The following is a 53,457-nucleotide window of genomic DNA, read 5'->3' on the forward strand; positions in this document are numbered from 1 at the left end:
TCTTGGGTTCCACCGGGCGAGCCAGGAAAATGTCACCCAACCTGTCTCTCCCCACCCAACAGGTCAGCCAGAAACTGCTGTGCTGCTGGGCTATGTCCTGGAGCAGAACCTCCTTCCTGTTAGAGAGGTGTCTTCCCTCCACAGACAATGCTTCATTGCAGCAGAATTGGGTGATGTTGAACCTGACCTAGGACTCTTGTTTTTCAGCTTCTTCACTGGCCAGGGAAGTAATTAAATGCCTTGGCTCTAATGACACACATTTTCCATTCTAGTTGCTTTAAGCCCCTTCTCTGATAAATAGTTTAGTAATTATCTTTGTGGTTACCACCTGCCTTCCCTGGAAATGGCCTGCTGGGGGGACTAGTGCCCTGCCACAGCAGAGCCCAGTGAACTGGGAACTCCTGCCACATCTCCTGCAACCTCACGAAGTGCTTTCTCCACCTGTGCAAGTGGAACACAGCTACCCTCTCTCGCCTTACATTAGGACTGCTGCGGATAAGGCGCCACGACTTACCCACGCTTTTCAATGTGTCCAGCACTGTACCTGGTGGCCCAAGTAATGAAGGACACACGTGCATTATGAGGACCTCCCAGGGCTAGCTTCCAGCAGATCACCTCCTCCCTCAGCTTCATTCAAGGCCTCAATTTAGATACCAATACTATCTCCAACATGAGCGCAACTGTGGGTCCTCAGACGACAGCATTTAACATATGCCGCCAGTACTCTTGCTTTCACGGTTGTCTTTTGCTATTGTTTCTTTACTTTGTGAAGAACTAAATATGAAAAGAATAATCTCGCCCCATCCTCTGGAAGATCTGGGCTCCGGAGTAGAAGAGACCCGGGCAGTGGGGAGCTTGGCCTGAGGTAATTTCCGGGCGGGTTCTGAGGCGAGTCCCCGGCAGGAGCCCGGGCCGAGGAGCCAGAGCTCCCGGCTGGGCGGGGGCGTGGCCTGACAGCGGAGTATGTCAATCGTCCACTGCGCAGCCCCGCCCCCCGCCGCCTGGAGCTGAACGCGGTAGGACGCGGCTGGGACGGGTGGGCGGGACCTTCACAAAGGCCCGGCTGTAGGAAGAAAAGGCGCCGCCGGCTTTGGGAAGGAGGTGGTGTGGGGCCGCGCCGGAAGCCCAGAGGCGACCGCTGCCGGGAGCGCGCCGGAAGGGCGGGGCTTTCGTGCTCGGGGGTAGCCGCTGGCCTTGGGCTGAGTGCCAGTGCCGAGGGAACAGCTCAGGTCCATTGTAGCTTCTTTTTAAAAAATTTTCTCTGCTGCCTCCAAAAACGGAAGGTGCGAAGGCAGAGCGTTGACCAGACCCGTCTCTTATGCCCCCAAGACATACGTGGTCAGGAGGGCTTACTTTCTCTTTGGACCCTTCCCATTAAATTGGGATCAGAGTGTGTTATATGCACACTGTCTCTCCAATGAGAAAAGATGGCGTTTAGCCGGCTTGAGCCAATATTTGGGAGGGGGGTGGGGGGAGGAATATGGGAGAGGCATGAGGGAACTCAGGGTTCCTGCTACAAGGAACGCCTTCCCCAGGCGTGGAGTCTGAGTGGTCCAGGGTTCCCCGGGATTGACCCCATCCTCCACCCGGATGTTAAGGATGCCCTCCTATGAACAGCATCTAGCCAAGACAGTTTTTTTCACATGTTAGTCACCTTGCTTTTATGTTTGTGTCTCTCATCTAGACCTTGGCCCATGGATATAGATCCTGTCGAGGGTGGCAGGATGCCAACAGCCCCAGCCCCGGTGCAGTCTGAATCCAGCCCGGTTGAAGAGGAGACCCCTGCCCTCATGTGGGGATTGGATCCTGTGTTTCTGGCCTTTGCCAGACTCTACATCAGGGATATCCTGGACATGAAGGAATCCCAGCAGGTGCCAGGTATGTGGCTGAACAGAGTGCGGGATGGCTTGGCTGAGGTACAAGACCTCTCCCTGGCACAAAGCTGGGGACAGCTGTAGTTGAGATCCTTCTCCCAGAGCCTTTTCTGTCGCAGACTTTGGATATAATCTAGTTGGATCCCTATGCCATTTTGGAAAAAAATAGATACTTAGGGTTTTTGTGCAGAAGAACATTTTCAAATGTATGTGGGTCTTTGGAATTTACAACTGTTCCTTTTATCTTTGGACCTGCCCCTGGGGTTAGGAGGCATGGCACTGGTAGGCCTAACTGTGTCCCTTATTTGACCTGAGCAAGTGACTCACCTTCTGCAAAGCTTAGGTTTCTTTACAAACGTAGAGGTTAACCCAGCCTGATTGATGGAGGTGGGGGTGAGGGGCACTGTGGTTTTGTTGTGAGAATAATGACAACTCTCTGGGAGGGAAGGATATTATGTCTTGTTCACCTTTGTAATTGCAGCACCTTGTCATTGCAGTGTGGAGTGTGGAGTGAACCCTCAAGAAATAGCAGTTAGGATTGCCATTTAGACCAGCTGTTATTTACCAAGTCTTATGCCCCAGTACTTGGATTCTTTATAGAGCTCCGACTACAGTTTCTTCCCCCCCCCCTTTTTTTTAAAAAAAATCATATTTTATTAATTTGAAAGGCAGAGCTACAGGGAAAGGGTAGGATAGAAAGAGAGATCCTCCATCTGCTGGTTCACTACCCAAATGACGGTAGCAGCCAGGACTAGGCTAACTGGAAGGCAGGAGCTTCATCTGGGTCTCCCCTGTGGGTACAAGGGCCCAAGTACTTGGACCATCTTCTGCTTTCCCAGGTGCATTAGCAGAAAGCTGGATTGGAAGTGAAGCACTTGAGACTGCAACCCGTATGGAATGCTGGTACTGTAGGTGGCAGCCCCACCCGCCACACCACAGCACTAGCCCCTGATTCCAGCTTGTTACTCATCCTGACCTTGGGAGGCATCTGTAGTGATTCAAGTAATTGGAGTACCTGCCATTCATGCAGAACTCGGTTAACTTCCCAGCCTCTGGCTTCACCCGTCATGAGGGCGTATAAGCAAGGGAACCAAGGCCTAAAAGCCTCTTCCTGCCTAAATGCCCTCTTCCTGCCTCTTAGGGCTGGGTGGGAGGAAGAAGTAATTGAAACCACAAAGCATTCATGTAAAATTAAAAAACAAACAAAAAATCCAAAAAACCAAAAATGACTCATAATACCCCAGACTATAGCAAATATAGTTTGGGATAGATTTGAATTAATTGGCCTTGTCATGGTGAGTCTTTCCAGGTTTGTTGTGCTGTGTGAGACGTTCTTTAAACACGTCGTCTTGTTAAGTGAAGCCTTCTAGTCCAGGGCCTTCTGGAGAGCAGCATGGGAGAGAAGCCGCTGAGAATCTCCAGGGTGCAGAGTTTTCGTGAGATGAGCCTTGGTGTGTTTCCTGTTATGTGCACAGAAGTGTTTGGATGACCTTACACTGAAGCCTCTTGTACAGATTTTTCACCACACCTTTATTTCCTAATTATTGTTGAAAATGGTCTGATTTTTCTCCCGCTGGAAGGCAGCCAACTTTATCCTTTCTGTTTTCCAGAACAATCTGGAATTCTTCACAGCTCATCTCCTCAGGAAGACATTAATTCACACCAAATGCCAGCTTTGCTTAAAAATCTGTGGATGTGCAAGCAAGCATTTAGCGACATGGCAGAGGCTTTGGGCTTCCTGTGGGCGAAGGGTTTTACGGTGGATGAAAAACAAACCGATGAAAGCTGGTGCTGGTGATCTTTGTTTTGTCACTGATGAGAATGCTTCAGATGTGTCTTTTAAAATGAAGCTTCATGACTCAAGCAGACACCAACCATAATTTTATAGGGCAATCTTGGCTGTGAGGGTTGGGAGAGGTAGGAAATGCCTGCAGTCTAGCTTTATGGTTTGTTGTTGGGTTTGGTTTAGCATGAAGAAAAAACTATTTTTAAAAGTTTTTTTATATTTTCAGTGGAAAGGCAGATGTACAAAGAGGAGGGACAGAGAGAAAGATCTTCTACTCCTGGTTGACTGCAAATGGCCACAACGGCTGGAGCTGGGCCAATCCAAAGCCAGGAGCTTCTTCCAGGATCCCAAGGCTTTGGGTCATCCTCTACTGCTTTCCCACAGGCAGGAAAAGTGGATGGGAAGTGGTACAGCTGGGGCATGAATTGGCACCCATATGGGGTGCTAGCACTTGGAGGTAGATGTGCCAGTTGAGCCATCATGTCGGCCCCCAAACAGAAAACTTTTGATCATGTAAAATTTATAAATGTTTAAGTAACAAAAATTGTTCATTAGAATAAAAAAGGTTGGAAAAATAGCAAAACTTAATACTAAAAACCGACAAAACTGGAGTGAAAAATGTTATAAATACCAGGCACCCTTCATCTTGGGTCTCAGGAGATAACCTCCACATCATTGGGATGTCTAAGTGGCCTTTTGGGCTGCACCTGTGTTTGCATTAATCGGGTGTGTTATGCTGAGCCCTCAAGAGTTTCAGGATAGTTGTTTGTACTAAAGAGACCAAGTTTATGATTAGAGGGTTGGGGTTTTGAGCCAGGTCCTGTCCGCCCAGTCCCTTGGGAGGGCATCAGATGAAGCACAGTCATATGGCCAGTGATTTAATTAATCATGCCTTCATTATGAAACCCCAATAAAATTCTGGGTGCTGAGGCTGGGAGGAGCTCCTCTATTGGTCATCAGACACAGATATGTCCTGAGGATGCGGAAGCTGCCTGTTTGGACCCCTGTATGCCTTGCTGTATGCTGTCTATTCACTTAGCTGGTCCTGATTCATGCATTTTATTATCAAATAATAAATGTACCATCTTCCTAACTTCTGTCCATGGGTCTAGAAAATTATCAGGCCTGAGGGTGTTGTGGGAGCCCCTATATTTGGCCAGAAGTGCAAGTGGTCAGGAGGCTGGGGACTGTAGTGAGGGTAGTCTTATGGGATTCCATACCTGTAATGTTATATTTGATCTATCTAGGTAGGTACTGTCAGAATTCAACTGCTCTGACTTAATTTGTAGTTAAACTAATAAAAATATTGTGAAGATTTATTAGAGTAGTGGTGGGTTATTTTTGTTTGTTTTTATGATTTATCTATTTATGTGATTTTGCGGAAGAGTTACAGAGAGAGAAAGATAGGTCTTCCATCTGCAGGTCTTCCATCACTGCCCAGATGGCTGCCATGTCCAGGCCAGAGCCAAGAGTCAGGAACTTCTTCCAGGTCTTCCATCTGGATGGCAGAGGCATAAGCACTTGTGCCGTCTTCCGCTGCTTCTCCAGACCATTAACAGAGAGCTCAGTTGGAGGAACTGGGACTCCAGCCAGTGCCGTTATGGGATGCCATTGTCTCAGGCAGTGGCTTTACAAGCTACACCACATGGCTGGTTCCAAAGTAGTGGTTTAGATTTGATTTGTTGTTTGTTTTGTTTTTCATTAATAAAAATTGAGTTTGTAAGAATGACATCCTGTAACATATTGAAACAGTCTTTATTTTAAACATCTCTATCATATCAAACATTAAGGATGAGCAAATGATGCGGAGTCTGTGATTTAAAATGTATAGTACTTATACTTATTCTGATGGACACAGTGAGATAGGAACAATGACCAGTTGGCTGTCCTTATCTGTAAGTTCTTCATTTGCAGATTCACCCGAATTTGGATTGAGAATATTTTGGGGAAAAAATTCATGTTTGTCCTGATCTTTAGGGGTGACATTGATCCAGGTTTCCGGACTATGTGATGTTGGGATGTTCTGCTGGGAGCCATCATGATTGCTCTGGAGACAGTTTCCCATCCTCCAAGTCTTTGGATACGTTGCTGTCCCAAGGGAAAGAGTCCTACTTTTGATTAAAGTTGCCACCTTTAATTCCTTCTGGTTGCATGGCTCCTGATAACCTCACTGGCGGAGTAAGAGTGATTCATCCCCAGACCCCCTGTCTGTTGGAGGAAAGGAGAACATCAACAGAAGCCGTTCTGGGGTCCTGAGAGGTGTGAGGGTTCAGGCCACAGGCCTCTGGAGCGATAGAAAACGAGTTGAGACTAGGCTTGGGATAGGAGAGGAGAGTCCAGCAAAGGAGAGTGGCTAGGTACCTGACATAAACATTCTTTGTTTGTGAGTCATATGTTTATGTAGAAAAGGCATCATTTAACAGTTCACCTGTTTTGGAAAGTAAAATGTGAGATGGACTCCTGGTGAAACTGTTAAATGTATGTTGACAATAGGATGCTGGATGTTCTACCATTGTCTGTACCTATAATGTCATGATACACTTAAGTAGCAGCGTGATGGATTTGTGATTGTGTTTAAAGAATCTACACTATTGTAGTAATATAGGGGAAGTTAGGGAGGGAGAGGGGGAGTTTTGGAAGGGGGGAAGGGGAAGTCCCTGAGCCTGTGGAATTGTATCATGAAAAATAAAAACTGAAAAGAAAAAGTAAAATGTATAGCTTTTGTGGGGGAAAAGCCAGGTAGCCCTGAGACCACTGTGTGGGGTGAGGGACTGGCCACCCTCAGGAGTCCCTCTACCTCTGTCCTGTCCCCAGGTTAGGGAAAAGTGTGTAAGTGTCAGGTGATTTTCTCTCTCTGGTTTCTGTGCTGGCTAGAACTTGCCTGCCAGCAGTTATAGTCCAGGTTTTTAGTATATGAGAGGTCTTCAAAAAGTTGGAAAATGTGCATGATGAAAAACTGCATGGGTTTCAAATGTTTTTTTTTTTTTTGGCCTCACAATAAACATACATTCTATTTTTAATTATTTTTAATGATTTTTCTAAGTACCCCCCAACAGTTTTGAAAGAGAAGATTTCAAGTTGTGATCCCTTCACCTTGGAGAGTATTTTGTAACCTTAGTATGTCCTGCTTTAAAAAAAAAAAATGTGGACCTGGCACAGTAGCTTAGTGGCTAAGGTTCTTGCTACTTTGCGTGGTCATAGCAGTCAGAATTGGGTTAGACTGAACCAGGAGCTGGGAACTCCATTGGGGTCTGGATCATCTTCCGCTGTCTTTCCAGACATGTTAATAGCAGGGAACTGGAACAGAAGCAGAGGAGCTGGGGCTCAAACTGGTACTCTGTCTGATAAGGGATGCCAGTTGGCCCCTGGCAACTATGACTAAACTAAACGTTATTTTTTAAGGTTTTTTTTTAATTTGAAAGAGTTGTAAAGATGGGAAGGGAAAGAGGTCTTCTATCTGCTGGTTCATTCCCCAGATGGCTGCCACAACCTGGAGTTGCAAAAGCCAGGAGTTTCTTCCAAGTCTCCCTCTGGCCATCCTTCACTACTTTGCCCATGGCACTAGCAGGGATTTGAACTGGAAACAAGCAGCTGGGACACAAACCAGCATCCATGTGGGATGCCAGCATTGTAGGTGGCGGCTTTACTTGTTAGACCACAATGCTAGCCCCAGCTGAGCTTTCTAATTATGACCCTTGTGGGAAAGCCATGAAGGTTTCTTGGGGCAGGAATCTAAGCAAAAAACAGACCACTTATTTTTTACCTTTACCCTCCACCACATATAAACAATTAACATTTAATGAAGCAGAAAATATGACTATAGATAATATGAGTGACTTTGCTGTCTTGTTTTAAATTTTAGGTGTTTTTTTCTACAATGGACATCCAATAAAACAAGTAGATATCTTGGGAACTGTCATTGAAAAGAGAGAAAAAGATAGCTTCTACAGTTATGGAGGTAAGAACAGTTGTGTCTGAGTTTGAATGTATGCTGAAGGTCCCACTCAGCTGAAGGTTGATTTTTAAGCAGCCTCTGCCTTTCAGAGTAGTTGAGGGTCTGCACAGAGCCTGTGCACTTTGCCCCTGTGGGAGCCCCACACGGAGTTGCACATGGGCCTGGGTGCGGAGTTGGACATGGGGTTGGAACATGAAGCGACAGGTACTGGAGAGTTAGGAGGTGAAAGATAAGAGCTGGCATCTAGGCTGGCTGATTAGCGTGTCAGGCAGTTGATACCCAAGGGCACAGCTAAAAATAGCACAGGGTAGCACTATTTGTTTAGAGTGATATCTTTCAAAAGAGGCCAGATTAATGTTGAAGTGGACTGTAAGAAGACAGGAACCTGTGCAGGGTAAATATCAGAAGATGTTCCTCCTTCATTATGATGAAAACTAGTTGAAGGGTTTCTGTGTTTTGCTCACCAGAGAAAAATAGGATATTAATGTAACAGGTCTTGATTTTCTTGTGGAGTTTGATTTAAGCATGTTAATACATGGCCTTGTGTAACTTCAAGACTTTCTGAGGTTAAGAGGCCAACCTAGAAACTTTATGGGAAGCTCGACAGTGGATTTCAAACTTTGGCTATGCTTGACATTGTCACTTTTTGTGGTTTACCTTGGATTTATACTCTGTTGTACTTCGAGAAATAGAGAAGGCAGTTGAACTTTGCAACCAGGCACCTTTCATCATGGCTCAGGCATGATTTTTAACTTAGATATTCAAACCATGGTATTTCCTCAACATGTGTTCAATTTTCGAAAGACGATTGTCTTCTTAACAGAAGACATGCCTTCTGATTTTCCTAGCATATTTTTTAGAAGAGCTTTTTATTTTTTTAATGTCTTTTTGAATTTCTACCTACCTAAAAAGCAGAACAACAGAAATAGATTTTCACCTGTTGGTTGATTCCCCAGTGCCCACAATAGCCAGGACCATACCAGACCAAAGGGAGGAGCCTGGAACTCTGGGTGCCCCATGTGAGTAGCTGCCTGCCAGGATACAGTAACAGGGATCGTGGTCAGAAACATAGTACCCAGAATCAAATTGACACTCTAATATGGGAATGTAAGTCATTCCATTCAAGTGAAAAGTGACAAAACTCAGTTTCTGTGAGAGCTCCTTGTAAGCTGGATGGTATGTGAAGGTAGTTTCCCAGTGGCTTAATCACTGCACTCCAGTGCGTCAATGCGTACTCCTGAAAAGTGTGAAATAAATTACGTTGTCAGACCATGCAGAGTGAATCCCTTGTGTTGATTTGATCAAAGATACAGGTCCTGTTGTTTTCAAGACAATTCAGCAAACATTTGCCAAGTTTCTACAGTGAACCAAGCTGTGGCAAGTGTACTGTGTGTAGTTACTTCCTCTACAATTACCAGTGATGAAATTGTAGTTTCTTGGAACATTTAGAGTACTTTTACATTCTAATTTCATGTTATTCTCCCCTTAATATTTTGAAATGTCAAGAACAGATATTTTTTCCTCTTTGTACATCAGAGAACTGTCCAGTAACTTTGACAGGTTTCCACAGATGCAGGATTATAAGTCCCATTTCCTATTCACTGGCTGTAGAGTGCTCTGAAGTTTTGTGTAACTTGTGGTTTTTGTTTTGTTTAAGATTATTTATTTATTTCTTTGATAGGCAGAGAGAGAGCTTCCTTCTGTGGGTCACTCCCTAAGTTTCCACAACAGCCAGAGTTTGGCCAGGCTAAAGACTGAAGGTCTCACGGAAACTGAGTTTTGTCACTTTTCATTTGAATGGAATGACTTACATTCCCATGTTATAGTGTCAGTTTGATCCCAGGTCTTCCATGTGAAGGGTGGGACCCAAGCACTTGAGCCATTATCCACTTCTTTCCAGGAAGCATTAACGGGAATGCTGGATCCGAAAGAGAGCAGCCTGTCCCTCATGTAGCTGAATTTGATTTTGCTGTCTGCCTTCCTTTTCCCCATCCCCTTACTTAACCAGTCCTTTAGCCCACTTACCAAGTCAGCTGCATCTGATTTTTTGTTTCCTGTTTTTAGCTCAAATAACCTAGGCTGTTTGAGGGTTTTAGTCCTGACTTTGGGCCCAGACCAGATACTAGCCCTGTGACCCAAAGGGTCTTCAATTCACTGCACCTTCCGTTTTAAGAAGACTAAGGCCATGTGTTAGACTCTACCCCAAGAATTTCCTGCCGAGTGGGTGTCAGGAAGGCATGACACATCTGTGAGTTTGTGGGAAATGAACAGTGTGTGAATGTTGGAGTAATTGAGAGGAGAGGTGTTTTTATGACTTTATCCTGCATGATCTGTTCAAGCAGAGAACCACTGCCCTCCCTGTTGTTGACCTAGGCCCTCTTTCAGGTGGCCTCTCCCTTCTCTCCTGGGTCCTGCTCCCCTGATTCCTGCTCCCCGTGACTCTCTGCCGGACTGAATTGGGGAGTGCTTCCTGCCCACTCTGACTTGTCCCACAGCTGAGAGAAGGCTGCAGCCCAGATGGTACTACCCAGCCAAGAAGCATGTTTGTCTTCCAGGGCATTCCAGCAGCTGGACCTCAAAGTCTGACAGGAGAGGGAAGCCAGGGTTTGATTGCCTTGTTCAGGGTGTGCAGAGCACCTGGCTGCAACTTGAGCTCAGGCCTAGAATTGTGGGAAGCTAATGTTTGGAGACTGAGTGTGTTGAATGAAGCTTGTTAACTGGCCAAAGCAGTGGAATACCTAGCAATATCATTTTTTTAAAAAAAAGATTTATTGGAAAGTCAGATTTACAGAGAGAAGGAGAGACAAAGAGAAAGATGTCCCACCCACTGGTTCACTCCCCAGGTGGCTGCAACAGCTAGAACTGAGCTGATCTGAGGCCAAGAGCCAGGAACTACTTTTGGGTCTCCCACACAGGTGCAGGGTCCCAGGGGTTTGGGCTGTGTTTCACTGCTTTCCCAGGCCACAAGCATGGAGCTGGAAGGGAAGTGAAGCAGCTGGGATAGAAACTGGCTCTTACTTTTTATTAATTTGTATAAGCTCTTTATATATTAATGAGTTAAAAAATTGAGTTTGTATTATATCTACCAGTTTATAACATGCATTTAAAAAAAAAAAACTGTTTTATACATTTCCATAGGTTTTGGCATTTCCAGACCTGACAAAGAGGTTTCCCAAGCTCCTCTCTCAGGTCAAGGACACCATTTTTAGCAGACAACCATAGTCAGGAGTCATTGTTGAGGTCAGTTAAGTGAATGTTGAATACACACCACTGGGCTTATGTAATCATACTGACACGTGCTGGCAAGCAGTTCATATTGGGGTGTGGGGAGAGATTGTTTCTAAAGAAAGGGTTTTGATAAAGAAACTATATAGAAAAATTTATATAAACTGTAGAAAAATTCATCTTCCAATATGTGTGAGGCAGTGATGACAAGCAAATTTACCATCTATGTTCAAATCTGCCTTCTCCCCTTCTGTGCTTTTTTTTTTTTTACAGTGGATGATAGCACTGGAGTTATCAACTGCATTTGTTGGAAAAAGTCGCGTAGTACTGAGTCCTCTCCAGGTATCTGTGTGTGTTGTGTTCTTCGCTTCCTCCCTAACCAATGGGTTTTACTCAAGGATGCTTATCAGATTGGCCTCAGGGGCCCAGTTTTCACATTTATCTACATGTAAATTGCATTGATTGGAGTAAGGTGGTGTACTGAGAACTGAGAACTTGGCCATCTGAGAGCCATTTCAAGGGAGCCTGTTGCTTTGCTATTTGTTGCCTCTTGGTGAACTTTGTTTTTACCATGACACTGATTACCTAAGTTGCGATGGTTTAGTCTAATTACCAGTCATATTTGAATCTGTGACCCAAAGAAAGTTTTTGAAGGCTGCTCCTCTCACATGGTTACCACGGACTTCATTTTCTAAACTGTAATATTTTCAAGCAAATACCAGTGATTCTATAAATGAAAAGGAGGTAAGAGGATTCCTTTGGAAGTTAGTCATTAAGTAATGTAAACTGAAAAAGAACCTTCCAGTTGTACCTATCCCGCACATTGGCTGTAACTGAAGCAACATTTGGAGTTAGCTAAATGTATCTGAATAATTGTTGAGTATTTTTTCAAATGGAGTTTAGAATTTGACCATCAGTTTCATGTCACTAGTTACTCATTCCCATTCCCAATTTGGGAACATCTAGCTCATGGCACTGTTTTGCTTAGGAAGCTTTGTAGATAAATTCCAGAGAGACAACAGGTTTTTTATTTTTTAGCAGATATCTCACTGACAATAGAGAACTAAGCCTATAAAGAATCAGTGATCGTGGTTTTCAGAGATGTGTAGGGTGTTTGTGTTGTGCTATTATCAAGAGTACTTAAGACTGGATAACTGATACAGAATCGAAGTTGTTCATAGTTATGGATTCTAGGAAGTCCCAGATCCAGGTACCAGCAAGTATGGTTACTGGTGAGGGCTGTTCTCCACTTTCAGGTTGACACCTTGAATGCTACATATCCATATTCTTCCTTCCTGGGACAGTGAGGCTGCAGCACACTCTTTAAGCACTTTGCCTAGTGATGTTCATCCACATACCTCCCGTTGGGTCCCATCTCTCAACTCAATTGCCATGGGGATTCAGGTTTTATTGTGTGAGTGGTCTTTTAGTTAGTGTTTGTTTTGATTTTTCTGGTTTTGAAAGGTAGGGTTACAGAAAGGAAGAAAAAGAGATCTTCCGTTTGCTGGTTTACTCCCAGTACGAGAGCAGCATTTAGGACTAAGCAAGGCTCAAATCAGGAGCCAGAAACTTCAACTAGGTCACTCATGTGGGTGACAGGGCCACAGGCATTTGGAGCATCTTCTGCAGGAAGGAGTTGCATTGAATGTGGAACAACTGAGCCATTAAGTGAAATGCTCATGTTGCAGACAGTGGCTTTACTTACCATGCCACAGTGTAGGCCTCCACCAGGACACAAAAATACTTTAATAAATCAGTTGTGGGAGAGCTGAGAATTTAGGGAGGGGCAGGGAAATCCCAGATGCTATGGAATTATCCTAAAATTCAAATTTTTTAAAAAAATACTTTCATTAGGGCTGGCATTGTGGCACAGTGGGTTGTATATTACTAGCCTCCTATATGGACGTAGGTTCAAGTTCCTTCTGCTCCACTTCCAGTCCAACTTTCTGCTAATGTGCATGGGAAAGCAATGAAAGAAGGCCCAAGTGATAGGTCCCCTGTTACCCACATGGGAGACCAAATTAGAGTTCCAGACTTCTGGCTTTGGCCTGTCCAGCCTCCAGCCATTACAGCCATTTGGGAAGTGAACCAGCTGATGGAAAATTGCTCTCTCTCTCTCTTTCTGTGTGTGTTTTAAATAAATATCTCTTTGGGGAAAAAATTCATACCTTATCAGAATTAAAATCAGTTGTAGATTCCTGTGTTGGTTATGATCTTCCTCAGTAGATCTGGTTCAACTGTGCAGGTTTATTTTCGGTGTATTTGACCCATGGGCTGTGGTTCTCAGATCTCTGTGTCATTTTGCTTTTTTTTTATAAGGATTTATTATTTTTATATGAAAGTCAGATTTACAGAGAGAAGGAGAGACAGAAAGATCTGACATTCACTGGTTCTCTTCCCACGTGACTTCAATGGCCAGAGATGAGTTGATCAAGAGCTTTTTCTGGGTCTCCCACCTGGGTGTAGGGTCCAAGGACCTTGGGACATCCTCTGCTTTCCCAGGCCACAGCAGGGAGCTGGATGGGAAGTGGAGCAGCCAGGACAGGAACTGGCGCCCATATGGGATCCTGGTGCATGGAAGGACTTTAGTCACTAAGCTACCACACCGGGCCCAGGCATTATTTAATTTCTCAAAACTAGCTCTTTAAGAAATCACATCATCAGAATTATTACATAATTCCATAAATTTTTAAGTTCAATGAAAATGATTATTAATACTGACAGTGAGCTTAAAAACATCAGTAAGTAGATTAATAGAAGAGCAGTCCCAGTGGGCAGCCTGAATTTGAAAGTGCCTTTGCAAATACACAGAGAAGGTCTGTGTACAGAAGGAACCCTAAACATGCCTCCCATTCTGTGTTATATGTGAAAAGATGTTCTTAAATTGCTCCCAACTAGCCCATTTGCTCCCTTTAACTTAATTACCCTCGATTTAAAAGCTTTCCATTGGGAAGCGGCCAATGAAGACTAAATTTTTTTTAAACAAAATTTGGCCTGAGTCAAAATCATGTTCCATTCAAAGTCTAAGGATATGATGTTAACAGTGTCACACTGAATGTACCGTTTGGGCTTAATTTATGAGCAGAGTTTGAAAGCTTGGCTCTTAGTATTAGAATTTTAACAGTGATTAGTGGTCGTGATGGAATAGACTACTTAAAATGAAGTTCTTTCTGGCTCCAGCCATCTCGTTCTGTTCATTAAATCACACAGCTTGAACTTGAACAGTTTGGTTCACCTTTTACTTGAAAGCTGGGCCTCTTTTACTCTGACTAAGCTTCATCTGGTCACTTTTAAGGTGCTATAGGAAAATTTTCTTAACACCTGCAATGTCTGCATAATGGCAATGAAATTAACAAATAACTTTAAAACTCAGCCTAAGTTAAAGAATACATAGGGATGGAGACAAAGGTGAGACAACCTTATAGAAAGGTTGGGAATTTTCTGAAGAAGGCACCAATGATCTGAGCAGCATTTTTATCTGCTGTGTCTAGTTTCCTAGATACTTGTTACCTCACAGGCAAGCTTAGGCTCTCTGTATGCTCATCTCCCTACATACAGCAGATGTGCTGGTAGAAATTATAATGCCTCTGCACAGTGCAGAACCAATGGGCAGTTGTCTGGTGCATGATGAAGATGCTGTGTGAGATGCTCAGACACCATATCAGAATACCTGGGTCCCAGCTCTGCTTCTGATTCTACCTCCTGGCTGATGCACACCCTGGGAGGCAGCAAGCAATGGCTCAAGTGCTTGCATCCCAGCCACCTGCTTATGAGACCTGGACTGGCTTCTAGGCTGGTGGCTTTGGCCTGACCTAGCCCCAGCTGTTGTGAAAGATTCATTTGGAGGATAAATCACCAAATGGAAGATCTCTGTATCTCTCTCTTTTTACCTTTCACGTATACACAAATAAAAAGTAAAAATGTTTTTTTAAAAGAGCAGTGGTCCAAAAGAGATTCATTCCATTGTGGAAAATTATTTTAAACAACTATAGGGAAGAATACAGCACTTGGTGAATGCTGTTGTTTCAAACGCATGGTAGCATTTTGAAAAAAGAGTTGATTGTGGCTCCTGTCTTGCAGGTTACATAAAATAACCCACAGAAGTTAGGGTTGTGTGTTTATCTTACAAATACATTTCACTGTCGTCATTCCCTAGCTAGCTACTAGACCCTTAACAGCTATCACCAGTGACAAGGAGATACACTCAGAAAGCAACTTATTTTTTTAAAGATTTATTCTATTTTTATTACAAAGTCAAATATACGGAGAGGAGGAGAGAAAGAGAAGATCTTCTGTCCGATGATTCACTCCCTAAGTGACCACAACAGCCAGTGCTGTGCCCATCCGAAACCAGGAGCCAGAAACTTCCTCCAGGTCTCCCACGTGGGTGCAGGGTCCCAAGGTTTTGGGCTGTCCTCGACTGTTTTCTCAGGCCACAAGCAGGGAGCAGGATGGGAAGTAGAGCTGGTGAGATTAGAACTGGTGCCCATATGGAATCCCGGCATGTTCAAGGCAAGGACTTTAGCCACTAGGCCACCACGCTAGACCCAGGAAACAACTTTTTTCAAGCTTGTATGCAACACAAAGAAATCAGAGTTAAAAAAAAGAAAGCAGTAAAAGGAGGAGAGTATATGCAGTAGGCATGGAAAGCTACCCTGTCTGAAATTTTAAAGAAACACAGGGTGAAATGGATGGAGAATTTATCCATAAAGAAATGCAAAAATCAGATCACCTTATCAAAAATGTATTGTATTTCTTGCAGTTTAGAAGCAAAATTTGTGTAATCATCATGTAGGTGTTAAGAAATCCAAAAATCCCATTGACTGCAGCTTGTGTAAGAGGTGTGAGGCTATCCCAGCAGATCCCAATGGCCCTGTGCGTTAGGACTGCCATCTGCATTGCTGATGCCATCATGTGAAAACAGGGTGGTTTGATTTTTTTTTATGGGCAGACATTCTAGTAGTATGTAATGAACCATACTTAAACCCATTTTTACTTTTTTTTTAAAAAAAATATTTATTTATTTTATTGGAAAGTCAGATTTACGAAGAGAAGGAGAGACAGAGGAAGATCTTCCATTGATTGATTCACTCCCCAAGTGGCTGCAGTGGCTGGAACTGAGTTGATCTGAAGCCAGATCCTAGAGCTTCTTCTGGGTCTCTCCCATATGGGATCCCAGAACATGCAAGGAGATAACTTTAGCCACTAGGCTCCGTGCCAGGACCATAGCTTTTTGTCCAATCATACTTTTTTTTTGGTAACAGCATTTTGATGATGATGATGATGATGATGATGATTTTGTGGTACAGGTCCATAGGCCCTGGGATTTCCCTTACTCCCTTTCCAAGTCCCTTCTCCCTTCCACTGAGTTCCCCTATATTATTACTATAGTGCAATGCTTCATAGGCAGTCATATATCCATCATTATGGGCATGGACAATGGTAGAGAGTTCAGCATCCTATTGTCAATACATAGTTAACAGTTTCATTGGGAGTCTTTCTTTGATCTGGAAGTAGAGATGCATACTGCATTGTATCCTCACATCTGGATATGATAGTCTTCATTATAAAGTTACTGTACATGCCCTTAAATGAAAGTAACAATACAGAATCAACAACAGGAAGAAAATAGAAATTTATAATGCCATGAAATTAAATAACATGCTGCTGGATATGATAGTCTCCATTATACAATTACTGTACATCCCCTTAAATGAAAAGCCACAATACAAAATCAACAATAGGAAGAAAAGAAGAAATTAAAAGCACCATGAAGTTAAATAACATAATACTGAATGATTAATGTGTCGTTGAAGAAACTGAAAAAGAAAATCAAGAGTCTTCTTGAAGAAAATGATGCTGCTGTATGATCAATGGGTTAGTGAAGAATTTAATGAGAAAAAAAAGTGTTTTGAAGAACTGCAACTAAAAAAAAAATTAAAATCCATGAGATATAGTTTCCGCTGATCTTTGTTGGTGAGATATGTCTCCTGTAGGCAACAAATGGATGGGTTTTGTTTTTTAATCCAGTCTACTTATCTGTGATGTTTGATTAATGAGTTTATTCCATTTACATTCAGGGTTAATATGAATGGGTGGCAATTTGGTCCTGTGTCCAATGATACTTAATGAAAAACAAAGAAAGCACAATAAATTTGTCCAGAAAGCTTCATCGTTCTTCATCACCAAGACTATGTGCCCTGAGTGTTTTCTCTGTTTTGTGTTTGTGCTAAATTTATGTCAGGGTTGCATTGTGTCACATATAATTGCTGTTTATATCCATTTTGTAACTAAGGAAATGGAAGTTTAAGGGTAGAAAGGAGAGGCTGTGGCTGTGGCACTGAGTATTAGGCTGCTATCTGCTGTGCAGGCATCATTTGTGGATGCCACTGAAAGTCCTGGCTGTTCCGTTTCTAATCTAGCTCCCTACTATTGTACCTGGGAAAGCAGCAGAAGACAGCCTAAGTGCCGTGTGGGAGACCTGGATGAAACTCCTGGCTCCTGGGTTCCCCCTGGTCCATCCCTGACTGTTGCAGCCATTTGGGGAGTGATCCAGCAGGTGAAAGATCTCTTTCTCTCTGTATGTCTCTTTCTGTGTAACTCTCTCACATAAATAAGTCTTTTTTAAAAAGAGAGTGGAAATGAGGCATACATATTAGGGAAGTTCAGTAGTCTGTCCAAGATCACCCCACCAGTGGAAGATAAACTGAGATTCATGCCATGCTTGTGACTTCAGTACCCAAATTCTGACCTCCATAGTATAGTGTCTCATGTGGTACTGGTGATAAAAAACCAAAATGAAACAAAAAAGGGGAGGGTAGATTTAGTGAGACTTGCTAAGCAAGCAGTGGCATAGTTACAGGACAGAATGTCCTGTCCCTGGTGCTGAGCTATACAGATTCTGTGAGTATGTATGTATATTTGGAATAAGAATGTGTTACATGTTCCAGCTACAACTGAACAGTGAAAGACACAGGCCTCCTGTTGGAGCAGGCTACAGAGAACAGAAGGTAAGATAGGAAGGCTCTGTGGTCACATGACCTGGCCATCAGGCAGTAGCTTTATTGCTTGACCTCTCCGTGACTTGATTTCCTCATCTGTAACAGATAACTCAAAATAAATAGGCGTAACTGGACTGTAAGGATTTACCATGCCAGTGCCCTCTGCAGTCCTCAGTACCTGTTGCATCCAAACTTCCATGACTATTCTATTTTTTTTTTCCTTTTTTCTTTCTTTATTCTTTCTTTGTTTGAAAGGTGGGGAGACACAGATGAAAAGAGATCTTCCAGTTGCTGGTTCAGTCTCCAAATGTCCAGAATAGCCAGGGCTATGCTAGTCCAAAGCCAGGAGCTGGGCAGTCAGTCCTAATCTCCCCCGTGCATAGCAGGGATCCATGAGCTGTTTTCTGTTGCTCTCTGGGGTACACGTCGATGGGCTGCTGCATTGGAAGCAGAACCAGTGCACCCTCACATGTGATGGGTGCATCCCAAGCAGCACCTCAACTGCTGTGCCACACACCTGCCATCATGGCTATTTAACTTACACAACTTGGAATTGAAATTGAGTGATGAAAGTTATTTAGAATGGAATGTGCATGGGTTCTTTTCACCATGTAGTCATATTAGTTTACAGTTGTAGATAGTATGAGAGGGGTGTGTGTGTGTGTGAAAAAGAGAGATTAGCTTGGGTCCTTCCCAGCCATGAGAGTCTAGCCAAGATATGAGGTGGTTCTAGCTTCATTGCAAGGAAATTTCAAAGAGTTATTGTTTAGACCTTCTACCACCACATGTTCTGAAGGATTCTACTCAGGACTTGGGGGTCTCTGCATTGGTGCTGCAGGGGTAGGATAGAAGTACTTAGATCCACATTGGGACTTGCCCACTTGGCCTCAGTCTACACTCTGTTCTCTTAACTCTACTTCTAAATAATTACAGCTTCTACCTTTTACTTAGCAGAGGATTTCAGGAGGTTACATGGATTTCCTGTTGTTGAACAGAGAATCAAAAGGGAAATAAATGTATTGTGTGGGTCTTGATCCTGAGGCTCTCTCAGCAGTATGGAATAGTTTCTGTCTTTCCTCTTGGCCCTGACAGCTCAAGCTGCTCCAAGTGCTGCACGAGAGCTAAGCTTAACCTCGCAGTTTAAGAAGCTGCAAGAGACCATTGAGCAGAAAACCAAGATAGAAATTGGAGATGTTGTCCAAGTCAGAGGCAATGTTCGCATATACCGGGAAGAACGAGAAATTCATGCCACTACCTATTGTAAGCATGGATGTTTCTGCTACTTTGGTGTTCTGGGTGTGTGTCCGTGAACTCTTGTTTAGCTCAAAGTCAAACTTGTAAAAAGTTCAAATAAGATAATAGGAAAAATTATGTGGTGTAATGTATTTTCTTCAGAAAACCTTATTTCTTTGTTTTATTTCGATGAGACGTAGTTCTCAAAAAATTGAAGAAAGTTAATTATTTACTAAATAGAGCAAGTTGATTTGGACAGCATGCTAATTTCCAGTTACCATGAGACTTGACATTCCAAATCTCAGTCTCTTAGGCTGTGTCCATATTTTTTAGAGTGATGGAAACTTCAGGAGCACTATCGAGTCCATTAGCTTTAAATGAAGCCATCAAATCAAAAAAGAACCATACAGCCCCATCCTCCCTGTATACCTTGCTGGCTTGTTTTCAGATGGGAATCTTAAGGAGAGGTTACAACATTGTGAGCTCTCCAGGTCCCCATCTGCCCATCCCACACCGGTGATGCTATAGGTGCTACCCTCTGTCTTCATGCATGATGGAAACCCTGGGTACATCCACAAGGAGGCAGATCCACCAGCAAGTACCTCATTTACTCTTATCTCAGGGGCAATCTGGTTGTGGAAAAGAACTGGCCTCAGTGTTATTTTTCCCCGGTGTCTTGTCAGATAAGATAGACGACCCAATGTGGAGCATTCAGATCTGCAGGATGCAGGAACTGCCCAATATCTACAGGAGAGTCTATGACCAGCCTTTTCATATCCCAGCCCTGGAGAAAGAAGAGACCCTGAAGTAAGTTACCTCATCAGAAGGGAGACTGCAGCAGGACAGGCTACAGCCCAGGTGGTGGGGTTGGCCTGGTTGTTAATCCTGAATCATCTGTTTACAATGTGGGGGTGTTCTGGACAAGTCCTCTGCAGAACCTGTGAAGCTCTGTGAACCCGTTTCTTTGTAAAGTGAAGATAGTACAGGGTTGTGGAACTGGAGTCACTGAGGGAGTGAATGGGGAGTAGAAAAAGTACTAGAGGAAATAATGGCTGTAATTTTTTCCAAGTTTGATAAAAGCTATAAATTCAGATACAGGAAGCTCAACAGATCCCTAAGGCAGGAAACCTGAAATTCCTGTAGAATGCAGCACAATTATATACCACTATACCACACCATCACCAAAAGCCTGCTTTTAGAAAATTGAGCAGGTATTTCATGTCAACCAAAGATATTTTACTCCTTTTTTGTAGAGGGAGAAAACCACCCAAAAGGAATAAGAATGTATGCATATTTGCTGGTCCATACGTGACAAAACAGGAGTAGGGCCTGGAAAGATAGGATGGGGAAGACAAGTGAGAGGAGATGTTTTTGTATGTCTTTTCTTTTCTTATAGAGAGACAGAGGCAAAGCAAGAGTATTGGTTCACTACCCAAATGCCTGAGAAGGCCAGGGCTGGGCCAGGCCAGAGACTAGAGCCAGAAACTCAATTCAGGTCTTCCATGTGGGTAAAATATTCCAGGCACCTAAGTTGTCACCTGCTGCCTGCCGGGATCTGTGTTAGCAACGCACTGGAATCAGGAGCCGAGCCTGAAATCAGTCTCAGGAGCTCCAGTGTGTGAGGCAGCATCTTAACTGCTAGATCGAGTACCTGGTTCCTCCCAGCCCCCTTTTGTTTTATTGTCAAAATGTTTATTGCAAAATGGAATCTTAAAGGAGAGCAAAGCAAACTTCACATCAAAACGGTCAAAATGAATTGTATGACACTGACTAAATGTTTTTGTTCGTGAATTAGATCCATATTCAGATAATTAACTTTTTAAAAATACTGTTAAAAAAAAAAGAAGGGCCCGGCGCCGTGGCCTAGTGGCTAAAGTCCTCGCCTTGAACACACCGGAATCCCATATGGGCGCCGGTTCTAATCCCGGCAGCTCCACTTCCCTTCCAGCTCCCTGCTTGTGGCCTGGGAAAGCAGTCGAGGACGGCCCAAAGCTTTGGGACCCTGCACCCATGTGGGAGACCCGGAAGAAGTTCCTGGATCCTGGCTTTGGATCAGCATAGCATTGGCCGTTGCGCTCACTTGGGGAGTGAATGATCGGACAGAAGATCTTCCTCTCTGTCTCTCCTCCTCTCTGTATATCTGACTTTCCAATAAATAAATAAATCTTTAAAATTAAAAAAAAAAGAGAAAAAGTGCAGACTTATAAAATAGGAAGTGGAGTCCTTCATTTTTCTGACTCCCAGCTTGGTGCTGTTGCCCAGCAGTTGTCCAGTGGCCAGTGTGCATCCTTTTAAACCTATTTCTTAGCGTGTGCCCAAGGGGAAGATTCACCTGGACATGTGATGGGCTGTTGTTTGCTTTTTCTTGAATGCTGTTCTGCAGTTTAACTTTTTCTTAATCATATCTTTGGTTCCCAATTTCTTCCTCGCATTTTAAAATATCCTATGATGTTCACTGAGTGACTCACCCTTTGTGTGTATGTATATATATATATATATACATATATATAAAAGCAGTATATGAGGGGGTCTTGAAAAAGTTTATAGAAAATGCACACTATGGGAAGAAATGCATGGTTTCAAAAGGTTTTTTTTTAATATCCTTATCTGAGAGGGAGAAGAGTACTTATATCTGCTGGTTTACACCCAAATGTGCACAGTGGCTGGGGTAGGCCTGGCCAAAGTCAGATGCTGAGAACCCAAATCCCATCTGCCATTTGGGTGGCAGAAACCCAACTACTTGGACTGTTACCGCCACCTCCCGGGGTGTGCATTGGCAGGAAGCTGAAATCAGGAGCTAGAGTCAGGAATCGAACCCAAACAATTTGATAGAGGATGCAGGTGTCTTAACCACTAAACCAAACCGGCACCCCCTAAAACTTCCCTTTCAATTTCATTTTCCATGAACTTTTTGAAGGACTTGCATTATGTTGCGATTTTGGGGGTCTCTGTCTTATGTATGCCAGAAAAGAGCAAAAATGATGGTTTTCTGCAACCTTCCCTCCAGCAGCAATCCAAGCACCCTGGATCTTGCCCATCTCACATGTTTGCTGAGTGAAAAAGTCAAAGAATTTCTCGAGGAGAACAGAGTGCCAAGCTTTTACCAGCAGGAGTTGGAAGCAGTGGAGTCTTTGATGTCCCTTGCCAATCAGCCTGTAATTCACAGCACCTGCCCTGACCAAGTGAGTCCAGCATACCCAGGGGAGTGTTCAGCTCTTCTACCCCAAATCTTCAGCTGAAGGGTTTGAGTGACCATGACTGTGGCATGAAGACTCAAGGGGTGGAAGCAGGGAGCTATATCACTTGCTGTTTCTGCTCAGGGAATCTTACTGGATGCTAAGAATTTGAAATGAGACTGAACCTTCCTTTTCCCCTCCTGACTTTAATCTCATTATGCTGATCTTTGAGTAGAAAGAAAAAGTTATGGCTTAATGTTGCTAACACCTGGTTGGTGTTGCTCACTGAAAGGGTATTGACTGTCAGCAGAAGCCCAGTGGAGGGAAGTAATGAAAGGAGATAATTATCTGTCCAAGATTGTTTATCGATTATAAGAATGGTTCTTGGACCAAAGTTTTGGCTTGCTCTCTTCTTCAGAGTAAGTTCATTTGCTGCATTTTAGGAGCTGAAGTGAGCCCTGAGCGGTATCTGGTGTAGTTTATAAGTACAGATTTTAAAGAATATTTATTTATCTTGGGAAAAACTATCTTTGTTTGTTTATTTGCTTTAAATTAAGAGTGGAGACTGATTCTAGGTTTTCACTTTTATTACAGTTCTTAGGTTTGTTGTCTTTACGTGGTTCCTGGTTATTTTTTAAATTTATGTTCCTCATCCCACTGTGGGTTCATCTCAGCTGAAATGTCACTTTCTTACTTCCCTGACCATCTGTTCTGATGGCTACTCAGGTCCTCTGTGTCATCAAGCTGTTGTCCTAGCTGATGTCACTGGAGTCCATTTGTTGACCTACCTCTGCTGTTTGAAACAGTAAAGGTCTGCTTTTCTTTGCTTGCTGCTCAAGGCCTATGACAGTGCTGGCTCAAGGCAGGTTGTAGATTGATAGCATGAAGGATTTTGAAAATTGGAATGGTGCCAGTAGTTGTACGCAGTACAGCTCTCCACACTGTCACCTGTAGGTTCTATTCCAAGACTGCCAGTGAGTGCTTGTGAATCTCATACAGAGGATAACAGTGAACCTCATACAACAAAGATGGCTGCTGATTGGTTAGAGAGGCAGGTAGTGTGCACATCCTCAACGTGGTGGACAAAGGGATGATTCACATGTTGGAAGGGATGAAGTAGGACAGCAAAGGATTTCATCATGTACCCAACACAGCATAGAGTGTAAAGTATATGAATTATTTATGTCTGGAATTTTCCATTTAATATTTTCAGGCCATGGGTAACTGAAACCACAGAAAACGAAGCTTCCAATAAGTGGCAGGGGGCAGAGTGAGGGAGCACTGGAGTTAAATTTCCTGCCCTTCGCTCCCCTCTCCCTAGAGAAGGGGGGAGACCATTATTAAATGTCTTGCATATCTTTTAGATAGAGCCTGTGAGTGCAGAGACTGTTAGTCATTGTATTCCCTACCTCCTTTCACAACAACTGAAGCCTGCTGTGGAGTCCTACAGGAGACCAGGGTGTTCCCAGGACTGTGTGCCACAGTCACTGCCCTGGCACACATGACTGCCACTCAGAGCCACCTCTCTCGTGGGTACCGCAGAGGGTTTCAGCAGCCTCTCCCCACGCTGCTTATGTGGCTGCATCTTTGCCAGCCATTCGCTCAGCAGACACAAGCTTCCCATCCTGACCCCAGACACCACTGCTACCTCTCAGTTTTGGCCCACACCTAATTGTGCCTCCTTGGCCAGGTGACCAGGATGTCATATGGAGAGGCAAAGGATATGGTTTCAGAACACACCCAGGTGCTGAGGGTCATGACCGAGCACTTCATTATTTGTTGAGATTACCTTCAAGCAGGTGTGGCTCCCCAGCTGTCCAGGGACAGCAAGGTTAACCTTTTCCCATTTAATCATTTAGTGAAGATTTGAAAGCACATGACCCGACCCCCAGGGCCTGAGAGGTTCTCAGCATGTTTGGAAGACTGTATTCTTATAGAACCCCCTTCTGGGATGACTGTGATGGGGGGCATGTGGGTGGAAAGGTGTTAGCATGACAAGTGTAGAAAATGCTTACAGCACAAACTCTTATCTGCCTACAGCCTGTTAGGCTTCAGAAGAATGACTCTGGCACTCATTTTGTCTTTGGAAAGGATTTTTCCCATCAATTATGAATTAGTCCCTTGCATTGCACTGTTGGGACCGTTGTTGAATTCCACTTAATAGAGCCCAGGGAAACCAAAGATGCTTTACAATGGTGATGACACCCTAGATCCCGTGGCACTTTGTGTTGTCCTGCAGATAAAAGCTTCACCAAGGCATTGTGATGCTTTTAAGAGCTTAAAGGCCAGAGAATGGGTTGGAATGTTCTCCCTCCTTTCTTTTTCTGTAGTGGCTCTTCTTAGCAAATCCAGAAACATGATAAGCAGATCTTGTACAGCCATTGTTTTTGCTGACAGCTGGATGAATGCTGAGTTTCTTCAGGAGTGGAGACTATATATATATTTCAGAGCTCCACCCAGTTCCTGGCCTGACCTGGCAGAGGCTTGGTAGGGCCCAGCCTGCTGAGCCAGTCTGATTTTGTCCTTGAACAATTTTGGTTTCCTGAATCAGATGAGTCTGTCGTTACTCTTTCAAAAAAAGACAAGAAAGATCCAGATTCCAAACCAGGAAAAGCGGCTGGCTAGAAGAGGCCATGACAAGTCGGCCTTGTGACTGGGCTTTGTAAGTAACCAGGCCCAGACATTGTTCCCCAAGGTTTGCAGAGGCCACTCTTTGTGCAAAGGAACCTTCAGTGATTGTTTGTGTTTACAGAGAGGCCACCGTTGTGCACTACTTGTTCACAACTGAAGCTGTGCCTCTCATCCCCCAGGCCCAGTCTCTTCTCTTCCTGAATCCCAGGAACCTAGTCTGGGTAATCTGGGAGAAGTGTCTAAAATCAGCTCTAATTCATTTCCCATGTGTGTCTGTCTTGTAGTCAGCTCATACCCTAGAATCCTTGTGTTTAGTTGACCAGAGAAAACCAACATCCCTAGAATGATGGTCATCAAGGCCCTGCTTGGGTCTGGGGAGAACTCTAGGGCTGGTTATACCTCCCTTGGGGGAGAGCAGCTGTGCCTTCGGCTCCAGGACTGAGGATGCATGCTGAGGACTTTGGGGGGGGGGTGCTTGTTCTGATCGTACTCAGAGGGCTCTGCCTACCATCTCCCAGGCTTCTCAGCCCCTTCGGTCTTTCAAGAGTGGACACTGCCACACCCTACAAACTCTGGCCTTCTCTTAGACCTTAATAACCTCTGGGTGATCAGAGCCTCCAGCTTGTTGTGTTAAGGAAAAACATAAACTTCATTTAATTTGGATTGTTAGACTGCTGGTCTCCTTAGCCCAGGAGAGCACATCTGTGCGGTGGCACTAGGATCTATTTAGACTAATAAAATGGTTGAGTGAAGATTGGGAGAAGGACTTCTGCAAAGAAAAGTTTTCACTAGGAGTGCCATTGTCAACCCTTGAGACCACCAGAAGGTCCTTTGTTCTCTTTGTCCCCTGGAAGAAATGTTAGCTATGAGTCTGAGCCCCCTGTTCTGTTTCCTGGCACCTATGGGTATGCCTCTCTCACTATAGGTAAGACTTTGATGCAAATACTTGGCTGTGTTTCATGGATTCTGATTGGTGTATTGTCCGAATGTGCAAATTTTTCCTGTCAAATTATAACTATCAGGCCAGGTGGCCTCGTGGCTAAAGTCCTTCCCTTGAATGCGCCAGGATCCCATATGGGAAGTGGTTCTGGTCTCAGAGGCCCCGCTTCCCATTGAGCTCCCTGCTTGTGGCCTGGGAAAGCAGTCAAAGATGGCCTAAAGCCTTGGGATGCTGTACCCATGTGGGAGATCCAGAAGAAGTTCCTGCCTCCTGGCTTTAGACGGCTCAGCTCCAGCTGTTGCAGTCACTTGGGGAGTGAATCACCAGACAGAGGATTTTCCTCTGTCTTTCCTCCTCTCTGTATATCTGACTGTAATAAAAATAAATAAGTCTTTTTAAAAAAATCACTACCCTTTAAAAAATTATGACTATCTTGAAGGACAGTTGTTGTCCTTTGTTTCGAGCTAGAACAGGAAATCTCCGATGGGATATAAACAACAATAGTGGGCATAGCCTCCCTACAGGAGTATTCAGTTCACAAAGATTTCACTGGTCACTTGCTGTGTACCAGGGAGGAGATGGCCAGGGTCAAAGACCAAGTCCCTGGCTCCAGAAACACACATTGTATGTCACCATGTAGGACATAGCTAATGGCCTCTGAGTAAGAGGCAGGATAACCTGGAGTCCCTCCCCAGTACTCCCATCTGTGGAGAAGGAAAGGGACCCCAGTGGTGGCCACAGAGCTGTTGCTTCTCTGGGACCTACTGAGCCTTGCCACCCACCTCCTCTTGTGTCAGCACTGCTGTTGGCCTCCCTTATGTTACAGAGATTGCACAGAGCTTACTGCATGCTGGAAACCCCAGGTTCCTTCAGAGGAAACAAGTCCTCAGAAGAGATTGTACATAGCCCCAGTCATAATGAAGGAAGGTGCTCTTATGTGTACAGTGTTTGTGTTGCATGCAAGAAGTAAATCGAAGGCTGTCCAACAGTGAGGGTAGTTTTTTGATTTTCCACTCCTTATCATTGATCATTATCATTGCAAGCAAACTCATAACTGAGGTATGGAACAGTTAACACAAGCAAAATCCTGTCCAAACAGTCTCCCAGCCCTGGTCAAACACAAGCCTGCTGGGCTGCATGCTCAGAGCTTCTTGACTCAGCACATTGAGATCCTGGTGGGTGAATTCACAGACTGGTTGGTCTAGGGAGTTTTCTTAAGTACTGCAAGGTTGGATGTATTTCTCCTTTTCTTCCCCTTTCTATTCTTCATTACAGGTGGATTGTAAGAAGGATACCACTTCTAAGGCAATTCATAGTATATTTAAGAATGCTATTCAACTGCTGCAAGAAAAGGGCCTTGTATTCCAGAAAGATGCTGGTTTTGACAAGGTGTACTATGTGAGTGACATGCAACTTTAATTTTTTTCCTTCATAACCCCAATTACAAGTGTTTTCTTTCTTTTCTCTTTTAAGATTTTATTTACTTGAAGGGTGGAGTGACAGAGAAAGAGAGAGTGTTCTTTCACCTGCTGGTTCACTCCCCAAATAGCCACAATAGTCAAGTCTGGGTCAGGCCAAAGCCACGGACCAAGAACACCATCTTGGTCTCTGACACGAGTGGCAGGGACCTAAGCACTTGGGCTGTCTTCCACTGCTTTCCCAGGGACATTAGCATGGAGCTGTATTGGAAGTGGAGCAACTAGGACTCCGGTGTGAGATGCACGTGTCTCAAGTGGTAGCTTAATTTGCTGTGCTACACCAGCCACACTTATACATTTCTGACTTACAAGTACCTATTTATTGTTTTCAGAATCATTCAAGGGGTTCATAAATTCAACAGTGAAGGCTGGTTCTTATCTTTCCTCAGGGTACCTCTTTTGCACATTCATCTTTGCTTTATGAATGCACACAGATACACATATATGCCAGGGGCTTTTTGACTTTACAAGACACATAATGGTATTATCCTTGGGGGTTCTTCAGCCTCAGTCCTCTGCGTCGCATGACTGACGTTGCAGGGCCAGTCCTGTGCAGTGTAGGAGTTTGAACAAGAGTGCCGACCCTCACCCACCAAGTGCCCGTGGCAGCTCCCAGGTGGGACAACTGAAGGTATCTCCAGACATTACCCATGTGTCCTGAAGCAATTAAGAACTGCTGCTGGAAATAATGCTTGGACTCTTCAAGGAGGAGTTGTGCAAGCATAGGGCCATGCATTTCTGCTTTCAGTGGGTAGCGTCTACACGGTGTGAGCTGTGCTTACCGGCCTCGTTAGTGTACAGCTTCACTACTGGGGAGAGCACCGCTCAGGACCACCAGTGGCTATGATTGTGAGTCTCTCAGAGACAGCCAAGTCAGGCAAGATCCCTAAGACCAATCAGCATTCCCCGATGCTGACTGGATCTAGCCATTGCCTGTATGAGAGTGGGTTTTCAGAGTGAGGCTGTGCTGGAAAGAGGTGAGTGTGTTGCACTCCATCCTGAAATGAGAGGCCCGGATTGGCTGCCTCCTGGCTTGCTGCACCCCAGGACACGCCTTCCTGTGGGACCACAGGCAGCCAGCCAGGGCGAGGCATGGCAGGGCTGGGCACTTCCTCCTGTGAATCATAGTGGCTTAGAATGGGGTGACCAGGAAAGAATAGATCTCCTGCCCCCTCTCCGCGTCACTCCTCCTTCACCAGTGTCTGCCTGTGGGAAGTGGTTATCATGCTGTGTCAATACTTGTACCTGCACAAGCTTGCCAGCTCCAGCAACTCTCCCACGCTGCCTTGTTTTCATCTCCACAATCCCTAATGAGTTTAGGGAAGGCAAATGTTACCGGTATCCCCGTTGTGAAAGTCAAGGGTACAAGCTTTCTTGGCTGTTCCTAAAGCAGCATCATAAGCTTGTTTTATGTGCTGATTTTCATCTTTCTCTTTGCCTCTCCTTTTTTTTTTTTTTTTTTTTAGATTGACTATTGGCAGCGCACATACTGAAAGTGAAGTCTTGGGTTGCTGCTTCCTTCTTTCCTGAACTGCTTGAGAAGGAAGCATAGTTACACCTGCCTTTGAGAGTAGAAAATGTTCCAGGGAACAGACTAGATTCACTTCCTTGCTAGCTTTTCCTGGCCATTTTTTCTTTTGTTTTCACTGTGGTTAGAAGGGAAAAAAACCAACTTAGGACTGTGATGGGTGTTTAGCACTAAAGGTATCTACATTTCATATCAGAGTACCTGGGTTTGAATCTTGGCTCCAGCTCCTGAGATTCCAACTTCATGTTCATGTGCACCCTGGGAAGCAACTTATGGCTCAAGTAGTTGGGTTTCTGCCATGCACATGGTAAACTTGGACTGAGTTCATCACTCCTAGCTTCAGCCAAGCTCAGCCCTGGCTGTTTTGGCAATTTGAGGAGCAAACCAGTGGATGGATGGGCATGGTCATTTGTGTACTCTGTGTGTGTGTGTGTCTGTGTGTGTGTATGTGTTTCTGTCTCTTTTTATTCTCAATCAAGCAAAATTTTTTTAAGTCTAAGATCCAAGAAAATGGAACTTGGGGAAGTGGAGGCTTGGATCACTTGTGTCTTCTTCAGAAATATAAAAGCACGCCAGGGTGCTTATATGAGTCTGTGATCAGTGTAGAAAGAAGTGCCTTCCAGTACCACATGACCCTAGCAAGCCAGCTAGCTCTGGGCTAGCCACACAGCCATGAGCTGCACAGCAGGGTCAGAACTGGCTTGACAGGCCAAGCATGGAAAGCACGTGCTTCATATCAGGAAGAAAATTGTCATAAAATATTTAAAAACTATCCCAAATGCTGATTTGGGAGTATAGATACTACAACTGCAGTTTTACCTGATTTTTTTTACCTGTTTTTGTAATTTAGGTAACCAGAGAAGACAAAGATCTGCACAGAAAGATCCACCAGATCATCCGCGAAGACTGCCAGAAGCCACACCGTAAGTTGTACAACGCCGAGGGGACACTGCTTCTGTGAGAGTGCTGGATGCAGGGGCAGGCATGCTGGGGGCTTTCGCAATGATCATGTGGTCTGGTAGTGGCTGAGGTCCTTGCCCTCTCTGGAGTGAAGGTTAGCCTAGCCAGTCTTGACTTGGGCTGCACATAAGAGTCAGCCGTGGAGCTCCATCAAGCATGTAGTGGCCAGGTTCCTCCCCTGGGGATTCTGATTCTGTAGGGATTAGGGTGAGGGCTGGAGAGGCAGGCTTCTCTGGTGATGCTGACAGTGAGGAAGGCCACTGTGCCAGACTATCTTATGCCTTTCTCATTGTCATGTCTTATCTGACTTGTGTTGTTTCATGTTCTATGCTTGTCCCATGTTCGTGTACACATCACATTTCCCTGTCCTGTCATCAAGACCTTCTGGTGAATGGTGTCATTCAGTCGTCTTGGAAACTAATAATTTACAAAAGAAATGATTCAGATAATAGTTTTTGTGGCACTAGATCAGCCCCTAGTGGCTAGACTTGCAAACTGCAACTACTCTAGCATCAACCATTTTCACATTAGTTAGAAGGAACAGAACACATTAGTCCTATCTTTAAATCCACCAGTCCTAAAGGTGACTTCAAAGTCCACCTTCTGCAAACATACACTAACAATGAGTATTGCACAATACATGATTGATAGGAGAAATTAAGTAGATAGATCTGTTAATGGGCTTTGCAGTCCTTTCAGCCCATTTCCCTCTACCCTCCCTCTCCCCAAGCCTGGACCTGCCCCAGGATGAGTCAACGGGTGGGGACCAGGCTATCCCTGGTGTTTATAATGTGATGAACTCGGATCCCACAATAGTGTGACAAGGTGCCTTAAAACAAACTTAGGGCACACTGTTATTTTCATAAAAGTTCACTTCAGTCAGAAGAGTAAGAGCAAGTTGAGAGTCAGTCGATGCTACCCACACACAGGAGAGCCATGCAGCATGGAATCCTCAGCCAAGAAGGGATGGGAGATGTTCTCCCCTCAGTCCCAGTTCCTGGCCAGATTTTCATTTTAATCAACACCAAGACAAGATGGTTGAAAGCCTGAATCCTGAAGGTAGGGGATGAGTGAAAGGAACTCCCTACTTTGTTTCTCAGGAGACCATGGCCTGGAGTAGTTAAGGTGGCAGTGTAGTATCCAGCTGACCAGCCCTTGCTGAAGCCAGGGTATGGTCCCAGTGGCCAGGCCCTGTGGCTAGTCTAAACAGAAGCCTGAGAGCTGTGAACCCATCACTCACACCATGAACTCCTTGGAGCTGAGTTCTGAAGCCCAAGTCTGTGAGTATACCAATGGAAGACTGACAGGACCCTCTCAGAAGATGGCTGTGACCACTGTCTTCATAATGCCCGGATCCATGGCATTAGGGAGTGAAGATGATTGGCAATGCATACATGTCTTTAAAAAGCCAAACAGTGCAGAAATGCCCACAGAGAATGCAGACTCACAGCACTGGACCCAGGCTCTGTTCCGCTCCTGAAGGTGGCGGTGGTTACTACTTTCTTCCACATTTTACTAGAAATACTGCATGTACTTACAAACATATGTGTGTGGTAAGTAAGTATTGGCATGCAGTACCTCTTGTTCCACAGCTGGTATTTTAAATCTAACAACGGCTTCTAGAGGCCACCTGGCAGCAGTGCCCATACACTTATCTAGGTCTCACTGACAGCTACCCAGTATTCTATTCTATGAATAGTGTAACACTTGACCATTTCTTCAACCATCTCATCTGGACCTTTAGCCCATTTCTAACCATTCACACAGTAGAGAGCCTTGAGTTTTTCCTTCTCAAGATGGTGGGTAGGTGAACTTGGCATCTTTAATCATTTACAAATTCCTTCTCAGCAAAGGCTAAACTTTATCAAAATAGTAACTGAGCTGAAGGACCGAGCAGAGCTGGTCTTGAGAAGCAGGACCCTTGTTTGAACCCTAGCTCTGCCACTCAGTAGCTCTGTGACCTTGGACAGGTATTGGGCCTCAGATTTCAGGTTCTTTGTGTGTGATGGGTTATCGGAGTCAGTGGATTAGGATTTATAAAGCTGTGAGATGAAATGCAGCATTTTACTGGAGCTAGAAAGGGTTAAGCAAAATAAACTTATTTCTTAAAGGCCCAGGTAATAGCCTTGACTCTCTAGGCTGGAGGCCCAAAGGCTGCAGCTCCCCACTGCTTCGTTCAGTATTAATCTGCAAGGAAGCAGATACAGATATAATCTATGTGAGCCTTTTGCACAATTATTATGAAAGCTAAAGTTAAAGCAATCTGGATTTTGGCTTTACGTGTGGTTGTAACTATGAAAGATTTCCAAAACGAGTTCCACATTGGATATTTCTTCTTAAAACTAACTAACTTATTTATTTATTTATTGGAAGGCAGATCCATTGGTTCATTCCTCAAAAGCCCACAGTAGCCAGGGCTGGACTAGGCTGTATGGGAGCCTGAAACGCCATTCAAGTCTCCCACACAGGTGCAGGAACCCAAGTACTTGGGTCATCCTCTGCTACTTTGCCAAGTACAGAAGCTGGGAGCTGAATTAGAAGCAAATCAGCCAAGAGTTAAAATGAACCTCTCAGGGGACTCTGGCATGAGTGGCAGCTTAACATTGTGCCACAATGCAAGCCCCCAGAGACGTCTTTTGACTCTGACTCTTCTGAAAATGTTTCAACCCATAAAAAGGTTGAAAGGTTGGTATAGCAAACAGATGTATACCCTTTACCTGGATTTAGTGAAAAAAAGTTTAGGTTGCACTTTCTAAGCATAGGAACTTTCCCCTGTTCTCTCACCATATCATTTTCAATTAAAGGAAATGAACATAGCAGTATTTTACTGAGTGATTATTTGTACTATTGGCTTCTGAAAAGGTGAGGTTTAGGCTAGTGATTGAAGACCATAGCAGATTTTATGGGTTTGATACCCGCCTCTAACTCCAGACACCCACATGAGACCCAAATTGCATTCCAAGCTCCCAGCTGCAGACCAGCCAGGGCATTTGGAGAAGGCGGCAGTCAATGGAGGCTCTTTTTCTGTCTTAAATAAATTTGAAAACAGTAAGAGAAAATTTTTAATAGCCCATATGTGTCTAGCTCATATTTATTCTGTGCTTTGGTTGGTACAACTGCATTTTGTGAAAACTGAATATAATACAGTACTACACACATTAGAGTGGGGTTTTTTCAACCTATTTATAGGCTTTTTTTTTTTTTAGGAAAATGTTAAAGTGATCTTTTTGCCTTTTAAAAAATATTTCTAGTTGACAGATGGTGATTGTGTGTGGTATAGCATGACATTTCAGTCTGTGTATGCAGTGTGTAAGGCTCAGGACAGTTAGTGTGTCTGTCACCTCAGAGCTGTCAGTTCTTTGTGTTGGAACATTGAGCATTCTCCTTATTCACTATTTTTAAATATTCAATTAATTATCTCAGATTTCATGGTCTTTTGGAGTTAAATCACATCTGAGATTTATCTTAATATGATTTGAGTTTCAGAATATTAGCTTCTTTGGCTTCTTCCAATGAGATTCATGTAAAAATACTTGTAAAGTGGAAGGCACGGTGACTATTATTCCCAGAGCTGGAGTCCTCTGCTCTCTGTGGAGACCCCAGCTTGTCCCAGCAGCAGTCAAGTGAGACTGCCACAGCCATTGCAGGGAGCTCACTGGCTTCTACTGCTTGTCCTATTGTGTAATCATTTCCCATCCCAAGAAGAGCCCTTGTTGATATTTCCTGTGTGACTGGAATGTCAGTTTTCAAGCAGTTTCACCAGACAATCCTCAGACAGCAGAATAGCTTTTAGCATAAATCCCAGGGATTTGGCTAATAAACACCAAGTGTGCCTGTGAACTTAAGCACTCAGGACTTAGGACATCTAAGGTGGAAGGGAAGCAGCACTGAAGTACATGGTGACCCCTACACTGTGTGTGGCAGGATGTGTTGACCTCTGCCCTCAGCCCTGTGGCTCTCCCTGCTTGTCTGTTTCCCAGGAAGGAGAGACACTTCTGTAAAGCCAGTCTTGGCTAGTGCCTGGACCGGGTAATGAATATGAAGATGGAATCATAGTGGTTCCTAAGCTTTACCTGCCATGGCTCTTCTATCTACTCCCCACCAGGTGAAGGGTGTCGTTTTAGCCCCACTTTGCTCACAGTCATAAAACCAGGACTCATATTCAGATTCAGTTTCGGCTGTCTGTCCTTTCTATGTGCATCTGCTTTCCCAGTGCTCTGCATACTGTAGGTGTTCAGAAATCTCTATCAAGTAATGGTGAAGAAAAGTCTTTAGAGATGAGACCAAGAATATTGGTCCAGAGGAGTAGTGAGTGCATGCTGCCACTAGAGGTCGTAATTTAGCATCTCTGTAAGCCAGGGCTGAGAAGTTCTCTGTGCCTCCAGCTAACCTCCCCCTGTTAAGGGAGAACACTGAAGCTTGGGGACTCTGTGATCTCCCTAAGGCTAAAATGTGTCTTGGACCTCAAACCAGACCTTTGTGGAGCCCTAAACAGTTAATTATCTGAAAACAGTACTTGGTGACCTCAGATGCCCAGTGCTGGGGTTTGATGGTGAGAGGCCTAGCCAGGCTGCTCTGGCAGGGAGTTTGGCAGGGCAAGAATTGGAGAAGACTTGCTTCCACCAGTGGCACCTGAGTTTGGTTCAGTGTTAGAAATGCTTTTTACATCATGATCCAACAAATTGCAGAATTCTAATGCATAGTATGTATATGTGTGTATACATAATGAAAGTCTCACAAAATCAGACTTATAATGCAGTGCATTCTGTAGTGTTCTAAGCTCATCCTTTTTTGGCCTGTGTGGTAAGAAAAAGCATGTTGATGACTGAGTCCTCTCTGCAGAGGTCACTGACTGAAGTTTGATCATTCTGAGCATATATCCTCAGCAGTCTTAATTTTGGGAAGAGGATAAGAGATTCCTGGGTACAGCTGCTGGACAAGACTTGTTGGAAGCCCTGCAGGGAGGAAAGAGAGAGGCCCAAGGCAAGAAGTCTCTCCCACCAGGGCAGCCTGGCCAACTGGGGCCTTATCACTGATCACGTGCACATTGGCGTGTCACTGCACAGAGTAAAAATGCCCATCAAGCCCTGGAATTGCAGGACTGTGCATAGGAAGTCATCACTCAGGACCCTCTGAGGGTTAAGGTCAGCATCCCCAAGCAGTGGCCTGTGTGGCCGTGCTGACAAAAGGGGCCTGAGAACAGGGTCTGTTTTTATGAGCCTCTAGACCAGGGTATCTCAAACACAAATGCACAGAGGAACCCTCTGAGGATCCTGTCAGTGCAGGTGCCGAGTCAGAAGGTGTGGATCAGGGCCTGATGCCAGTATGCAAGCTGAGCCCCTTGCCCTTTGTCCTTGCAGTTGCGGAGAAGGGCTGCCACTTGCGGCACATCCTGGCCTGTGCTCGCCTGAATCTCAGCGTGGACCTGAGTGAGGCTGTGCTGCAGCGGGTGCTGGAGCTGCTGGAGGACCAGAGTGACGTGGTCAGCACGTTGGAGCACTACTACGTGGCGTTCTGAGCAGGGCTGTCCACTCCTCAGGTCCTGACTGTAAACACAGAAACTTCCTGACTGTGACTTGTGGCTTCTCACGGAGAGTTACACCATAGCAGCCATGAGCACTATCCACCTGCTCTCTGCCTGGAACTTTGTTCTGTCAAAACATGCAGCAAACCTCCCCTCCACCATCCTCCTCCCTGCCCCCTCAACCTCCGTGCTGCAGTAGAGGGAGACTGTGCTGGCAGCTTCCTCAGGGTATGTGGGTCTGGGGTTCTGTCATGGTGGACGGATGTCACAGGGCAGAGGCCCACATTCTGCTGGAGCTGATGAGGCTGGCAGACCCATGCTGCGGGGGCTGCTTCTGGTGATGGCTCAGAGCCATCCTAGGGCAGTCACTGTCCCTGGAGGAGTGTCTGTGGTCCAGGCAATGCTGTGCATCTGTTAGGGAATACACAGGACTGGGGATCTGGCCTCTGTGTCTTGTCTTTCTTTTTTTTTTTTTTTTTCCTGAATCAGGTGTCTAATCATCTGGCATTCCTGGGGGAATGGGACTAAGTGTGTCGCCCCTGAAGACAGCCGAGGCTGGCAGTCAGCTGCCTGGCAGGTAGGAGGCATTATTGTTGAGGCTGCTGCTGAGTGTGCAGGCTGGCTGGCTGATGCTGTCCAGACCAAGGTTCAGGCTGTGCCCACACACGCAGTGGACTCATACCTTCATTCCAACAGCAAGGTGAAGGGAAGACGCCCCAGCACCATAGCCAGCCTGTCCGTACAGTAGCATGACAGATCGGCCGGCATGTGCACAAAGGGTTGAGTTAATTACAATCATTTCGCATAAGGCACATCTGCCGCCGTCTGCTGCCTCAGCCTGTGACGTCAGACTCCTGGTGGCTCAGTTGGAGCCCCTGAGGCCTACAAAGCTGTTCTGCCCACAGTGGAAACTCACTAGTCCTTTCCGTCAGAAATCACCCACAGCCCGGGTGGGCAGGCTTGGAGCTCATCCTGGCACTGCCCTTGGTGGGGGCCTTGCTGACTGGATGCAGTCTTCTAGCAATGGCTCACAGCACCCATGTAGACAGTCACCTGGAGCCTTCCCTGGAGTCAGGAAGCTCCCTGTCGCAGAGGTTGTGCCTGCAATGATATCCCCATGGTACCTCTGCATTGCAGATTCAGTATGTCTGACCAGTCATGCTTCCCAGGAAAGAGTCTAAAATCAAAGCATCCCACATCCTCACATACAAGCCTCATCCCAGGGTCTGACTCAAGGAAGTGGATTCACAAGTGGGGAAGGATGCCTCTTGCTGTGTAATCTAGAAAAGTTATTTGTGATTCGTGCATGTGGTGAATTCTGACACAACCTTAAAATGCTGGAAGACACAGCCCATGGAGCACTTAGAGGGCAACACCTCAAGGTCTCCATCTGTATGGTACAATATGTTGATCTGAGACTCTGTGTGTGTGTGTGTGTGTGTGTGTGTGTGTGTGTGTGTGTGTGTGTATACACAGACACATCCATGCAGCTGACCTTGCCTGCCTCCTGAAGGACTTCCTGCACTTGGCTTTCAGAACACTGCATACTCCACAGCCCCTTCCCAGTCTCTTTTGTGCAGGACTCAGTCCCAGACTTCTTCCTGTCTAGCTTGCTCCTGTGGGAGACTCCCATATCTGTGCCATGAACTCTCCAGTTTGTACCCAGTTGTGCTTCCCCCTGACTTTTAGAACTTTCTCCAGCTTCCTCCTGTCATGTCTGTTCACTTGGTATGCCCAAAGCCAGGCTCCCAATCTCCCCCACCCAACCTGCTCTGGCTAGTTCTTTGTTGATTCTGGAAAAGATAGCTCCATTTCCCTGTTGCTCACACCAAATCTGGTGACTTCTCTCTCACACTCCATGGCCGGTCTGTCTGCAGATCCTCTCAGCTACACCAAAAGTACTCTTAGATGAACTGCACTTCTCTCTACCTCTGCCTCCCTGGTCCTCCCAGTCACCTCCTCAGGCCCTCCCTGCTTCTGCCATCACCTGTTTGTAGTCCAGTCTGAGCTCGGCCGCTACAGTGACCCTACCAGACTTCAGCTCTTCCAGCTTTTGGCCTCATTGCAGGGGGGGAGCCCAAGGCAAGCCCAGTGGTCAGTGAGGTTCTGCCTGGTTCTCCTGCTGTGCTCCTTCCCAACCTCATCAGCCTCAGCATGTTTGCTCCTCGGGACCTTTACCCTTGCCATATCCTTTATGTGGAATATCCCCACCAGGAGAACCATGCTGTGCCTGCCTGGCTCTGCTTGCTTCCCATACAGCATCCTCTCTATGAAGTCAGCTTTGCCGACTGTATCCAGCTGCTTTGCCTCTCTAGCACTGCCTGCTCTGCCCAGTTTTCTCCATGGGGTCCTTGTGGCTGTCCTGCACATTGCCCCTGCCCTTTTGTCATCATCTCTCTAGCAGAAAGGCTGCTCCCAAGGGAAGAGTTCCCCCCAGTGTGCTTCCTGCTATAACCCGTTCCCCAGAACCGGGTGTGGTACATCTTCCCAGCTAGACTGCTTCTGTGTGGGGTCAGCTGTTTCCCAGCTGCTGGCATCTGCCTCTTGAGTCCTCTCTGGTGTCTAGGTGGGGGGGGGGGGGTTGGTTCCTGGGCTAGAAGTGCTCAGAATTGTGACCCCTAGGAGTGGCCTGACCAGTGGAACCTGCAGGTGGTAGCTCCCTGAGGGCCGCAGAGCCCCATAACTCAATCTGCAGGATTGAGTGCCACTCACCCACCCATGTTAGCCACTGACTGAACAGCTGTTGCCCCACCCTCCTTGTCATCCTTTCCAGATACTTTTTTATCCCTGTAGCTGCTTCCTCGTTCCTAAATGCCCACAGTAGCTGAGGTTAGGCCAGGCCAAACCCTGGCACTTGGAACTCTGTCTGGACTTCTCATATAGATGCCAGGGAACCCAAGTACTTGGACAATTGTCTGCTATTTCCCAGATGCATTAGCAGGAAGTTGCATTGGAAGTGGAAATGGGATTTGATCCCAGGCTCTCTGATATGAAGTTTGGGGATGCAGGTATCCGAAGCATCATCTCAGCTATGCCTCCATGCCAGCAAATGCTTTTTAAACCATATACCTGTGCTTTAGTATTCTTCTGCTTTTTTGTTGTTGTTGTTGTTGAAAAGGCAGATTTACAGAGGAGAGACAGAAAGATCTGTCTGCTGGCTCACTTCCCAAGTGATCACAATAGCCGGAGCTGAGCCAATTCTAAGCCAGGAACCTAGAACTACTTCTGGGTCTCCTGTGCAGGTGCAGGGTCCCAAGGTTTGGGCTGTCCTCCACTGCTTTTCCAGGCCACAGGCAGGGAGCTAATTTGGAAATGGAGCAGCTGGGACACAAACTGGTGCCCATTTGATATCTCAGTTTGTTCAAGGTGAGAATTTTAGCCACAGCCATCACTCCAGATCCTACTTTGATTTTCTAAGTAGCTAATATTGATTATACAAAAAAAAAATTTAGCTGTTTGTCACTTTTTTTTAAAGATTGATTTATTTTATTCTTATTGGTAAGTCAGAATTACAGAGGATAAGAAAGTTCTTCCATCCGATGGTTTACTCCCCAAATGACCACAAAAGTCAGAGCTGAGCCAATCCAAAGCCAGAAGCCAGGAGTTTCTTCTGGGTCTCTCATGTGAGTGCAGGGACCCAAGGCTTTGGGCCAACCTCTGCTGCTTTCCCAGGCCACAGCAGGGAAGTGGAGCATCCAGGATAGGAATTGGCACCCATATGGGATTTCAGAAGTTGCAAGGCGAGGACTTTAGCCATTAGGCTACCATGCTGGGCCCTGTTTGTCACTTCGTAGTGCACACACTCAGGACCTTAGTCATAAATAAAATGAGCAGGCCTCTTCCTAGCCCAACAGCATGAGAGCCCAGAAGATGAGGGGAACTCTTGGAAACCTGAAGACCTACTACACTCAAGTCTCTGTAGTGCCTGAGGATTCCCCTGAAAAGGTACCCCTTGGCCTTCACAGTACCACATTGGGATGCGCATATCCCCATGCGATTGATAGAACTGCTGTCAACCAAGGGTGCAGCTGAAGATGTGATTGTCACTGTCTGAGAAGCCACCAGTGCTCCTGGTTCCTGTAAAACACTTCTTTCTAATTAAGCTTCCTGTCTGTTGCTGTGCCAGAATACTGGCAGAGAAAGCCAAGTGGGGAGAAGCCTGTTCACGGATGAGGCACCCAAGACTTGGTGCCAGGAGTCGAGACTGAGCAAGCTGGTGATTTTCCATTGGGAAAGCATCTGTGCTTTCTCCTGGGTGCAGTTTGTCCTGTGCAAGCAGCCTAAAACTTTTTGTTTCCCACTAATTTGACAGGAAATATGGGACAAGACTGAATAACTCTGAAGGGGTCACCAACAGCAGGGCCTTGTGGGGAGAGCAGAAAATGACATCGGTGGACAAGAAACCCTGCAGCAGAATTTTAAAAGAGGTTGTTTTTTTTTTTTTGAAAGATTTATTTATTTTTATTGGAAAGGTAAATTTACAGAAACAGACACAGAGAAAGATCTAGTTTCTACTGGTTTAATCCTCTAATGGTACAATGGCTGGAACTAAGCCAATGCAGAACCAGGAGCCAGGAGTTTCTCCCATGTGGTTGCAGGATCCCAGGGCTTTGGACCATCCTTCCCAGGCCAGAAGCAGGGAACTAGACAGGAAGTGGACCGTCAGGACATGAACCAGGGCTCAAATGCTCAAATGTGGTCCTGTCACTTAAAGGGGGAGAATTATCCAATTGAGCCACTGTGCCAGGTCCTAGAATTATTATTTTTAATGTCTTTTTATTTCAAAAGCAGTTTTAAAGAGAGAGAAGGAGAGAGTTCTTCCATCCCCTGGTTTATTCCCCAAATGGCTACAGTGGCTACAGCTGAGTCAATCTGAAGCCAGGAGTCAAGAGCTTCCACCAGGTCTCTCATGTATGTGCATGATCCTAAGCACTTGAACCATCCTCTCCTGCTTCCCCAGGCTGTAAGCAGGAAACTGGATTGGAAGTGTGGCAGCTGGGACACCAACCAGAACCCATATGGGATGCCGGCACTGCAGGTCAGATGATTAGCCAAATGAGCCACCATGCCAGCCCCTATGGCAGAATTCTTTTTTTTTTTTAATTTGGGATTCCCCCACAAACTCCTAGCCCCCGACAAAATTTCCCCATGTTGCTACGATAGTATAGTACTTCATAAGGAGACATAATTTTGTCAGTTTCTTATTTAAGTGTGCCCCGACAATGCTGGTACAGTCAGTGTCAGTCCCACATCCCATTGTCTACACATTTCCAACAGTTTCCCTGGGAGTCCATCTTTTTTTGGAAGCAGGAATGTATGTTGTATTATACCCCCACATCTGGATATGGTAAACCCCAGTACTCTATCACTATACTTTCCATAAATGAGAAGCCATGAGACAAGGTCAACATCTGGTATGAATTAGAACAACAGCCACAACAACAACAAATTACAGCACCATGAAAAAACACGCCACTGAATAACCAACACATGGGTGACAAAAAGGAAATACAAAGGCTCTTGGGAAAAATGATGCCACCGTGTAATCTATGAGCCAACAATGAATTCGACAAGAAAAAAGAAAAACATCAAAATACATGGGATGCAACCAAAAAACAAAACAAAAATCCCAGTATGGATCAGGTTATTGAGATGACACTTTCCATGATGGTTTGCTTATATTAGAGAGAACATATGGTATTTGTTCTTTTGTGATTGACTCTAACAGTCACTAGTTGGAACCACCTAGTTGTAAATAGTATAATTTCGTTCTTCTTAATAGCTGAATAATATTCCATGGAGTAGATGTACCACAGTTTCTTTAACCACTCTTCTTTGAAAGCACATCTGGATTGTTCCCATGACTTTGCTATTGTGAATTGTGCTGCTGTAAATATAGGATTACAGATCCTCTTCTCATATGCAGATTTCATTTCTATTGGGTATATTCCTAGGAGTGGGATAGCTGGATCATATGGCAGATTTATTTGCAATTCTCCAAGCATTCTCCATACTGATTTCCACAGTGGTTGTACTAACCTACACTCTCACCAGCAGTGAAAGAGGGTACCTTTCTCCCCACATCCTGATTTATGCTTGAAATGGCCACAATAGCCAGGACTGAGCAGGGCTAAAACCAGGTGCTAGAAACTTTGTCCAGCCACCCATGAGAATGGCAGGAGGCCAAGTACTTGGGCCATTTTTGGCCTTTTTCTCAGGCCACTAATAGCCAAATCGGAAGTGGAGTAGCAGAGACACAAACCAACACCCATATGAGATGCCAGTGTCACAGCTGAAGGATTTACTCACTGTGCCACAACATCAGCCCCTGCAGCTTTCAATTTAATCAGCACTGCCTAATTCTGAGAAGCCAATGTGCTCATCTTCATCACTGACTGGGCTTGGTGCATCTGATTTGGGCACTGACAATGGCCTTTCCATCTTGTGCTGGCCACATCTTGCTCCCTCCAGCAGTCAGGGAGTGGTGGGAGGGAGGCCAGGTGAGGGCCCCCAGGCCTTGGCTCTGTTTTCCAGCACAGCTGAGATGGTGTTCCCTGAATGACTTGTGACAAGTGCTGGATGTGACACTGTCCTGGGATTTATGAGCAAATAATTCATTCTAAAGTGAATGGCAGAATAAGCATGGAGTTACAGTGTGAGTTTTGGTTTTCCTGTGTTGAATTCTTCATGTCCAGTGGGTGGTTAGGTCTAGGGCTGAATATGCCCCCCTCCCACCACCCCACCACCCAGCACAGGGAGGCAGTGGAGACTAGAGGTCCCAACACATTGCAAGTTGGACCATGCCCCTGACAGGCTGGTGGCAAACAGCAGGTGGCAGGATTCCTGTGGAGTTTAGAGCCTTGGTCTAGGATTCCCAGCCTCAGCTTGTACTCCTGTGCCTCAGCTTGGGGATCCTGCAGGACCATTCAGGTTGGGAGCCTGAGGAGAGCACAACATTCACGGTCTCAGGAGATGAATGAGAGGGCTCGTCCTGCTTCACTGGCTCCACTGTGTCTTCCTGGATTCTCATGCCTCTCCAAGAAGAGAACCTGCCCCACGTTGCAGTTTTGCTGCCAGGGCTGAGGATGGCCGCTTCAAGCCGGAGATGATTTAAAAAGAAAAACAGGAGGATGACAAGTCTTGCCCAGCAGTATTAGGGCAATAATGTTTGTACGGCACTAAAACTCCTGGGGGGGCAGTTCAAGATGACACTTAGGTCCGAGTCGTGCTCCCACCTTTGCTGCCCAGGCCATTCTGAGAGGGAGAGAAAGGGTGCAGTGCCAGGGAGGTTACTTGTGATTCTTGCTCCCACAAAGAGAAGGAGGGATGCTGCCGACAAAACTTCCCACCTGTGCTGCAAGTCAGGGCGCCCCCAAGGGTGGCAGCTGGGAAGGTGATGAAAGATTGTTGTTTCCCAGTGGGGACCACCTTATCATGAGCTGAAAATGCTCCCCGTCAGCAGGGCGGATGCTATGAACACTAGCATTGTCTGTGGAGCTGTGCAGGAGCCAACTCCAACTTGGGAGATTCCAGAATACCCCAGCATGAGTGTTCTCCCAACATGAAGGAGCTTGAAGCCTTTGTTCATTGCAGCAGTTAGGTCAGGCCCAGCCCAGTGCCTCAGGACCAGTCAGCAGGCACTGCCTGTGCCTGTGGTTTTCACCTGTCCTGGCTTGCCTTGCCCTGACAGAGGGTGAGACATGGAAACTCTGCCCCTAGCAATGACAGCTGCCTGGTCCTAGCGCTGCCCTGGGGGCAGGGTCAGCAGCACATGCAGATGCCCCATTGGAATGAGTGCCAGGAGAGGGAGTACATTTGTCATAGATCCAGGTGACCTGAGGTGACCGAGGTGACCAGAGACAGGAGGCAGGCCCACTACCTGCAAATAAGGATACAGAGATGCTGATGCCCTCACTGTCCTTGCATATTCCCTGTGAAGTCGCAATTAGCATACAGTGGGTGCTTAATCAGTGCTTCCAAGTATGTTTACTGACTGCCTGCTGTGTGCAAGGTGTGCAGGGGGGTGTCCCCTGGGTCCTAAAATGTATGCTTGTGATTTATAACCCAAGGGCACAAAATTGTTGTGTTTTACTCTGACGTCAGCATTAAAAAATTGACTACCATCTGAAGGTGTTTTTATTTCTGTTTTTAGGTGAAGGCTACTTCTAGAGACAGGGCATTCGAGGCCAGGAGTCACGGAGTTATTTTGTAATATTGTCTAAGTTTTTAGTGTATAAAAATGTAATAAATTGCAACAAATCAGCAAGCAAGAAGCATAAGGGGGAAGAGGGTTCCTGCAAAAAATATGAGGGGGAAGGGAGTTCCTATAGGGAGATCTCAGGGCGTGGCTTTCCAGAAGCTCCTGTGGCCCAGGGGTACTCGGCCTGGAAATGGTGGGGCAGAGGTTCAGCAAGAAAGGGTTTTAAATTGAGTGCTGGTTTCGAGTTTCTGTTTTGGTGCAAAGTGTGGGAGCACGTGGGCAAGCTCAGGGAGGTGGCCCTGAGAGGCACCATCTGCTGCAGGAACGTGGGGCAAGCCAGAGCTAAGCCAGGACCAGGAGGGGGCAGGTACGTGTCAGAGTGGGGGTGAGTGTTGATCAGAGTAAGGGTGTGGAAAAGGACAGGCTATACAAGGCATGCCTCAGGATTGCAGAGGGATGGAAGTGAAAGGGGGTGCAGAAGACCCCAAGGAGTACACACTGGTGGATGCAGAAATGCCAGGAAGAGTCCATTTCTGAAAAACTGAGGAGAACTGCCTCATGGGAACTGGTCTCTTGGGGCCCCTGGCTTCTCTCCCTCATGTATTTACTGAGAGCAGCTCCATGACACTGGGGAAAAAAACAAGCTCCTTGCAAAGAGCTGCCTGGGAGAGTTGGCATTTCAGATACCCTCTGCTTGTGGCTTAGGCGACTTGAAGGGACAAAGCAGCAGTGGCTGGAGAGTCGCCCAGTCATATTCCCATGCAAGGGGAAGGAGGAGGAAGGCATTTTGATGGATCTATGTTCATTCTGTACCGCTTATTAGTCACTGCTGATGCCCTTCTGGGTTTCAGAGCCACCAGCTGCTGCTATTGCTCTGAGGATCACCTAGATCAGGTTTCTTGTCCACATGGGAGGGAGAGGCTGCCCTGGCAACCCGCTGCCCCAGGGTGTGGTGGGGCCCTTCCCCCACCCTGTGAAGCAAAGAAGTGAACTAGCCTTGAGCTCCTGCATTTCTCGCTTCCTGTGAGGTCTGCATGAATGGTGTGGGCTCTGTCACAGAACAAAAGCAGGTTGGATTCAGGAAGGTGAGAAAGTTTCAGCTGCCTCAACACTTAACAACAGCAACCTCACCAGTATCAACCACACTGGCTACTGGAGTCAGAGTTGAGAATATTTTCCTGTTCATACTTGGGAAGCAGCTACCAATAGAGTAACACTGAGGTCTCAGACCTCATTTATGACCTCATTTGTGGGAGCCAGCACAATGTCTCAATTGCTTAATCCTCCACCTGAAAGCACCAGCATCCCACATGGGTGCCAGCTTATGTCCCAGATGCTCCACTTCCCATCCAGCTCCCTGCTTATGGCCTAGGAAAGCAGTGGATGATGGCCCAAAAGCCTTGGGACCCTGCATCCACATGGGAGACCCAGAAAAGGCTCCTGGCTTCAGATCAGCTCAATTGGTCATTGTGGCCATTTGAGAAGTGAACCAACATATGGAAGAACTTTCTCTGTTTCTCCTTCTCTCTGTAAATTTGCTTTTCCAATTAAAAAAAAATTTTTTTTTTAAAAGACAGACGTTAAAGTAGATTGATTATTCTATAACAGCTAATGATTATTGAAGAGTTGAGCCCCAGTCAACTCAGCAAACTGAAATCCTCCTGAAAGCCCACATGGGGAGCCTGGCCTCCTTTCATTTTATAGAGGACTAAGTTGGAGCTCAGAGCGTCTGTTTACTCAAGGGCATGAGCTATTTAGTGCAGCACACAGGTTTCCTAACCAGTGAGTTAACCCTGAGGTTTTATGGCTTTCAAGTCCAAGAATTCCATCCTCTGACATTTCTATCCTGTAAACCCAAAACAGTGTCTTCCCATTTCAGCGGTATATGAGCTTTATTTTCGCCACAGTAGGAACTGCCCTGAAAACACTGCTTCTAGTGGTGCTATCATATGGGATGCAGAGCCAAACAACAAGCACCTACGTCTATGAGGTAGATAAGGACAACAGACCTTAGAAGATTTATTTATTTTTATTGGAAATACAAACCAGGTTTACAGAGAGAAGGAGAGACTGAGAGAAAGATCTTCCCTCAATCCACTTGTTCCCTCCCAAATGACTGCAATAACTAGAGCTGAGCCAATCCAAAAGCAGGAGCCAGGAGTTTCTTCTGGGTCTTCCATATGAGTGCAGAGTCCCAAGAATTTTGTACCTATGGTGTAACAAAACCAACAACCTCTCAGAACAATCAAGACCACTCAAGTAACATCCTTGGAACATTCTTCCCCACTCAAATGACAGAGAGCCAATGATCTCTACCCCAGGCACTGATGGCAGAGTGACAGATTTTCTCCCCATCCTCAATCTCCCATTCCCCTCCCCCCAACACCCCACTCATGAATACAAGAGAGAAACCTGAATTCAGCGGTTTACATGGGTATGTAGCCTCCTCACCTTTGTCATACATGTTAAATAAATAAATAGATAGTTCACTGCCACCATGTTGGCAGGTGAAGTCCAGATAAAAGGCATGGTATCTGGATCTCTAGCCTCATGGCTGTGGTTTGGGAAATCCTTGCTGGACCAGGCTTCCTGCTGGGAATCCTAGCTCCCCATCCACCACTGCTAACTGGTAGGAAGATCCTGGGCTTGCAGGCAGCTAGAGTGTCAGTGGTGCCTGACTTCACCTGCTGGCTGCCTGGTAATAAGCTTTGGGGTCTTGGGGGTGTGGAATTACTGCCTAGAGACATACATGGATAAGGCTCCTGTACGTGTAGGTGAGGAATGAATCATGGGGACACCCAACGACAGGACCCCTGTACTTGTAGGTAAGCAAGGGGCTAAGGCCTGGTGCTTTGAAGGGCAGAGACCAGAAGATTTGTATGGATCAGACTGATGCACCATCCTACATGAGAGTCCTGAGTTGGAGTTGTTAGCATGGAACATTGCTGACCACCACACACCAACCCATGTAAAAGCTAGAGCTAGCGGCCTGTCTAGCAGGGCTGGATCCCAGTACCTTACTGAATGTCCAAACAAGGGATGGGTCACGTTAGGCAGGGCCATGACACTAACCAACATGTGAGAGAACCAGATCTGGTGGTATATTCTGTGGCGGATATGTGGGCCAAACTTTGTGGAAATACAAGTCCCACTGGTTAGCTCAAGAGTTGGAGTGGTGGGCCCGGCGGCGTGGTCTAGTGGCTCAAGTCCTCACCTTGAACGCACCGGGATCCCATATGGGTTCCGGTTCTAATCCCAGCAGCTCCACTTCCCATCCAGCTCCCTGCTTTTGGCCTGGGAAAGCAGTCCAGGACAGCCCAATGCTTTGGGACCCTGCACTCATATGGGATACATGGAAGAAGTTCCTGGACCCTGGCTCCAGATCGGCATAGCATCGGCCATTGTGCTCACTTGGGGAGTGAATCATTGGACGGAAGATCTTCCTCTCTGTCTCTCCTCCTCTCTGTATATCTGACTTTCCAATAAATAAATAAATCTTTAAAAATAAAAAAAAGAGTTGGGGTGGTGATGGACTGAGCTAGGAGTGACCATGGAATCTGCCAACATTCACGGGTGTAGGGACCAAGAATAGTCTGGGCAGGTCCAGGCTTCAGCACCCACATGTGCATCCTAAAATAAGGTGTGGGGTGGGCCAGGCCACAACATTTACTAGCTTATGTAAGGCCAAGATGGAGAGGCAAGCTATGCTGGGCAAGGACCTAGCACCTGCTGGTGCATGTGTGAGATCTGGTTCTGTGAGTGAGCCAAATGGGGGGACTTGGGAAACTCCCATAGTGGGTCATAACTCCCACTGGTGAGCACATGCTCCAGGCCTGGGGGTCGGGCAAGCTGGGCAAGTTGGCAACTGTTGGCAAATGTGGAGTCTGCAGAGGACACCTGGTATCATAACAGAGAATAGAAGGCAGAACAAATCAATAAACTACCCCAGCCACGTGTTGGCAGTGAATATCTGGACAAACGGAGACTCTTATGTGGGCTGTGTCAACCAGTGGATTCTGAAGAGATTTCTTCGTGTTTGGAGTGGTGAGATCAGCAGTAATTCAGACCTGTTGAACTATCAAAACCTCAGAGCATGCCCCACATCGGGGATCCTGAAGTGGTGTCAGTGGGCATCCTCTATCCCAGGGTACAGAGGTGTTTGGGAGGCTGGATGTGGCTTCTCCCCTTATTTCCCCACTTCCCCAGATATAGGAAGGAAAAAAAAAAAGAGAATGTGGAAATAATGGTCTCACCCACCTTCCTGTAGCCCTTGACCCTTATCACCTTAATCAACTATGTAAAAATCATCAAAAAATAACTTAAAAAGAAAAATAAATAGATGGAAAGAAAGAGGGAAAAAAAATGACTGCCCAAGCCCTGGTGGAAGACTAACCTGCCTTTAATGAAGAATTCTGGACAGAAACAAAAATCAGCCAACAGAAAGAAGGAACAGACTAGATTCTCTCAGGCAGGACACTCCTACTGGGTAATTCCTGTTTGTGCAGCTCTTGCTCTAGGGGAGTCATCTCCAACTTTATTCTCTGCTTGTTAACAGATTGCTGGGCTCCTGCAGCTTCTGATTCAGTGGGTAGGAAGTGAAAACCTGCCTGGAAGTCTCAAGTTCTTAGGTGCTGCTAATGCTGTTGGACCCTACTTTGAAAACTATGGTCCTCTTGCACAGTAAGGGGTTGCTGAATGACTAGAGCCAGAGCAGAAAGCCATAGACTTCCTGGCTTGATGATTCGAGAAGGAATTTACAGTTGTGGTGGCTGGAGGCCCAGGGAAGGCAGAGAGCATCACAGAGCCGGAGGCCCCTCCCAACCCCTGCCACACAGGCACACATATGTTTGATCTCTGAACTGTCTACTGTAAGTGAGATGCCAAGGGGAGAGCAATGACTGTAAGAGGTAAGAGGCACAAACTTCAGGGATTGCCCATCCAGGAGGGAAGTCTCATAATGAAGGTCTCTCTAATTAGAGAGGCTTGATGAGCAATTTGAGCTTTTTAATCAAAATTATGAAAGGGCCACACCTTGAGAGTAATGACTGCACCCTTGTCTTAGGCATTCATTCTAGCACTGAAGGTAAAATTCAGTCAGATAGACGCATTCTAACAAAAACTGAAAACAAGTCTTGACAAAAATGTTGTGATGTGCTGGTGGTTTGACTGCCGGCTGCAGGGGAAGATGACAGGGTCCTGTCTTTACAACGTATCATTCAGTGTTCACTCGACAAAGATTATTGGATGTGCATGGAAAGAGGAAAACGTGACCTGTAATCAAGTGATAAACCAGAAAATAGGATTAGACTCGCTGATGTCAGAATTGGCAGATAAGGACTTTAACTTTGATAAACATGTTACAGTCTTTGGAAGAGATACATTTACTGGATGAAGAGCTCAGGGATTCAGGAGAACTACAAACTAGAAACAACAAAAACAAATAATTAAATGGAAATCCTAGAACTGAGCCATACGTTGTGTGAAAAGTAAGCCTTTTGTGGCACATGCCCACTTCTTTTTTCTTTTTTTAAGATTTATTTATTTTTATTGGAAAGGCAGATATACAAAGAGGAGGAGAGACAGAGAGGAAGATCTTCTTTCTGATATTTCACTCCCCAAGTGATTGCAACGGCCGGTACTGCACTGTCTGGAGCCAGCAGCCAGGAACCTCCTCCAGGTCTCCCACGTGGGTGCAGGGTCCCAAGTCCTTGGGCCGTCCTCAACCCAAAGTGAGGACCCAGAGTCCTTGTGGCTTTCTCAGGCCACAAGCAGGGAGCTGGATGGGAAGTGCAGCTGCCAGAATTAGAACCGGCACCCATATGGGATCTCAGCGCATTCAAGGCGAGGACTTTAGCTGGTAGACCACCGTGCCGGGCCCACCTGTCCACTTCTAATCCCATGTTCTACTCGACATGTAGTAGTAGTCTTTGGTTGTAGATGATAGCCTAGGCTATGGTGGCGAGATGTAGGCAAGATTATATAGTCCAATTGTAAGCAGAGACAGAGGAGCTGGCTGCAGGACTTCAAATCATGAGGCTGCTCTTGCAGTTCATCTCTCTGGCTCTAATAATAGCCAGTGTGTGTTCTTCCTGTGCACAGAATAATTGTGTGATAAGAGAGGGATGGCTGAGTTCAGCTCTGGCCTCATGGCTTCAATGCTGTGAGAAGAAAGGAAGATGAAGAGAGCACAAGGCAGGAAAGCCACAGGAAAGGTGACTGTGGATTCTTTCCATGGATCAATCACAGTTTTCAGGGTGGGAGTACTAGTAATGATTGGGTCAGACTCCCAACACCAACCAATCATTACAATCAGGAAGGCAGTTCCTGTATGGAAGGGAGAAACTTCTTTTCTTTCTTCTTAAAGTTTTCTTTTATCACTGATGGCTCACTGGCTAATTATTTCCCTATAAGAGTCAGCATTCCATATGAACAGCTGTTCATATCTCAACTGCTCGACTCCAAGCCAGCTTTCTGCTTGTAGCCTGGGAAAGCAGTGGAGGATGGGCCAAAAGTCTTGGAATCCTGCACCCATGGAGGAGACCTGGAAGAAGCTCCTGATCCAGATCAGCTCAGCTCCAGCCGCCGTTGCCATTTGGGGAGTGAACCTGCACACAGGATATCTTTCTCTGCTTCTCCTTCTCTTTGTAAATCTGCCTTTCAAATAAAAAATAAATGAATCCTTTAAAAAGGATTTACTTTATGTATCTGAAAAGCAGAATTGCAGATAGAGACTGAAAGTTATCTTCCATCTGTTGGTTCATTCCACGATGGCTTTTATGGTCAGAGCTGGTCCAGGAACTCATAACTTCATTGGCATCTCCCACATGGGTGGCAGACACTCAAGAACTTGAACTGTCTTCTGCTTCCTTCCCAGTCACATCAGACAGGAGCTGGTTCAAAAGTCAAGCCGTGGGACACAAACCAGTACTCATTATGGGATACTGGAGTCACAGGAAGTGGCTCTACCCACTGTGCCCAAGGAAACACTTCAGAAGGAAAGAGGTGGCATGTATGTGATAAATGGGAAAACTATTGTGAGTCAACCAGCTGCCTCAATTTTTACTATTACACCCTTGTCAATTAGGTGTGAATCTCTAGGGAGGACTGAGGGGCGGTTAGCACTGACAATACCCAGCACACAGCTGCAAATCTCTATACAAGCAGGTTCTTATAGACATCATCTGTGAAATTAATCTTTTGAACTATGTGTGCTTGAACCCTGTTAGAACTCAAGCAGTAAAACATGCATTCAAATGGGGTCACATGAATGACCATAGCATTAATACACTGCCCATAGCTCACTAACTCCTGCAGGGAGTGTACATGTTGTGCTGCTCATAAAAGCCTGTTTCTACCATTGCTTTCAGAAACCAGTGCCTGCAGCTAATGTGTACTCATGTAATGTTTTCATGAAGGGAGCATAAATAATTACCCTTGAAACTAAAATGGCTTTCACTGGTAAAAGGACATTTGGAGGTGGCACCACGGTGTGGTAGACTAATCCTCCACCTGAGGCACCAGTATCCCATATGGATCCTGGTTCATGTCCCAGCTCACTTCCAGTCTATCTCCCTAAATATGACCTGGAAAAGCAGTGGAGGGTCAAGTTCTTAGGCCCCTGAATCCACATGGGAGACTTGGAAGAAGCTCTTGGCTCCTGGCTTTGGGTTCGCGCAGCACTGGCTATTGCAGCCATTTGAACCAGTGAAAGAAGATCTCTGTTTCCTTCTGCCTGAAATCCTGCCTTTCAAATAAAAATTTAATTTTTCTTAAAAAAAAACCAGAATGCATTTCTACTTCCAAATCAAAGATGAGCTCCCAATGAAACTGGTCAATGTATCTTGACAATAGGATGCTGGACTCTGCCATTTTCCATACCTACAAAGTCAGGATACACTTAAATAGCAGAATGATGGATTTATGACCACTCTCTGACAGACTGCATTGTTGTAATAAAATAGGGAAAATCAGAGGGGGAAAAGAGGAGGGGAAGTTCCAGAGCCTTTGGAACTGTATCATAAAGTAAATTAATTTTATTTAAACAAAAAGGAAAAACAAGACATTTAAGTCGAAAATTTTGTGATGGACGTGATGAGTTTAATCAAGACCATGATATAAAATATTGTGCCTGAGGCTGGCTGTTCCCAGTATCAGCCTCACTAACAACAATCGTATGAAGCAGTGGGTCACACACGCTCACAAGAGCCACTCGAGAGAATGATAATATTTAGCTTTCTTTTGAGGAATCATCTTTTTTGGCCATAAAAGGTATCCAAATTGAGGCAGACATTTGGGTACAGTGGTTAAAACCTTGCTTGGGATGTCCACATCTCATGTCAGAGTCCCTAGATTTAGTCCTCAGCTCTGTTTCTTATCCAGCTTCAAGCTAACACACACCATGGGAGGCAGCAGGTGAGGATTCAAATCCCTGGGTGCCTGCCACCTATGTGAGAGACGTGGCTCATGTTCCAGACTCCCAATTTCAGCCTAGTCCAGCCCTGGATGGGGACATCATTTTGGGGAAGTGAATCAATAAACAGATCTCTCTCTCTCTCACTCTTTCTCAATTTCCATCTCTTCCAAAATCATAATTGAGAAAAATAAGTAATAAAAAATATTTTAGAGGATTACTCAAGACCTCAATATGTTTTGTGTAGTCAGTTTTACAAGCTGGCTTTATTGACTCTGCCTGGTTGCAGTGCCATTCTGGGACTGGATACAAGTGTGTGAAAACAGTTCCTGTTTCTCTCCCTGGAAACTGAATTGCCTCAAGTTAAAAAAAAAAAAAATGCAAAGAAACTTGGTGATGAAGATGCACTTACAGTGCTGACTGTAAGTAACACATTGCACAGGAAGAAGAATATACTATTAAGGAAAAGTTTGCAAATCTATAGCTGTTATTAATAGGACTTATTAGTCATGGGCCAACTAGAATAAGTGCAGTTTGAGTAGGCTGCTGTAGGCTGGCAGCAAGAGCCACCGTCTGCTCACTAGACTCGCACGGGAATTTGCAAATGTACAAATCTCACCAGAAGCTGAAGATATCTGGGGCAGGGTTCTAGTGTTTTCGTCTACCCTATTCCCAGAGTAGCTACTCAGTATTTGTTGAATGAATTGATTAACCCAGATGTATTTGATGTCTAAAGATTAAAGTTACCTTCACCCTTTACAATTTAAAGATAGACTTATTTATTTGATAGGAAGAGCACTACACACAGAGAGATAAGAAAGAGAGAGAGATCTTCCATCTGTTGGTTTACTTCCCACATGGCCACAACAGCCGTGTCTGGGCCTGACCCAAGCCAGGCGCTCCATCCCACTTGGGGTGGTCTCTCTCTTCTGGTAGCAGGAGTCTAAATACTTGGGTCATCTTGTGCTGCCTTAGCAGGACAACAGAATGGATGGTGCTTATTTTGTACAGCATAATGATGATGATGATGATGATAATGGCTAACATTTACTGGGAATTTACCATATGCCTACCCAGTGTTGACCATTTTACATGATTATCTCATGTTCACCTGACAATGAACCCCTAAGGTAAACATTATTATCTCTGTTTTACAGACAAGAAGCTGAAGTTTAGAAATGTTAGACAACTTGCCAATGTAGCACAAAGTATAATGGCAGGGCAAGAAACCAAACCCAGACAGTCTACACCCATAGCCCACGTCTTACTGACTCCTCTCCACTGCCCCTTGGGCCCCAGAAGAGCTGTTGTAAGGAAGCTTTTTTTAAAAAGAAAAAAACACTTTTATAAATTTTTTAAAGATTTATTTATTTTCATTACAAAGTCAGATATACAGAGAGGAAGATCTTCCATCCGATGATTCACTCCCCAAGTGAGTACAACAGCTAGTGCTGAGCTGATCCGAAGTCAGCAGCTAGTAACTTCCTCCAGGTCTCCCACGCGGATGCAGGGTCCCAAAGCTTTGGGCTGTCCTCT

The 53,457-nt window shown here is 45.4% G+C and overlaps 1 protein-coding gene across 3 annotated transcripts; it reads left to right on the forward strand.

Moving 5' to 3' along the window:
• Positions 1–1,118: 1,118 nt before the first annotated feature.
• Positions 1,119–35,712, forward strand: STN1 (STN1 subunit of CST complex). Of its 3 annotated transcripts, none has more exons than XM_040992163.1 (10): positions 1,119–1,229; positions 1,685–1,878; positions 7,523–7,618; positions 11,114–11,182; positions 18,934–19,101; positions 19,758–19,881; positions 22,082–22,256; positions 27,097–27,219; positions 29,678–29,750; positions 35,148–35,712. In XM_040992163.1, the coding sequence occupies exons 2-10, from the start codon at positions 1,695–1,697 to the stop codon at positions 35,303–35,305; spliced, it is 1,170 nt and encodes a 389-aa protein (XP_040848097.1). In that variant the 5' UTR covers positions 1,119–1,229; positions 1,685–1,694; the 3' UTR covers positions 35,306–35,712. The 3 variants fall into 3 exon arrangements, with proteins under 3 accessions (XP_040848097.1, XP_040848098.1, XP_040848096.1); XM_040992164.1 differs by having other exon boundaries at positions 1,120–1,283; positions 22,085–22,256; XM_040992162.1 differs by having other exon boundaries at positions 1,121–1,283.
• The last annotated feature ends 17,745 nt before the right edge of the window (positions 35,713–53,457 follow it).

The sequence above is a fragment of the Ochotona curzoniae genome, unplaced genomic scaffold (genome assembly GCF_017591425.1).
Source record: "Ochotona curzoniae isolate NIBS_2020 unplaced genomic scaffold, NIBS_Ocur_1.0 contig_66, whole genome shotgun sequence".
Taxonomy (NCBI): Eukaryota; Metazoa; Chordata; class Mammalia; order Lagomorpha; family Ochotonidae; genus Ochotona; species Ochotona curzoniae.

Coding starts and splice junctions, on each gene's coding strand:
- STN1 (XM_040992163.1), top strand. CDS start 1,695: ATGGATATAGATCCTGTCGAGGGTGGCAGGATGCCAACAGCCCCAGCC. Junction 22,257..27,096: donor ACAGCACCTGCCCTGACCAA/GTGAGTCCAGCA, acceptor TCTTCATTACAG/GTGGATTGTAAGAAGGATAC. Junction 27,220..29,677: donor GTTTTGACAAGGTGTACTAT/GTGAGTGACATG, acceptor TTTGTAATTTAG/GTAACCAGAGAAGACAAAGA.